Raw genomic sequence first — 72,089 nt, forward strand, 5'->3', positions numbered from 1 at the left:
GAAGCTAGGATGGGCTAGTGATGGAGGAGGGAATGAATGAAGAAAAACATGATTAATGGCAAATCTGTGTTTCTTCTGCTTCCAGGATTCACACAACACTGAACCAGTATTTATCAAGAACGAGGCACAGTACTAGGGGCACAGATGAATGATAAACAGGACCGAAATAGTAGTATGTGTGTGTAGTTAGAGAAAGAGAGATGAGTATATATATATACACATATCCATAGATATACACATATACATGTATATACATATGTATATATACATATACACATATATCTGTATATATACACACATATATACATATGCATATTACATACACATATATAATATATGGTAGATGTACGTATATAATGTCTCTATATATGTACACATATATGTCATGTTTGACATGTATATATAGTGTATATATATTATGGGTACATATATACATGTATAGGGTGTATAAAGTATGTTTGTACATATATAGTGTTCATACATATACTGTGTATGTTCACGTACACATATACAGTGGGCAAATGCATGTCTGTGTCTGTATAACAGTGTGTGGACATACAGTTTGCACGTGGTAGGTACCTATACAGTGTGTATACATATGTCATGCATTTATGCATTTTCACATGGCCTGTGCACGTAGAGGTGCCCACGTGTGCACTGGAGTGCAATGCAAGCAGAGATTTAGAGGGTGCACCAGAAGATGGCAGGAAGGATCGTCATTACACACAACGTAGATATTTTTTAATAAAATGAGAAGCACCTTGAGGCTGGCCTCCCTGCTGAGGAGAGCGTGCAGCCACTGAAGGAAGGAGAAACAGCTAGAGAATTAGGAAGGAAAACAACATAGAGAAACATCACTAAAACCAAGCAAGAACCACATTCTAAGAGGCTGGTGAGCAGAATCAAATACCTTAAGAACAAAGCCAAAGAGATGGAAAATCAAGGGGTGGGAAGTCGTTGGATTTGATCATTAGGAAGATAGCAGTGAATAGGGAGTGAAAGTCTCAGGAAGAGGTGAGGGTGGGATGACTCAGAGGTGAGGAAACAGAATCAGACAAACACAGACTTCTGGCTCTTTCCAACACTTTGGCTTTGAAAGAATGATGAGAGAAGCAGCTTTGATAAAAGCTGGATCAAAAACTTGGCTTTTTGGGGTTCCCTGTAGACAGGAGAGCTCAAACGTGTGTGAACCGAAGGTTACGACCCTGGTACAGTCCTGGAGCTCACATCGTGAAGCATCATTTGTAGCAAACACAAATACAGTCCAGACCTCCAACCCACCTAGCACTCACACAGAGTGTGAGTGCTCTCACAACAGCTCTAGGAGGTAGGTTCTATAATTAACTACATTTTACAGATGAGGAAGCCAAGCACAGAGAGGTTAAGTAACTTGTCCAGAGTCACTCAGCTAGTTAAGTCCCAAGTCAAGTTTCCCCTCACACCCCTCCCAGGGCAATCTGGCTTCAGCATGTGTACTCTTCCCTGATGTGCAATGAGGGGTACAGAAAACAGAGCCTTTGACCTACTTCATGCTTTCCCACGTCCTGCTGAGATTAATCTGGCTTTCTCCCCTGCCAAGCAGAGGCTTTGAATTCATGGCGGACGCTCTGTTTGACAGGGGAGGAACAGCAGAGGGAGGCCATTTGTTGGTGTTGCAGGGTTTGTAGCTCACTGGCAGTTGTGAAGATTACCATAAGCACCATCCAAAGACAGGTATAGTATACACTACAAGACCTAAGTTCAAGAACCAGCTCCAAATCCTAGTATTTTATCATCTGGAGCAAGTCACTTAACTGTTGCAGATACCAATTCTCCATCCATAACATGGAAAAATAATGATAATAAAAGCTAAGATTAAAAAAGTAATAACTATTCTACATCCCTTAGAGTGTAAGGAACAAGTGAAACAATGTGAGAAAGTTCACGCAAATGTGCATGATTTCGTTATCATTGTTCTTCTTCTCTCAAAACCATCCAAGAAATTGCTCGTCCTCTCCACTCCCCCAGTTCCACCCCGCAAGGTATCAAAAACTGCTAAGACATCCAACTCTGAGAAAGTGTTCTGAACCCAAGTAATTTCCACGTGTACAATTTGTCCTAAATGGGAAATTCCCTTACACAGTGAGGCATTATGACCCATTTCAAAAATTCTCTGGGAGTGAGTTGTAACAAATTGTCATTATCCAAGATTTGCAGACTGCTTTTGGATGCCTAAAGCTGCTCAAAGCAACTAATAGTATATATTCTACACCGGCCTGTTCATCCCCCTTTTCTTTCTCTGCTCACCGTTTGGCTCATGATACTAACATACTACCTCCAGTGAGGCATTTTCCCCTCACCACCTGTGCTTGTGAATTTCACTTTTTTTTTTTTTTTGCTGTACGCGGGCCTCTCACTGTTGTGGCCTCTCCCGTTGTGGAGCACAGGCTCCCGACGCACAGGCTCAGCAGCCATGGCTCACGGGCCCAGCCACTCCACAGCATGTGGGATCTTCCCGGACCGGGGCACGAACCCGTGTCCGCTGCATCAGCAGGCGGACTCTCAACCACTGCGCCACCAGGGAAGCCCGTGAATTTCACTTTTATTCATGATATAATCTTTAAGTCCCAGCATGGTCCTGCTGTGGACAGAGGAGGAGGTGACTTCAGCAGAAGCCAAGAGGGCACGCCCATTGGGAAAGAATGTGAGAAAATCAGAGGGTCAGCCAGGCACTCTGATTGCGTCTTTCAAAGGTTTGGAGCACCGAAACATATTTCTAGGGAGGTTCGTTTGGCAGAGTATGGATATAAAGTCTTTAGATGGATTTTTTTCATCTTTAAACAAGACAGTTTGGTGCATATATTATGAGCCTAGAATTCCATGCAAAGCTGCCTTTCTTTAGATCTTTTGTCTAAATTGCCTTGATTTTTTAACTTTACCCTATCTATCTAAATGGTGTTCCAAAGATAAAATTAAAACAATTATGCAGCAGCAGAATGCGGTACATGATGGGTGACAGGTGTGCAGTCAGTTGTAGGCACATTTACTGTCACAAGTAATCTATGAGAACATCTGGGACACAATCAATCTCCTTTTGCAGGTGAGGAACTAGGGATCTAGGGCCAAATTTCACTTTTTTCTTTCCTTGAGAAAGGAGTATGCAGTTTGCATGTACATCTTCATAAAGAAAAGTGAACATACAAAAATCTCAGATTGCAGAGACAATGTGTGATGGTCATTTGTATTAGATGGCTTTATGAAAGGGGGGGGGGCTCACTCATAATCCCTCCCCTACCTATCAGCCCCTCTAAAGCACATACTTGACTTACAGGTTTTGCAAAGCAAGGGACTTCACTAATTCTATTCATCTCCCAACACCACCCTTTCCCCCCCAAATAATGCAGTGGTGGCCCAGCGTTAATCTCTCTGAAAAATTTTACAGAGTAAGTTTTATCAGTTTTCTGTTACACAGAAATCAACTAAAACACATCCAGAACAACAGTGTTTTTCCCTCTGTGAAATCTCTAGACCAAAACCAACAAACAGATCCCTTCTCCCACCTCCTTTCCTACAAGCTCCCCCTCCCCCAAACCTGCCACCACCAGATTCCTCTTTCCACAGCTGGACTGATGCAGTCTCTGAGGAGCACTTGCCACCCCAGCTCCCTCTTCTCATTCCAGTTTCTATCAGTCAAAACGCCAGTGAAAATGCCAGAAGCCAGTACTTGCTTGGTTTATGTCCTTTTTTACTTTTTTTCAAGCATAAATAACGTTTCCTTCTATATAAATGTACAGTTCTATGAAAACAAAGAAAAAAGGTACAATAATCTTAGTCACTGTCCAGCAGGAACATGTTTCATTGTTTACAGAGTCACAGATCAGATTCTCCATAAAAATATTTTAGCCTAGTTCTAGGACACCTTCAAACAGAGTAAAATTCCTTGTTCTACAAACAAACCCTTTTAGAGATTATTTAAATACGCCAGTGATTTTGGATACTTTATACCCAGAAATCAAGGCTATTGAAATGAGCTAGAATTCCACATCAAGAATATAATTGTTGATATACAAACATTACATAAATTACTAGATTGTGAAAAATACATCAGATTTTCTCTATAAGTTTCCAGCAAATAAAACAAAAAAGCAACCTCAAGGGTGTCTCTCCCGATTCAAGGGTGAAATGCACAATGTCTGAGGTACACCCACCCCTCACCACAGCACACACTACTACGCCGGGAGGGGTGCCTGCATGTCACCTGGCGCGAGCAGACCTCAGAGTTCCCAGTATTTTGTCCCAGTGTGTGAAGTAAGGGGCGAAGTTGCAGGTAAACTGGGAGTGATGCAGGTCGTGGTGCTCCACGCCCCCATACCACCCGAAAGGTACCAGTTTGTGCGTGGACCAGGGGAAGTCGTAGCCCGAGTGGTCCTCCACCGACAGCCAGATGTTGACCACGTGGAAGGTCAGGACAGTGAGCGGGTGGCACTGAAGCAGCAAGACGTTCATCATGTCAAAGAAACCCAAGGAAAACAGCTCCCCGACGCTCATGTATTGCGTGGCCAGCGCAAACGGGGACGAGTGCTCGTGGTGCATCTTGTGGAAGGTCCGGTACAGCCAGGGCACCTTGTGGTGCAGCACATGCCACACGAAGAACTCGGTGTCGAAGAGCAGCAGGCAGAGCACGACGTGGCGGACCAGCTGGAGCAGCTCGGGGGCTTCGGGGGGCAGGAGGGCGGGGCTGGTCGCCCAGCGCAGCAGTGTCATGGGGAACACGAACACCACGTGCTGGTAGAGGGTCTGCCCCAGACAGGGCAGCAGCTGCCAAGCCGACGGCGAGAAGTCCGGGTGGATCTTGTAGCGCCGTAGCGCGGGCACCCAGGGGCACAGGACGTCCAGCACCACGAAGGGAAGGCAGAAGCCCACGTAGGTGGTGATGGAGAAGACGACGGGGAAGACGGGCGACTGGATGAGGGCCTCCCAGGTCCTCAGGCGGTCCCAGAGCGGCTGCAAGAACAGCTGGCCGGAGCTGCAGAGGACGTGGAGCTCGGAGCCGTTGTGACTGCTCATGATGAGGTGGTGTCTGGCAGCGGCTGCCGCTAGGGTCCTACCGACTTTTCTTAGGGCTTTCGGCCCCGCCCCGAGTGATGTCAGCCGCCGTTCTCCCTTTCCCGGCTTCGGGGAGCTTGCATAATTAAATAATCAAACAGAGTTGCGCTTAGTTGCTATAAATACTCATCTACAGCTGCATTTAATCGGCATTCCTGTATGCAGTTACGCAATGGCACGCAGTACTTTCTATGCATGCAGGATGACGTTCTGATTTCTTAATTGACGTACAATTTACACACGATACCATGCACAGATCTTCAGCATAGAATTTCTACGAGTTCTGACAACTCAATTCATGGATCATCACCATTCCCAAACAAGATGAAGAATATTTCCATCATCACCGGGAAGAGCTCCTTTGCCACCAATGCAGAATTACTTGTGTTTTTTCATACATACATAAAATTGCGTCTATGTGTTTTAATAAAGATACAAGTGTAACTGCATTAAAAAACAAAAAACTTAAAAAAGCCACGTACCTTTCGTATTTCAGGTCTTTTCTTTCTGCTCTCGCCGTATGGATCTAACCAGCAGTGATCAGCAAACTAACCTTTCGCAGTTAACCGCGGGTCTTTGGCGGCGCGCGGCGGCGAGCAGCGCAGGAAATCAGACTGGCGGGACGGGAACCTCCTCCAGTTTCAGTGTCTCCGTTGGGGAGCTGTGCCCGCCAGCTCGCGGACTGCTCCAGATCCCACCTCACGCAGACTCCCCCGGAGGAGCCCCAAAACCTGGCGGGCGGGTCGTTCCTTCGCGGCGCGCCGGGGTCGCCCAGACCAGCGAAGGGAACCTGGAGGCACGGAGGGAAGAGAGGGGACCGCGACTGTTACCCTTCACTTTACAAAAAAAAAAAAGAAAAAAAAAAAATGTCAAGGGCTGGATTTAACATCCAGAGCCTGCCCAGATCTGGCTAAAAGCCGCTGCATCTCAGTTTGGGGTGGAAGCAGTGAAATCAGTAAACCACCCACTTTGAGAAATCAAGGGAATATTTTTGCATTCTGGAAGCCTCAGGGGAGGCTGTTGATTGAACAGATGATGTCACGCCCTCCCTACCTTTCCCTTGCTGGCTTCGCGACGCCAACTTGCCCCACGTCCATGACGCCTATTTCCCCAAACCATCCCAGACTCAGAGAGCCCACCGGCGAGGCCACGCTCACCTCTGCGTTTCTCCACCATCAGCTGGAGTCGACTGGCCTGGACTGAGCCTGAGAAAGTCGGTACTAGGAGAGCTCTGCTGGGTCGGGGCGGGGGCAGGGGGTGACCCCGGAACTTGAATGAAAAGAAACCTCTGCGTTTGACCCCGGGGGCCAGACACAAGGGGCGCCTAGAGGATAGAAGTTTGGGACGGAAACTTCGAAGCCAGGGATCACTCCTAACCCTAGCTTTGCCTCTTCTTGCCTCACAGACCATGAGGTTGGGCCCAGCGCCTCTCTCCATGAAGCTTTGCGTATTCTTATCACCCCTTCCTTTCCAAAGGGAAATAACAATAGCAGCCATCGCATGAGGCTACTGCAAGCATTAAATGAGAAAACAATAATAATAATGTTAAAGTTATTATGTAACGTCTGCCAGGCATTAACTGTTTTACTTGAAGTGATTTCATCCAGTCCTTAGAAGAGCAGGGTTTGCCACACTGCCAAGATTATTATTGCCATGGTCTTACAGAAGGAAAAGTATAGTGCCTGGAACAGAGTTACAGAATGAGACATATTATTTTAAATGTGTACTCCACCTTTTACCTAAAGAATAATTGAGGAAGTTTGCATTTAAAATCAAATAAAGTTATGTAAAGAGAAATAAAAGATATAAAGCCATATACTATGAGGAAATAAGTACAACAAAAATATAGACCAATATATGGGCCTAAAATATATATGTAATAGTCCAATTCATAACATATATATTAATATATGGTATATATGGGATGTTTTATGTGTATGTATACACACACACACCCCTATAATAGGTCAATTCATAATTCAGAACCTCCTTGAACTGCCACTAATGGAATATGGATATTCCTTAGATGCTCATTCTCTGGAACCCCCAGCCTCTGGCCCTACCGCAGCCTTTTAAATTTTTTTTAGACTCAGTTGGCCATAAGAATATTATGATATTCTGCTTGTGTCTTGATCAGATAAATGTTCAGAAGCAGCTTTGAGCTTCTTGACAGCCAATGCAAAAAAGGAAAGGGGGTGAATTTTCTAATGTTGCTTGGATATCTGGATGGTAGTAGAGACAGGTACCATGCAGGCCCTTGGCCTCCCTGCGGGGGGTTTCTCCCAGTTAGACAGCCTGTCCTTTCTAGGCTTCTCTTCAATCTTCCCCCTCCTCCACTGCTCTTGGCAGTTCACCTTTAGGACAACCCAGGCACCTTCTTCTTTCCCATTCCTGGTAGACATCACCCTACCTTTGAATTTTGTGTAACTCAAGCAGCACCTCAGAGAGAAGAGGAGAGTTTTTTCTCCTTTACTTTTTTGGGGGGGTGTTGGGGTCGGGTGGGGTGATTTTTTTTTTTTTGCGGTACGCAGGCCTCTCACTGTTGTGGCCTCTCCCGTTGTGGAGCACAGGCTCCCGACGCACAGGCTCAGCGGCCATGGCTCACGAGGCCAGCCGCTTCGCGGAATGTGGGATCTTCCCGGACCGGGGCACGAACCCGTGTTCCCTGCATCGGCAGGCGGACTCTCAACCACTGCGCCACCAGGGAAGCCCGGGGTGATTTTTAAGAAGAAGTTTATTTGAGAATTACACCACACAATTGAATGTCTCTTATGCCATTTACTAATATTTGCCCTCCACAGAAATTAAGTCAACCTTCAAATTTCCATTCAGCACATGCTGTTCTTTTCTTTGGTTTCAGCTCTCATGCTTGAATGCTTTGGATTCTCTCAGATTTAAGTGGGTGGCTTCATTTGCTTAATTTGGATTTAGCTAATAGATTACTACCAGGACTGCCTCCTCTGAGGCCCCAGCCCCAACCAACACGTTCTTTTCCTTACTTGGTTCTTCCATCCTCTATCCCTAAGCCTATTAGAATATGCTCCATAAAACCCTGAGCAGCAAGACCTAAAGCCACAACTTCAGCCTGCTTGGCCCAGGCTCTCCCCTCTTACTTGCAGTAGCACTTTGAAGAATAGCCACCAGCTTCTCTGCCTTTCCAGCCCATGAAGCCCCCCAGGACAGAAGTCTGTGTCCTCCTATCTACAAATGCAATTGTCTCGAGGAAAGTGGTCAGTTAAAATCTCATCAGTTGTCCACTCTCTCTCATGGAGGATGCTGAAACAGTAGGCACAACATTTTGACCGATCAAAACCAGCATCACTTAATGGACACAAATAAAATTGAGCCCTATTTAGCCTTAAGTGGTGCTATTTCCTGCATTGGCAAACATGCACCTTTAAACACTTTAAACTTACACAAAATTTAGCTAATGGCTTGCTAGATGAATAGGTGTTTTTAGGGCACAGAGTCTATCTTCTAGGATTTTTTTTCCCACAGTGTCAAGCATCATACCTTGCACATAATGAGGTTCAAAAGATATCTGTGAACTCAGTGCTCATTTTAGAAGATATTGGCTTTAAATCGAGGCTTAAAAATGAATCATTTTTTCTGGGGCACTGGTTGATATCATTTAAGTCCATTTACTTACTGGGATTACTGGGATGGTTTTCCATAGAAGGGGGTGTTTACTGACTTGTGATGGTATTAGGATCTTGGCCACACTATTTCTTGTGCGTCTCCAGTTGGTTTTAACTTCTGTGTATTTTTATCTTGGCGTGGTCTTTCTGACAGAGATCCAATCACTTTTCTGAGAGTACACCAATCAGGTCTATGCATATTTAACACAATCTCAAAGCTATTTGGTACCACCTCACCAAAAGACAACGTGTAATGCCCCCGCACCCCCCTCAAGAAAAAATAGATGTAGTTGGAAAAACCCTTTACCAATGACACAATCTTTTTTTTTTTTTTTGCCGTACGCGGGCCTCTCACTGTTGTGGCCTCTCCCGTGGCGGAGCGCAGGCTCCGGACGCGCAGGCTCAGCAGCCATGGCTCACGGGCCCAGCCACTCCGTGGCATGTGGGATCTTCCCGGACCGGGGCACGAAGCCGTGTCCCCTGCATCAGCAGGCAGACTCTCGACCATTGCGCCACCAGGGAAGCCCCACAATCTCTGTTTTTTTGCATGGCCTTTACGATTATTTTTTCTCTCCATAATTAGGTGAGACTGTGTTGGCATCTATCTAACCGAAACGATTATTCCTGGGTATCAGAGATGAGAAGTGTTTGAACATTTTACAGCTGTAACACATAAAACTCATAGAGGGTGGAGCAAACTCAAAGATCAAAATCTAATCCCTCCTTGTAAAAATGAAGACTCAGTCTCAGAAAAGTCAAGGCTAGCTAGGGTTCAATAGGAAGTAAGGGCCAGACTGAGAGCAGAACTTGGTCAGTGTCAATTTCAAGGTAGGTACCTCTTCAGGAGGAGTTTGGTGTTGGAGTGGGGCATCGAAGTTGCATTTATAAGGCAGTTTACAAAAGACTCAGAAAACAATAATTATCAACACCAAAACAGTAGGGGATGCTGATGAAGAACATGGTGGGGGGAGGGTATAAGCTCCCCCAAGAGAGTCCTTGATGGCCTTATTTGACACAGATGCTGATACATATTTGGCTTTAAAAGTGTTCTCTTTATATTTTGATCCATCTGTGTCACATGTAAGTGGGTGCTTCTACTGACATTGTTGGAACTCTCGACAACCTGCTTAAAATATATAAAGCATATAAAATCATCCCCATTAAAAGGCATACCGTTGCCTGTAAAGCAGAGAAAATACTCACCTTACCCATCAAAGGGGTGCTGTAAAGATCAAAGCCTTATGAGAAGGCTTCAAAACCCTGGAAGGCACAGTGTAAAAATGCGAGGTATTTGTTTTAGTACTACTAAACCAAGTTGGTAGAGAAGGTTTTACTTGTTTAGTTTGGAATTGATCTTGAAATCTATTCCTTGCACAGTACAATAAATACTCAATAAATACTCTTGAATGAATCACTGACAAACTTTTTTAAAATCAGAATTATGATAACCTGATGTTGTCTTTCAGGGGTCACATTTTGAAAATCTCTCCATATATCAAAAAAAAATGATGAGTTAAAATTACAGGATACTTTAAAGGTATACATTTAACAAATTAACGCGTTTCATACCCACAAACACAAAATAATCATTTGGAGATAAGATCAATAGTCTTTAATAAGTGTGAAGCCTTGGTTAAAGCATTCTGCACTTCCTCATGTCTGAGGTTCTGACCATTCTTAGCTATTCGGCAAGTTTTTATTTTCATGTCCCATTTGGGGCACAGTTATTCTTTGAGAGCATTTTTCAGATATTACGAATTAGGCAAGAATTAGTTATAATCCTGGACAGAAATGACCACAGACATGGTTGGTCTTCCAGTCCTCAAATTACCAGCTGGCTCCTAAATCAGCAAAGTTCTCTGCCTAGCCCAGAAAAGGTTAGGAAGCAGAGCCAAGAGTGCCCCCTTATGGCGAATGAAAAAAATGACTTCATTCTCAATTGTGACTTCATGTAGTGGCTTTACCCAAGTAAACACAAGATCTTGGAGTTCCAAGTTGACGGAATATTAACTAGTCTTCTCCTTGCCCTAGAGGTCTGTGGAGATCTTTGTGTTCTGCTCAAAAGAATATATAGCAAACCCAGTGGAAAAGAACAGAGTTAGAACTCCTCCCAACCTGTTACAGGACTTCTCAAGGCACAAGGTCCAATCTTGCTCTGCACTGTCAGCCAACGGTGAAACAAAACTACGTGAATGCAGCTGGGGTTGTAAGGATATAAGAACCTACAAAGCTGCATCAGGAGCAAGAGGCCAGCAATAAAGGCAAATGCACCGTGTAGCCCAACTGTAGCAAAACCCACCATGCAACATCTCCACTTCTGGACTGGCCCACATACTGAAGAAAAATCCCCAAAGAAAAGTTTGGGAAGGAGGTGAAGAGAAAAACACTCCAACAACAGGTGGGCTCTATAGAATGTAGCCCCTGCTCATTCATTCCCGTGGTCTGAGTGGCAGATTTACTGACCACAAGTTCTCAAGGACATCTGAAGGAGACTCCATGGCAGCAACCAAAGAAGGGAAACCAAGTCATCTACGACACAGAAGCCATTCTCTGACGAGCTCTCTCCCACTACTGGAAAACGACAAACAAAAACATCCACTCAGGGCTTCCCTGGTGGCGCAGTGGTTGAGAGTCCGCCTGCCGATGCAGGGGACACGGGTTCGTGCCCCGGTCCGGGAAGATCCCACATGCTGCGGAGCGGCTGGGCCCGTGAGCCATGGCCACTGAGCCTGCGCGTCCGGAGCCTGTGCTCCGCAACGGGAGAGGCCACAATAGTGAGAAGCCCGCGTACCGCAAAAAAAAAAAAAAAAAAATCCACTCACTGTCCTGTTCTTTCTGGCCCTGACCCAAGAATCTTGTACCTGGTTGGCCAAACCAGTTTGCCTTGGTCAAAGGAGAAAGAATTGTCCTTTCTTTAGGGGGACATAAGGCCAGTGGGGAGAGTGGCATCCTCCTGGGGACGTATATCCTTCACATCTAGTACAATTTTACTCTTTTCTTTACAATTTCACTTTAGTTGCCATGAAAAATCAGATTCCACTTCAGACCCTCCCAGATGTTACTTGTGCATCTAATTTCATATAGCTAAACGACAAAGTCCATCGCCTGTCACACATTCTGTCAGTCCGCGTATATTTATTAACTCACTAATATTCCAGGCTTTGTGTTAGATTCTGGGCATACAGAGATAAGTAAGATATATCTTCAAGCTTACAGAGTAGTGGGAGAAATCACATTAGACCCCTAAATCTATGTTTTGGGGGCCCTATGGCATTGTCTCTGCCAGCTTTGGTTGCTTCATTTGTCCAAGGAGAGCATTTGATGGACAGTCCTTGAATCCAGGGTCCCACCTGCAGCCACTACCTTCAAATGGGCTAATCAGGGCTCAGTCTCCACTCACAGCCTCGCTCAGTGGAAACTGCGGATTTCCAAACCATCACCCACCCCTCCTTAGGTTTAAGACCACTCTCCTCCCCATGGGAGAGGATCAAAGGTTTGCGGGCAGTTTGTTTGATTGAACAAAAAAAGCGAAAGCATTTCTTATCCTAACTGGAGAGAACTGGACATCTTCAACGGCATAATTTTCTTGGATATAAAAACACAAAATGCCTGGGAAAGGAGAACAAGTATATTTAGAGAAATTAAGCAAACAAATTTAACGACTTGACAGTAAATGTCTCCAGTCTGGCGTTCACTGATACTTCCTCATTAGATTTATCATTTCATTATAGAGCTGCCACGGGGCATCCAAGCCCCAGATGAAGTCAAGATGCTCCCACTCAGGAATGTGCTTGTGGTACACCAGGTTGGAGATCTGGGTCAGTAAGATATTGACGTCGCTGACGTCCGCGAGCCAGTCCTGCCCCCCGCTCCAGACAGCGGTCCGCACCAGCATGTCTCTCACATTGTAAGAGGGAGGGTAACTCTGTAATGAAAACCCATAGAAAGCTTTGTCTTTGTTGTTTTAATTGACAAAAATACAATCCCCAGTAAACACTGATTAGTAAATCTCATCTGAGAATCAAAGACTAAAGTTTGAAAATCACTCTGTTTACTTTTTAAGTTGCTATTACCAGAACAAAAAGAAGCCTACCTAACCCACAAGAAAAGAATACTAGCCATTACAACTGCTAGCTATCGAGTTGTTACCCTGTGCTGGGCAAGGTAACGAGTTTCATCCCCTGGGAAGAAGGCGTCATTCTCCCAGGTAGTTGATGCCAAGCTGTAGAACCAAACCAAGTGGTTGGGAAGGAGCTTTGGAGTCATACCCACACCTCCCTTCCCTCTGGGGTGTGACACAAGTCACAGAAATTCCCTAAGCCTCTGTTTCTTCCTCTTCAATCATCATCACATCTATGTCACAGGGATATTCTGATAATTAAATAAGAAAAACATGAGCAGAGTGCCTCACATTTTAGAGCCCTTAGCACCCAAAAAGTGGTCAATTCATTTGTATATGGAAGAAAAGGTTTAGGCAATGCAATTTGGCCAAGGCCCCCCAGCCACCAGGTAACAGCCCTAGGCTTGTCTGACTCTTAAGGTCTGTGTACCTGATCACTATCCATGACCGATGCCAGAGATGACTATTTATACAGAGCCAGGGAAAGGACAAGGTCCAAAGCACGAACCAGGATGCTTAGGTTGTTCTAGGATTGACTGGGGGAAAACAAAGGCTACCTAGTCAACCCTCCCGACCATTTCCCCCCCGCACCTGAGCCCAGCCAGAATCCTCATAACTCAGGCTGGCTTCCTTGATGAGTTTTCAGGGCCCATTTTAATTCTAAAGACTCTGAAGACTTTACCTGGTTGTAATGAAAATAATTCTTGGCACTACTTCCCCAGTCGAAGGCTTGAAACTTCTGCAACTTAATAAGCTAGACAGAAGATAATTGGGGGAGAAATAAAGTTATCTAACGCAGAAATCTGATATAGCATCACAGGTTGCAAGAATTAGCCACCCCCTCAGATACCAAGTTTACACCGATACCCAGATTCTCTCTTAATTTCCAAACTGCAATTTAAAATAAAACGGCATAATTTTGCTCTCCTTTCCTAAATGACTCAATTCCTCACTGTATGATGGGAAAGTAGCTATTACATGACACAATAAAGCAGCTACACCCATGTGCCGTAAATGATCCTGGATCAGCATTGCATCCGTTGGATAAACTTTACGCTGATATTTTTTATTGGAATTTGAATCTTAAACTTTTCCAAAGAGTTAACTATCTCACTTGGGAAAGAAATATATATTACATATAACATATGGATTAATATATTAATGTGTATTTATATGGATAAATATATTTATATTAGTATGTAAATAAATTGTATATGTAATTATATTACATATAATCTCCATCATATTTCTTATATATCCATCCGATTTGACTAGTTATATTATTTAATATTTTACTAATTTAATTTATTTAACACTTTTTCTTGAGTACCAGTACCAGTAAAATCACCAAATTGTACTGTACACTGAACAATTCTAATCAGTTGAGGATACTAGAGCCATGAAATGATATTGTATATGAAATTTAAATGTATGCTTATTTAGGATAGCATGATATAAAAATATTAACAGAAAGTCACTTATTCATAAATTTTTAAGTAATGCAAATACATACCTCCTCTATATCCCCCAATTAAAAATGTCAAGAATTAAATCCAAAATTGGCGAACCAAACGAATTGGAAACTGTTTAAGCTTTGGCCAGAGGGTGGCGCCTGGTAAACAGGAAAAACCTAGGCATTCTTTGTCAGAACTGCCTTTGGCTTCAGTTCTTATCAAATGCATAAAATTCTACTGTTTTATACAATAAACAACAGTGTGAGATGAGGTACTACGGGGGAATGTTTAGCATCTGCATTTGCCATTGCAAATGACAGATATTAATACCTGCAGCACATTTAACAAGCAGAATAAGGTATGAATTTACAGGACCTGTTACTGTATCTCTTCCCTAGCTCTAATTGCCAGTGAAAATATCAATGCAAGTTGTTCTGCCCCCGTAGACAGACATCAGCTTGTCACTTTCTCACATATGTCTTTGGCTTTTATATAAAGCACCCAGAGTGAGTGTAGAAACAAAGGAAAGACGTGCCGAGAGTTCAGGCTAAACTTCAGATTTGACTTTTGTGCTCAGCGTCATAGGACTTCAAACTACGCCCTTGAAGGGGCATCTCAGAAGGAGGGAAATGTGAAGAAGACTATTTATAGTAACAAAAACCTGCTAATAAGCTAACATCCAATGACAGATACTTGGTTAAATACATTATATTAATTACATCAATATACACATGGTATGCCACTGTCGTAAATATAATAGAAAGAAAAACTGTTTATAAATAATACTAAGTAGAGAAAAGTCAGAAAGTAAAATTGAACATGCACTATGGCTATACTTAAGTGGTAATCTTATGTGGATAAAGGTCAGATGAAAATGCTTATAATACTAGGAGAGACAGTTTTTAAAGTCTCTCCTAATATTATAAGCATTTCCACCTGACCTTTATCCACATATGAATATTTTAAGTTTAAATTAATTTTAAACTATTTTAAAAATTATTTTAACATCTTGTTGGTACTGAAAATGTAAATAGGTTCAACCTTTCTAAAGTACCATACGTATTTGGAAGTCTTTAAGAGATGCCTACCTTCTGATCACTAAGTCTACTAAGACTGTATCCTAAGGAAGTCATCTGCCTAATGTATAAGAACAGATCTCTAATTCAAGAATATTTATCCCAGAATGTTTCATTGCCAAAAAAACCTATCATAGTAATAATAATAAATTCAAACAATAAAAAGTTGTCCTCAATTACAAATATTTTTAAGTGTAGTTATTGACCTGGAAAAGCATTTTTGATTATAGCAGAGACTGCTATTTGCCCCCCAGTACCCATTCTTGCCTTCTTCCTTTCAGTAATAAAATTTCTAAAGTTTTTGCTAAGCACATGGCTGCCAGGGTAAGAACCATATCCCTCATGTGCCTTCTTCCTGGGGGCTGGAACTGCCATGAAAGTGACCCAGTTTCAACCAGGCAGAAGAGGCCAGCGCCCCAGAGATGGCCAAGCTATAGTGCCGAGGGGACTGGGTCACTGCATGGCTTTCCGGAGCAGTCACAACTCCTCCACAACTGTGTGCCACTGATGTCTGGACTGGATTCTGAGGAAGAAAACTATTTATTTAGATGCTGTATTTTAGGGTCTTTGATACAGCAACTTAGCCTGCACCTCAGAAATACAATGCTGTTTAATCAAATAAAAAATAAAATTATTAAAAAGTGAATGTAGCATAATCCTTCTTCTGTAATGGAAACAATTATACCAAAAAATTATAAGATTACAGTGTAAGAGTTCAGGACATGCCACCCCAAAATATGCCGCTTTGGCATAATGATTATTTTGAGTTAAAGGCACTTGAAAAACAGAAGATGTGGAGAGGATGCTGACCTTCCTTTTTCTTTCTAAAAGGAGAACACAAAACTCCCATGTGAAAGAAGCCCTCCCTATACCAGGAGGAAGAAGCGTGCTCATCACCAGAGTCTAAAAGAGGAGGCTGACAGAAATCTATACAAAAAGACCTTGTGAAAATAACTCTTATGTCTTGTAAGTCTCCCCATATATTTTAGTTACTTTTCTAAAACTGCTACTCTTTGTTCAACCTAGTATATAAGCACTTAGGCCTAGTTACTTCTTTGGGTCTTCATTTCTGTGAGGGCTCCCATGTACACGTAAATAAAATCCATATGCTTTTCTCCAGTTAATTTGTCCTATGGCAGTCCCAGTCAGAAACCCAAAGAGGGTAAAGGAAAAATTTTACCTCCCCTATAATACGCAGATGCTAATTGTAGTTATCCCTGGTGGTAGACATACAGGTAATGTATTTTCTTCTTTGTACTCACATATTTTTTAAATTTCATAATGAACATATATGTATAACAAAAATTTTACTAAATGTCTCTTATAGTGTTTTGAAGAGCCTAGCTAATGTATATTTTGCATTTTTTTTTTTAAGCAGCAGGTTTCAAACAATAGAGAACATCAGATCTTACAAGGTGCTTATTAAAATGCAGATCCCAGAGCCATACCCTCAGGAATTCTGATTCTCAACAAGTCTTGGGTAGACCCAAGAAACTGTATTTTTTTATAGCACCCTAAGTAATTCTGAACAGCACTGTAAAGATATGTTAGGACCGGCCTTCTTCAAACAGGAGCAAGTAGCTGGGCTCTGGGCATAGTTGGCAAGGGGGCTAGAGATTCTGGAGGGTTTCTGAAACGTGTGAGGCTTATAAAGAGAAGAAGAAGATTTGTAAGCTAAATTTAAAAAACCCAGTGAAGAACTAGGTTTTAGAACTTCGAGAATGCTGAGTGCTAATTACTTATACAAAAGATCCATTTCAAATTTTACTCTGAATAGAATGGCCTTTAAGGGCACCCCCAAACTCCTGCCACAGAAACCTCCCAACTTCACATCTGAATTGTAGCCCTCAAGCCTGCCAGCATCCAGGCCCTGCACACCCTCAGCGGAAGCCTCTCCCAGCAGGGACCAGGGCTGCTGCCCCAGCATGTCCTGGGTAGGCAGAGAGTGGCAGTCCCTGGCTGGCAGCCCTTGGCCAACAGCCCAGAGGAGGGAGAATCAAGAAGATCCTATGAAACAACTGCACAAAGCAACCATTTTCTTAACAAAGGGATGACACAGGGAGCAGAAAAACAAAGGGCAGGGCTGACTTCTGCAGGGAATCTGGGCTTCAGAAACGTTCGTGGCACACATTGCAATGCAGTGAGGACCTAAAACCACATGGTCACCACTGGGCCTGAGATTGGTGCTCTGATCCACAGCCAGCAGCCTCTGACCCCAGTCAGCTGCTTGACAAAAGGGCTGGAATGGGCTTCCCTGGTGGCGCAGTGGTTGAGAGTCCACCTGCCGATGCAGGGGACACGGGTTCGTGCCCCGGTCCGGGAAGATCCCACGTGCCGCGAAGCGGCTGGGCCCATGAGCCATGGCCGCTGAGCCTGCGCGTCCGGAGCCTGTGCTCCGCAACGGGAGAGGCCACAACAGTGAGAGGCCCGTGTACAGCAAAAAAAAAAAAAAAAGAATTTTGGGGAAAAATTATACAAAAACATGTCCCGAGGTAGAAAAAGTCCCTGACATACTGTCAGGTGAAAAAAACAGCTATAAAAGAGTAAGAAGAAAAGTAATCAATCTATTTCTACAATTATGATTTCTATCTATATCTTTAACCACTTCTTTCTGAAATGATACGCAGCAAGAGACATGGAGTAGAATGTAGAGACATTTTATATCCCTGGTACACATTCTCCATCTCTGTGTGGGATTACAGAACAATTTTATTTTTCACCTTATGAGAATTTTTATTATTATACCCATATGTAATTTATAAATTTTCTAGAATGAACGTGCATACTTTTGTGATGTGTGATCATACAATCAAAACTCTATTTTAAAATTTAGTGTCTCTTACTTATATCCTTGACTGATTTGGCTCTGTTTCTCCACTGATGTTTCAGGCATACAGTGTTCATAGGTTAATGCTAAAATAGCAGCTTCTATCTCCAAAGCTGCTCTAAAGTCTTGCTTTCTGGAGCAACACAGAAATAAAATAAATCTGGGACTCAATGAAAAACTGCCAGAGGGGAGGGGGAACAAAAGAACAAACAAGTCAACCCCAATAGCTGTTTGGTGAACTCACACCTTAGTACAGTCTGCCCCGGGGAGGATAACACAAGCAACATAAACATAGTGACAGGAGCCCAGGACTCAGGAAGGAAAGCAGCTCAGATGTGTAAGTAGACTATGTTTCTATTTGCTTCATGGAATGCACAGAATTTTCTAAGGCCGATGTTCCACAAACCCCCCACTGTACTCCTGGAATGCGTACCTGGCTCCAGTGTAACATATTTTGCACAGAAGTTCCGGCAGGAGAGTGTGTGGCATACACAGCCACTCTAGACTGCAAAATAAACACGTGGAAATAAAGAATGAAAACAGCCTGAAGGAGGCATTGAGAATAAACACAGTTCTCACCTTGAAGCATTAAAAACTACAGAGCCACAATCTCAAATACGTGAGATTAAGAGCAGGAAAAAAATTCTTTGACTACAAATACGTCCTGTAAAAATATGAATAACCACACATACACACACAGAATACACATGAAAGATATACAGCAACATGGTAACCGTGGGGCTGTATTGGTTGAGATTACTGCTCATTTCTATTTTCTTCTTCATATTTTTCTGAATTTCCAAAATTTTATATAACAATCATACCTTGCTTTTATTCATCAGAAACAAGAAAAATTAACATCCCTTAAAAATTCCCTAGAGCCTTCATTCCAGAATTTTAAGACCTGTTTTCAAAATACAACATGACAAACTATGAATGCATTTAGAAACACCAGCACATTGCTGGCCAAGGGTTTACATTTTATAAAATAAATAAATAAATGTATATATACATGGGTGGGTATGTGCCTGTGTGTGTGTGTGTGTAAATGGCCATTCCAAATTTAAACACATTTATAGTAATTATTTTGAAGAAAAAGATCACTAGAATAAATATAAATATTGCAATTTAAATGATGACCGATCTCCTCATTCCATAGTTTCCACATAGGTACAATGTAGGAAGCTGACAATGGCTGGCCTGAGGTTAGCCACAGATGGTGTTCCAGGTACCTGCCAAGGTTGATTCTTATACCCCTTAAATGAAAGAGCCTTTAGAGCTCTAATGAGGTCATTCCTGCCTCTCCCACACCCTCCAACACAAAGAAGCACATTCACAGATAAAATAAAATCACTGACAGTTTAAAGCAAGTGTTATTGTAAACATACATACCATATTTAAATTTCTCTCATTAAATCCACACATAACAAAAAAGACATTTCCGCAAAGCTCCTTCAGAATGACATGAGTACAAACATGTGTACTCAGCCATTTCACAAACATACTCTGGGGAAGAAATTCTTTAACCCCAAATAAGTCCTGCAAAATAAAAAGAATATCTCAGCATTTCCTTCTGGTGTATGGCCTCCACGTCCCACCTCACAAGCAGACACATGCCAACCTTGTCCACGGATGGCCTCAGAAAGAGAAATGGCAACCAGTGGGCATTCAAACTAGGACACCTGTGCGATACGTTTACTAAGGCAATAGCAGATGTTATAGACGTGTATTTAAAGTCTCAAATGAAAAAAAGAAGGCAAAAAATCAAATAGGTCCACAGAAGACTTTTACAGTGGGAGGGGGCCTGAATGATCCTTGATCCCAGGGCCATTCTCAAAGTTTCATCTGACTCTGATGGACTGCTAGTGACTTCTGAGAAAGAGTTGAAACTGTGGTTGGTCAGCAATGTGTCTGCTTAGGACACATACATCTGATCCGATGCTATTGGCCAGTGGGCCAAATCCTGCCCACTGCCTTTTGGGGTTTTTTAGTACTTAATACAAAATTTACCATTTTAACCATTTTTGAGTGTTCAGATCAGCAGCATTAGTACATTCACATTGTTGTGCAACCATCACCACTATCCATCCATCTCCAGAACTCTTTCAACATCTCAGACTGAAACTCTGTACCCATTTAAACAATAACTCCCCATGCCTCCTCTGCCAGCACTGCCTGTTTTTATAAAGTTTATTGGAACACGGCCATGCTTTTCTCTATACACATTGTCTCTGGCTGTTTTCACAAGACAAAGCAGAGGACTTCCCTGGTGGTGCAGTGGTTAAGAATCCACCTGCCAATGCAGGGGACACGGGTTCGAGCCCTGGTCCGGGAAGATCCCACATGCCACGGAGCAACTAAGCCCGTGCACCACAACTACTGCAGCCCGCGTGCTCTAGGGCCTGTGAGCCACAACTACTGAGCACATGTGCCACAACTATTGAAGCCCACACGCCTAGAGCCCGTGCTCCGCAAAAAGAGAAGCCACCGCGATGAGAAGCCTGTGCACCGCAATGAAGAGTAGTCCCCGCTCACCGCAACTAGAGAAAGCCCACGCACAGCAACGGAGACCCAACGCAGCCAAAAATAAAAAGACAAAGGCAGAGTTCAGTAGTTGAAACAGAAACCATATGACCCACAAAGCCAAAAATATTTATTATCTGGACCTTTAACAGAAAACGTTGGCTGACTCCTGGTGTACATCAGGCCTGACCAATGGCCCCTGGACCTGTGCTCAAGTATTTCTGGGGCAACCACTATGCCCTCAAGGCAGATCGTCGTGTACATGTGTAATAGGAAATAGGAAAAAGATCTTCTTTATAGTGAACCCAAATTTGTCTCCTTACAATTTACACTTTCGCTGATGCCTACCCTCTGGAGGGACAAGCAGAGTGAAAAATTCAAATGCCTACAAAGGCAGTTTTATGGGTTGAATTGTGTCCCTCCCGAAAAAGATATGTTGAAGTCCTAATTCCCTGTATCTCAGCATGTGACATTATTTGGAAATAGGGTCTTTATCAAGGTACTCAAGTTACATAGTTGGATACTGTCTACATTGAAACAAAACAATACATTTCTCTCTGGACCTATACAGGTATATAAATTCACACACAAGGTCTATAGGAAAAGACCCCAGGCTGAGCACGGTGCTTAATTCTGAGGAAGGCGCTAGGAGAAGCCTTGGTAGTTGAAGGGTACTTTATTTGTAATCTCCGAATTGTATACAATGAAAATCGAAGGTTCTGTTATCCAAGGTATTTAAAATAAATGTGGTTAGAGGGGCCCACATCTTACCTGCCTCTCTGATCACTGGTACAGAGAATCCCATCTTAGGTGAGAGTCAGATTCTGAGGTCAGAGTATATAGTCTATATGTCCAGTGAACATATTTCTTAAATGGCCAAGAGATATGTATAAGTTAAGTATATATTTCTGTATAGGATTTCATATGTGTGTGTACAAACCTATCATACATAAAACATAGACAGTGCGTGCGTAATGGACCATCTGGCCTCAGCTGGCTCTCAACTCCTCAAAAAAACTGCTTCCTGGGACTCCCTGGTGGCGCAGTGGTTGAGAGTCCGCCTGCCGATGCAGGGGACATGGGTTCGTGTCCCGGTCCAGGAAGATCCCACATGCTGCAGAGCGGCTGGGCCCGTGAGCCATGGCCGCTGAGCCTGCGCGTCTGGAGCCTGTGCTCCGCAACGGGAGAGGCCACAACAGTGAGAGGCCCGTGTACCGCAAAAAACCCCCCAAAAACAAAAAAAAACTGCTTCCTCCTTGAGCAAAGCCTGGAGGGTTCACACATTGAGTTCCGATGAAGTTACTGGCCTCTGTTTAGGGGCCATATAATATAATAGATCACCCTCAGTGTGGTCAGGGTCGGGCATGTGGAATAGCACATCGCCTGTCTCCCATCTCCTGCCTACTCCTAGGCACGGACCCACCCTATGGAATAAAGGGCAAATTCAGGGAGGTTTAAGCTGCCTTCTCCCGGCCTTCCTCGTGCTGCTCTCTTTGTAAGGTGGGTGGGGAGTTGCACTGACGTGTTAGCCACGAGAACAGGGAGTTCCAGTGTGGAGTCAAGGACACCTTCCCTGGCTCCCCCGGATCTGGAAGTAGGGGTGAAGGGGGAAAGAAAAACCACAGACAGAGGAAAACCCACTGTTCCATTGAAAGCAAAACACAGGGGAGGAAGGCACACCTTCTTCCTCTAAAGGCCAATTCTTCAGAACCAAAAGGGAAATCTGTAAGGGAAGGGAGTAGAGGTGAGGGGAATCCAAGTACCTTAATGAGAAGATCTGGAAATCGTCCTAATTTAACTAAAGGGCTAGTAGCGAACTGGGCTGAGGCCACGGGAGCCAGGGCAAAAAACATTTTAATCTTTTTGGCCAGCTCCGGGATCCGTGAAAATGCTATGAAACCTGTGGGAACAAAAGGAAAATAACAGAATTCCATCTTCTGGGACTTTTCTCTGAAAAGGCAAGGGCAGGCATGCGTGTCGCCTTCTAGTGGCAATCTGAGAACTGTGCAAGCGATGCCAGGAGGCAAAACTCGTGAAACGAGGGCCTCTGAACTCCTATGCGCACAAACACTGTATTTGATTAAACCAGTAAATCAAGTTTTGCTAAGTGCTTGTTTCGATTTTCAGCCTACATATATATGCACTGGAAGAAATCCGGGTTGCTAGAACCAGAAGATGTTTCCCGTTCCTTTAATGATGTAAGCCAGGGAATGGAAGACTCTTCCTAACAGCTCCACCCCACTGTGTCCATCCCCTACTGCCCCCACTCCATCACCAAGAATGATGTACGAACGTGCTCAAAGCAGTCGCCAAGGACTCGAAAGGAACTTACACATTTAGTATCCTCTAGTTTTAAAATATCTTTTAGCTTCCTCTTAGGTCACTTCTTGCCTTAAACTTGGCCCCAGAATGTCAATTTTGAAAGCAGTGGGGCAAAGGACACCAATGGACAAGTCATGGAAGAACAAATATAGATGAAAAAAATGCTTAAGTCCATTAATAAGAAGGGCAATTACGTCCATGTTTCTTGTTGCTTGAAGCCTCTCAAGCTGACAAAGAGGAGTAGTAGTGAGGGCAAGGCAACTTAACCACGTATAAGGAGATGCTTTAAAGCATTCATACCTTTCATATCATAGTTTTCTTCTAGGAATGTATTCTAAGAAGATTGTGTGATAGGAACACAAAGATATTTGTCATAGTAAACACTAACGGGGGAATTAAATAAATTATGGGACAGGTCTCTAGTCCCTAATCAGAGGAACCCTTGTTTGCTCGAATTATGAGCATTTGGGTGGGGGGGGGGGCAGGCCACGACGCGTGGCTTCAAGGATCTCAGTTCCCCGACCAGGGATTGAACCCAGGACAAGGTAGTGAAAGTTCAAAGTCCTCCACTAGGCCACCAGAGAACTCCTGGCAATTTTTATTTTTTTTAAACTTTGCTAAATTTTCTGTTTCTGTTTACAATGAACACACAATACTTTTATCATCAGCATAAATTAAAAATATATATGACTTTTAAATATTATTTGTAAATAAAGTGTACTATGGCATCCTTGTAGCTAGCTTTATTCCACTTCACTTTAAAAAATCAGTGTATTTCCTTGTTTTCTTTATAGAAGTCTCTGCACTTACACAACTTTCTGTTTTCTACTCTCTTACATCCCCATATCACTTAACTAGGAAAATATGTAATAGGCTGTGGTTTACATTGATTCCTTCAATCAAGGGAACCATACATCATGTTCATCTATTTATGCTTGTCTGAATTTCCAGAGAAGACTCAATATTACCAAAATTCTTTGCCCTATTCATTATTTCTGCCTGGCATTAAAAAACAAACACAAAACTCTATCTGAACATTATTTTTTTATATTTCACTTTTAAGAATGAATACAAACTGTAATAAAACATTACATCAACCTCTCATCTTTATTTTATACATACCTATCGTGGTGCCTTGAGAATGACCCACATAATACACTTGTTCTTGGCCAGTTTTATTCAGAATGAAGTTAATTGAAGCTGGTAGGTCATAATTTGCCATCTCATCGTAACTGTAATCCAAAAAAGGAAATCCTTCATTGAGACATTGCATGCAAATACAACAGCATACAAGTGTGCTGCTTGATGAGTTATCGCAAAGTGAACACAGCTGGGTAAACCAGCCCTGAGCACAGGGAAATGAACATTACCAGTGCTGCAGAAGCCTCCCTGGGCTCCTGGCTAACCATGCCTCCCCCAAATAACCACTATTCTCCTTTCTTTCTTTCTTTTTTTTTTTTTTTTTTGCGGTACGCGGGCCTCTCACTGTTGTGGCCTCTCCCGTTGTGGAGCACAGGCTCCCGACGCACAGGCTCAGCGGCCATGGCTCACGGGCCCAGCTGCTCTGCGGCATGTGGGATCTTCCCGGACCGGGGCACGAACCCGTGTCCCCTGCATCAGCAGGCGGACTCTCAACCACTGCGCCACCAGGGAAGCCCTATCCTCCTTTCTTAAACCATAAATTAGTTTGATCCATTTGGGAACTTTTCTATGAATGGGATCAAACAGCATGTATCGTTCTGCATCTGACTTCATGTTTGCCGTCACATATAGCTGTCGGCTGGTCATTGTGTAAATACATGACACTTTATTTGTTCACTCACTGCTGATGGGCATTTGGTAGTTTCCAATTTTTCGCTATTACAAATAGTGTAACAACAAGTATATTCTTGGAGATGCCTTTGGTAAAAGCTCTCATTCCTGTGTTTCACGGCCTCGGGTAGGTTCTGGTTTTACAAATGGGGAAGCAAGCCTGAAGGAGGCATGGTGCTGACTTTCTCTAATGCCTGGTACAGAGACACAGCCCTGAACCTGTACACATGTGTACTGACTGTAACCACCACTTGCGCTGTGCCAGGCTCTGTGCCAGCGTCTTTCCTTGTATCCTCTCCTTTAAGCCCCCAGTGACCTTATGAGAAAGGTATTTATTAGCCCCGTTTTACAAAAAGGCAACAGACACAGGGCTTATGCCACATGCCTGATATCATGCAGTGATCCACTGGTATAGCCAGAAGTAAGAGAGAGAAGAGGAGAACGTCTAGAAATCAGAAGAGTGAATATTTTCAGGACGTGTTTATGGAGGAAGGGAGAAGGGTATGGTACACAATTTACACAGCGACACCCACACCACCAGGAATGTCAAAATAACTAAAAATCCCTTATTGAATCTAATCCATAAATGTAATCATTTATTTATAATTTACCTTACTGCTATTTATTAAATTCCTAACAAGGTATAAAACCTTTCATAAACCATTAATTTCCCATCATATGATCTTGAGTTTCCCATCTATTTGCCTCCCCAGTGTCTATGTTGAGGGTACCAAGGAAAAAGATCCCCCCGTCATAATCAATTCAAAGATACCTGAAGGCCCAGAATTCATCCTGAGAAACTGAAAGAGTCTTGTGTTTCTGAGACCAGGTGTTTCCCCTGCTGTTCCCCATCCACACATCAAAACCCGCATCTGCCAGAATGAAGCCCAGGCTGCTGTTGGGCAGGTTTGTGACCCAGTTACTGGAATCGGCCAGCAAGCCATGCTGCAGGAACACAACTGGTTTGGGACCTGGAAAGCAATCATGTTTAGGAATTAGCAGCACTAAGCTTCAAAACAAACATGATATCTTGCTAAATCAGAAAAGTCACAAAAGATCACAAAGCAAATAATGAAACAGAAACAAAAGACTGAGGTAGCATTATCATTCCGTGGTAACTGTACTATATATACTGTGTGAAGGGCGCTTGGGAGCTCTATGTTTTCCTTGGGCACATTAAGACACTTCTCACCCATCCAAGGTGCTCTGGGGCTGGGCCATGAGGAAGAAGACTTGACCTTAAAAGACCAGGAAGTCAAGCTAACCAAGAAGAGACCTTGGCAACATATGGGGAGCAGTAGGGCAGGACTGCCTTGTTCCAAGAGGCGCTGCCGCGGGTCATCAGTCAGAGAGAAGGAGCGTCGGCAGTGCGGTGGCCTCTGCCGGGGAAAGCAGAGTTAGAGCGAGGCAGAAGGAGAGCACACTGGGGGCCAGATTCCTTGTGCTGGTTCCAACCTGTGCCTCTCCAGACACTTAGTGGAAAACCTGAGGCTGTGCAGCTGACTTCACAGGGCAGAGTCCTGAGAAAGGAGGACGGGTTTCAGTGGGGGTGGGAGAACCGAGGAGGGGAGAGCAGGATAGAGAGTGGGGCAGCCAGGCCAGGACTGAGCTGGAAGCGGGGTCAGGTGCCAGTTTTCAGGGACCAGGAGTCAGCTGCCTACCTTTTCTTTTTCTTTTTTTTCTTTAACATCTTTATTGGAGTATAATTGCTTTACAATGTTGTGTTACTTTCTGCTGTATAACAAAGTTAGTTTCAGCTATACGTATACATATATCCCCATATCCCCTCCCTCTTGCATCTCCCTCCCACCCTCCCTATCCCACCCCTCTAGGTGGTCACAAAGCACGGAGCTGATCTCCCTGTGCTATGTGGCTGCTTCCCACCAGCTATCTAGTTTACCCTTGGTAGTGTATATATGTCCATGCCACTCTCTCATACTTCGTCCCAGCTTACCCTTCCCCCTCCCCATGTCCTCAAGTCCATTCTCTACGTCTGCGTCTTTATTCCTGTCCTGCCCCTAGGTTCTTCAGAACCATTTTTTTTTTAGATGCTATATATATGTGTTAGCACACGGTATTTGTTTTTCTCTGCCTACCTTTTCTTGATGGGGAATATTTCAAATTCCCCTGAAATCTCTCTGCACTTCCATCCCTAACCCCACAGAAGGCTTCAAGGGAGAAATCTGGGAGTTGGCAAGTTGAAGATATACCAGGAAACTCTTTAAGCATAGCCAATAAATAACTTCGGGATTCCCACAGGCAATTAGGAGCCACACTGACACTTTCCCAGGAGGTGAGCGTGAAGCCCAGGAAAGTGCAGGCGGCCAACTCAGGCATGTGCCCACCATGCATGTGTGCCCACCATGCACGCGTGCCAATTATGGTGGCTGAGGGGCTTCCAACAATACCTGCAAATACCCCCACTGCAGCCCGTACCTACCATTCACCCCTGCTCGAGGCTTAAAACATTCCCAGACCCCTCACCCTACACTCCATAGAAGGGTTTCCCAAAGTTCCTATATTTGCCCCATACGTTGAATTTCCATGGACTTGGCTTTGCCTAAAACAACCACTACTGCAATCCAGGTTATAAAGAGTCTCTGTTTAACAGAAAAAGAAACAAAGAAAATATGTTTAATTACTTTGGAATTTAAATAAACTGTTTACATTAAAGGGTAATCTATGGACATCCATTAACTCTATGCCACAATCAGCTGGGTACCTACAAAATGAAAGTAGCTGCACAAGGACAAAGAGAACACAGCTACACACACACACACACACACACACGCACAGCCAGACCATGCAGACCCCAGGGTGACAGCAAAGCCATCCAGTGTGTGTCGGGGGAGGGGGTGGTGGAGAAAACTCAGTGATTTGTTAAGACACCTGTCAAGGGGGAAGGGAGAGGATCGAAGTCACTTTTTTTTCTAATTCTCTTTTTGTTTGTTGGGATTCCCCCATCCCTCACTTCAAGCTGAATATGAAAGCTCAATGAACAGATATAAAAGATGGCACCACATAGGAAGAAAATAGTGAATCTGTTCTTGAAAAGCCAGGTGTTTTCAAATCTGGAGGATCCGGGCCAAGAACTGCAAAGCATATGGCAGACCCCACGGCTTGCTCGTGGGACATGCCAGCAGGGGAGCAAAGGGGCTGGCATGGGAAGGCACATGGCTGAGAAATGGCACCTCAGCAACCTCAGGCATCTCAGCTGGGTCCTACTCATTCATCTGAAGAGTTTTTTTTTTTTTTTCTTTTTGCGGTATGCGGGCCTCTCACTGTTGTGGCCTCTCCCATTGCGGAGCACAGGCTCTGGATGCACAGGCCCAGAGGCCACGGCTCACGGGCCCAGCCGCTCCGCGGCATATGGGATCCTCCCAGACCGGGGCACGAACCCGTATCCCCTGCATCGGCAGGCGGACTCTCAACCACTGCGCCACCAGGGAGGCCCCCTGAAGAGTTTTTACTGAGAATTTTACTGTATAATAAGCAGTGCACTAGAAGTTAAAAAAAATCGAGTGATTCAAAACACACGTCACATTTTGTATAAACCTGTCCTGGTACCTACTATGTGTTAGTCACTGTGTTAGATTTAGGGACACGAAAGTGGGTAAGCCACGCTCCCTCCCCCATGGAGCTCCATTCTAGTGAAGGAGACAGACACACGATTACCTTCTAGCCCAGTGTGGAAAAGGCCAGACCACCACGCAGGAAAGCCCAGAGGAAAGAGAAAAGTACTCAGCCAGGAGAGGAATATTCGAGCTGGTTCTTAAGTAAGAGACAGACTGCCCCACAAAGGGTTCAGGTGAAGAAACGGCAGCCTGGATTGGCAGAGAACTGACACTGCATCCCAGGCCTCAGCCAGATGGGACCCCAGAGTGTACTGTAAAATGTAAACACTCCCTATAGGAGTCTGATGCACAGGCAGTTTGGGGAACCGCTGGTAGGGCATGGTGCCTTGTCTGACCTGGGCACAGAGGGGAGATGAAGGACTTCCTTCAGGGGTGCACATCCTTGCAGGTGTGGCCAGCTCCCTTTCCTCCCAGAACAAAAGGGGCCTCTAAGGACGAAGCTGCAGAGGATACAACCCACTGGGCTTCCCATGCCCGTGATTCCATTAGACATGATGGGCCACCAACAAAGAGAAAATATTAACAAATCCTGTCCTGGGATGGAAAATGAGTGCTAAACTGCTTGTCCCTTCCCTCTGGCATTTCGTGAATGCAAAAGGGCAGCAGAATAGACAAGGGCACTGTGATGGGCCTACCCACATGTCTGCCAGCTTCTCCCACCTGCTCCTAAGAGGGGGGGAGTGGGGAGAAAGGAAGGCATTATGTCATCTTTCCCATCCCGCCACCAATCAAGGATTTAAGGATTTGCTGGAAAAAGAAGTTTCTCTCTAGGAGGGTTAAACCTACTGCCATTCACATCTTCCAGTGAATTACTTTAATCAGGTTTCTTGTCATCCTGCTGAGAGGAGCCATTGAATTAACAGCTAGCTATATTAATATGCACCCCTGTGCTCTAAGGCACTGTGCTGAAAATCCTATGAAGTTAGTACTATCTCCATTTAACAGAACAAGAAATTGTGGCTAAGAGAAGTCAAGTAATTTGCACAAGATTAGATAAGTGCTAAAAAGTGGGGGAGCTGGGATTTGAATCCACGTAAGTCTAATGCCAGGGTCCATGCTCTTAGCGGTTTTGCTACGGGAAAGGCTAACAAGAGAGAGTCATTCTACAACATACAGAGGCCCTCAGGGAATGACAAGCCAAAGAGAGAAAGCTATTTTGGAGGGAGCTGGACCAACTGCTTGGAAGAAAGGAATCTCTAGTAGATGGATGGAGGAGACAGAGAACAGGAGGCCAGGCCACGATATGCAACCTTGCCTGCTCAGGCAATTCTTCCAAGGACCAGCCTAGCCCACACACTCCAGCACCTGCAGCCTGGTCTGTCTTTGAGCAACAAACCAACAGGTCAGGACAAGGGCTGCATTTCCTGCTGTGCCCTGCAATTAGCTTGTCCAAACTGGCTGTACGAGGGCTGGGGGCTGAGGGAAAAGCCTAAAAGTACCTTGGCCCAGAGAGGGCAAGTGACTTCATCACAGTCACCTACGTAGTTTGCACAGAGCCAGCAAAGAGATGCAGCCCAGTGACGGGCCGCCACGGCGCTGCCTGCCCGATGGGGCCAAATGTGGGTGGAAGCCAGGAGGGGATTACTCAGCCTCCAAAAATGAATCTGCTGAGCCCACAGTCTCACAAGAGGAAGATAACTGGGTGCATGGGAAAGTTCCTCCTGCCTCCCAAGCCCTGGCCTTCTCTACCAGGGCAGTGTCTGGACAGGCCTCCACCATGCTCAAAAATGGTGTGAGAAATCAGCTGAGGTCCAACAAAGAACCAAAAGAAGGAGGAAGAGGAGGAGATCACAAAGATCCATGCGTTGACATGAAACAGACTTTGGTTCTTACTGGATATGAAACCCTTCAGAATTTACTCAATCTCTCTGGAGTATCGATGTCCTTTTCTAAAGTGGGGATGATACAATGGCTGATAAATCATAGTGACTCACAGTAATAATAAATGTACAAATGTAATAATAAATCATTACTAGAACGCAAGCTCTGTGAAGAAAGACAAGACGAAGTGGCATTCTTTAGCCGAGAAAAGGCTAATGGCAAAAGGAACTTGGCAGATGTGATTAAGGATCTTGAGATGGGGTAGCATCCTGGATTATCGGGTGGGCCCAGCGTAATCACAGGGCTCCTTCTAAGAGGGTCAGAATCAGAGAGAGATTGGAAAATGCTACCCTACTGGCTTTGAAGATGGAGGATGGGGCCAGAAGCCGAGGAATGTGGGCAGCGTCCAGATGCTGGAAAAGGCAAGTGAATGGATCTTCCCCAAGTGCCTCCAAAAGGTAGCCCTACCAACACCTTGATCTTAGGACTTCTGGCCTCCAGAAGAGTAAGGTAATAAATTTATGCTGTTTTAAGCCACTAAGTTTGTGGTAGTTTGTTACAGCAGCGGTAGGAAACTAATACAGTTGGGGACGAGTTTGCACCCCCATTTTTCAGATAAGGACTCTGAGGCACAGTGTGGCTAAGTAGCCTGTGCAGAGTTGCACAGCCACCAATCCCAAACCAGGACTCAGAGGCGGGCAGGATGTCTCCTGGGCCTGAAGAAGAGAGAGACCTGGCTGCTTGCTAGTTTGGCAGGAGCCTGCATGACCTAAAATCTTCTAGAAAAGCTTAGAAGACAGACTGTAAGTTGCATAAGGGCCCCCCATCTCCTCTGCAAAGGCAGGTTCTAGACAAAATGGCAACAAGGACCTGGCTTATGGTGCACAGGCATCCCTGGCACCCCACACTGAGTAATACAAAGTCAGGATCATCCCTCACTTTAGACCTCCCTGCAGCCATCCATGGGACTGGACAAAGCCAAAGTCCAAGGGCTGGTTCAACCACGCCAAGGACAGGCTGTCGATCACCCAAAGAGCCAGGGCCCAGGGGGCTTCCTGAATCTGCCCCGACTGCTTAAGACAAACCCTAGCCAGCATTGTGGCATCTGGTGGATTTATTGTTATTATTACCATTCATCAGTAACAGCTACCTATCATGCACCACATTTCACATAGATTACACTGTTGCAAGAGAGCTGTTAAGATCCACCCCCATGTTACAGATGAGGTAACCGATGCCTGGAGAGAAAGGTCAGGTAACCTGCCCTGGAACAATCACCTCAGCAGTGAGCCAGAATTGAAACCCAAGTCAGCCACATTCTGAAGTCCTTGCTTGTAACCACTACTCTAAAGAAAACTTCATTCAAAAATAAAGAGGTAGGGGGCAGGGGGAGTGCTTATAAATATTCCGTTTGTACGTGGCCACTTCAAATCAAGCCAAGCATTAGTTCCTAAAAGTGGCTACATATCAAAATCATCTGGGGGCATTTCATGCACATTTCTGCCCTTGGTCCTGATTTAGGGAATCAGGAAGTCCAGAGACGGAGCCTGGAAATATTTATTTTCGGCAAGCTCCCTCAGCTCTCCTGACGTAGCCCATCCATAGCTGTGTTCAAAGTGGATTCATTAAAAGGGAAGCATGTCCAGCCCTCTGCTGCACCAGGCTGGCCCAGAGAAGAGCCCAACCAGACGCGGAGATCCCGGGTCCAGCATCCAAGAGGCCCCTGAAGGTAATTCTAGGGCCTCCTACTCCAGAATTATCAAGAGCAGACTTTCATTTATCCACAACAGGGGACGACTGGGTGAATTTTTGTAGTCTAATTCTAATTTGAAGAATTGGCCTCAAAAACAGCCCAAAACACTGTCAACAAATAACATTAATGGGAAGACTCGGCCACAACACCTTATATTCACTGGAGGAAGAAATAAGGAGAGGCTTATCTCCAAAGCACTCATCACCAGGAACTTAAGCAATGGAAGCTGGTACGCAGGTTATCTAAATCAAGCACTTTGCACAGTGTCCCTTGATCAGAGACATTGCTGCAGTGCTAAGAGCCCAACGGGCAGACATGCCATCACAAGCCATGGGAATCCTGTCTTTACTACCAACCACCAGCTACTTTATAATAAGCAAGTTAATTAACCTCTGTAACCTTGGTTTCCTCCTCTGTAACAGGGGGTAGTAAGAGTCCTGACATCCAACAGCTGTGTGACAAGTCATGTGACAGTTCACACAGAGTGCAGCACATGGCCCACCCACAGGAAGCGTTCAGAAAGGCATGCAGACCTTGCCACTGCCCAGATCACTGCACTCACATTTCACAGTCACCCTGCTGGAAAGGGGGTGACCCTCGGCAGAAGGAAACACAATAGTGCTGGGATCACAGAGCAGGGAAGAAAAACACCCCATCCTCAGGATGCCATTCGCCCCACCAGCAGCAGTGGTGGTCACTTTGATCACTAAGCAACAAGAAGGCAGCAATCGGTCTGTCTCATTCACAGCAGCCTCCGTGGCACCCAATGCTGAGTCTGCCACGTGGTGCTCGCTCCAGGCAAATTCGATGAATAAAAGCAACAATGAAGGAATAAAGGAAGGAAAGAAATAAAAAAAACACACAACAGTGCATATTCACACACGCAGAGATACCCACCCCACATATACCATGTGCACTTTCCAGGGCACTGCCTTAATTAGAGTTTACTGTGTATCCGGGATGGCACTACGCCATTTATGTTATCCTTCCTACGTTACAGACGGGGACTCTGAGGCATAGAAAAAAGCAATGATTTGCCCAAGGATGTAAATACAATTAGTGTATGGTGGAACTGGGAACCATGTGATCACGTGACACCAAAGTGCTTGTTATCTCCGTGCCACACTGCCTTTCTGCTTCCCCTGCCCTTCTCTGCGACCACAGCCTGCCTTCAAACAGAGGTACGGTGCCTCTGAGCTCAGGAGGATCCTTAATTCAATGTGGTCTTGGGCAAGGAACATTAGAAAGGGCGGATGCTTTGGTCAACCCGGTCCCCAGGAGGACCAGGACTGTAGAAGCAGGTAGACTGAAGCCTTGGGCTGGAGAGATTATCGAGTCATCAGAAAAGGTTTGGGCTCTCCAAGAGCTCATCGTCTAGTGGGGAGGACCGAGGTTATAAGCATCATCACTGACAGAATACGCTATTATTTGTTGTCTTACCTGTCTTAACTGCTATGAAGGAAACACACAAAGAGCTATGAGAATATGTGGCCAGGGGCCACCCTGAGCGGGTGTGAGAGCTGGGGAGCTCCTCCCTGAAGCGACATCGAGGTTAGGTAGCAGGAAAAGAGGGAGCACTGGAGGAGGGAGGGGTGCCCAGCACAGCACTCTCTTCCTTCCCACTCTTGACTCTTAGCCCCAGCTCCAACCTGCCAATACGAGACAAACTGTGCTGTGCAGCTGACACTGCCTTGTGGTGCTCCGTGACGCAGAGAGTCTGAATACAGCCCGCTGCCCAGCGTGCCATCAAGGTCCAAGCGAGCCTGGGCGTGAGCTCAGGGAGCTAGAGTGAACAAGCCCGGGCGCTGACTAATGGCCCTACATCTGTCCAGTGCCACTGGGAGGCGAGGAATTACATCCCAGCTGATCAAGGCCTCTGTTTAGCTTGTTAGAGCACTGCATTTAGGAAATGGTTTCCTTAGGAACCATGTACAAGGGAAGAACAGAAAACCCAGAAATTGGTCAGAAACCTAAAACATATAATCAAAACAAAGAAACTTTTTTTTTAAAACCATATAGCCTGGTGGTCTTTCCCCTCAAAACCTAACTCACAAGCCAGGTTGTGAATTTTCAATTATGACTCAAAAAGTTCAATGGGCAAAACCCCACGGCAAAGTTCAAAAACCCTGTTTCTGCACAAAGGCAATTACTCACACTCCAGAATGCACTTCACTCACCAGGCCATCAGACACATACTGCTTTTCAGATATAAACATTCCATGTTTGGTGCTTTTTTTGATGATTGCTTTATTTTACAGTTTATTTCCTAGTTAGGCAGAAGTAAGTTGGCCTCACTGTTACTGTTGCTATTTTATGTATTTTAGGCAAGGCCTTTCTCTATTTCTTTGTTTTAACCAACTAAAATAAATACACTGACTATCATAGGATCAAGTTGCTCAATACTTATTACAAAAGGCCACGCACTCCAGTTCAAAGAACACTGAACCCGGAGTCAAACTGGCTGGGCCACTATCTTTTGACCTAAAGCAAATCCTCTTCCCTCTTTGAACCTAACTGTCATGCCCAGTAAAATGAGAGTGTTGCTCTAGAACCTAGGTTCCCAAACCCAAGATTTTCCCTTGGAATCCACTAGGGAGTTATGTTAAAAATGTAATTTCGGGCTTCCCTGGTGGCGCAGTGGTTGAGAGTCCGCCTGCCGATGCAGGGGACACGGATTCGTGCCCCGGTCCGGGAAGATCCCACATGCCGCGGAGCGGCTGGGCCCGTGAGCCATGGCCGCTGAGCCTGCGCATCCGGAGCCTGTGCTCTGCAACGGGAGAGGCCACAACAGTGAGAGGCCCACATACCGCAAAAAAAAAAAAAAAAAAAAAAGCAAGTTCTCCAAACTGCCGGCCCAGGCAGGACTCTGAGATCCTTCTAGTGCCAGCATCCCGTGACTTTCTGAAATACAGCTGAGCAGATTAAAATATAACCACTTCCCTATAAAGGATGGATTTCTGAATTTCAATTCCCTTATTGGAGTTAGTGCAAAGTAGGGGTAGCTCAACACTTGATAGAGAAGTTTGCTGAACATTGAGAAACAGCCCACATACACTCCACAGGTCACTAACAGCTTTCTAAATACACATTTCAAGCCTCCTAATTAGTAGAGGTCTGACCAGACAGGCAAAGGATTGCCTAAATCAGGGGATTCTTTAAAACAGTGTGGTATTGGTACAAAACAGGCATATGGATCAGTGGAACAGAATAGAGAGCCAAAAATAAACCCACACACCTATGGTCAATTAATCTTTGACAAAGGAGGCAAGATTATAAAATGGGAAAAAGACAGTCTCTTCAGCAAGTGGTATTGGGAAAGTTGGACAGCTGCATGTAAATCGATGAAGTTAGAACACATCCTCACACCATACACAAAAATAAACTCAAAATGGCTTAAAGACTTAAAAACAAGACATGACACCATAAAACTCCTAGAAGAGAGCATAGGCAAAACATTCTCTGACATAAATTGTACCACTGTTTTCTTAAATCAGTCTCCCAAGGCAACAGAAGTAAAAACAAAAATAAACAAATGGGACCTAATCAAACTTACAAGCTTTTGCACAGCAAAGGAAACCATAATAAAATGAAAAGACAACTTACGGAATGGGAGAGAATATTTGCAAATGATGCAATAGACAAAGGCTTAATCTCCAAAATATACAAACAGCTCATACAGCTCAACAACAAAAAAACAAACAACCCAATTGAAAAACGGGCAGAAGACCTTCATAGGACATTTCTCCAAAGAAGACATAAAGATGGCAAGTAGGCACATGAAAAGATGCTCAACATCGCTAATTATTAGAGAAACGCAAATCAAAACCACAATGAGGTACCACCTCACAGCGGTCAGAATGGCCATCATTAAAAAGTCTACAAATAACAAACGCTGGAGAGGGTGTGGAGAAAATGGAACCCTCCTACACTCTTGGTGGGAATGTAAGTTGGTAGAGCCACTATGGAAAACAGTATTGGAGGTTCCTCAAAAAACTAAAAATAGAATTACCATATAACCCAGCAATCGCACTCCTGGGAATATACCCTGACAAAACTATAATTCAAAAAGATACATGCACCCCTATGGTCATAGCAGCACTGTTCGCAATAGCCCAAACATGGAAACAACCTAAATGTCCATCGACAGATGAATGCATAAAGAAGATGTGGTACATATATACAATGGAATAAAAAAGAATGAAATAATGCCATTTGCAGCAACATGGATGCAACGAGAGATTATCATACTAAGTGAAGTAAGTCAGAAGGAGGAAGACAAATACCATATGATATCACTTATATGTGGAATCTAAAATATGGCACAAATGAACCTGTCTACAAAACAGAAACAGACTCATAGAGAACAGACTTGTGGTTGCCAAGGGGGAGAAGGGGAGGGAGAGGGATGGACTGGGACTTTGGGGTTGGCAGATGCCAACTATTACATTTAGAATGGATAAACAACAAGGTCCTACTGTACAGCACAGGGAACTATATTCAGTATCTTGTGATAAACCATAATGGAAACGAATATGAAAAAAGAATGTCTATGTGTGTATAACTGAGTCACTGTGCTGTACAGCAGAGACTGGCACAACACTGTAAATCAGCTCTACTTCAATAAAGAAAATTTTTTTAAATAAAAATAAATCAGGGGATTCTTTACACACCCTCTGCATCTTAATATAAAATTTGTGTGTGCACAAGTGTCTATTTTATTTTACTAGACAGAGGATCCATTCCCTTCATGCACTTCAGAATCCCAATTCTGAAGACTGCCCGATGTATCTCTTAATTAGGCCACACACGCAGGCTACCTGGTGCTGCTGGTTGCTGTGTGGAACACAGAGGTGACAAAGACACAGCCTCTGCCTTCAAAGAGTGGTTGCAGGGAGGGATGGTGGGGAGAAAGAAGTACACGCGTGAGTTAACCCCGAAGCAGAGGAAGAAAAGCACCTCAGGAGGGGTGTTAGCAAGGCATCTGGGAGTTTGGAGGAAGTGTGTCTCCTTCATGCTCAAGCAACATGGAGAGTTGGCAGTTAAGCTGGGTGGGGCTGGAAGGACAGAAAAAAAAAATGTTTTTAGGAATGTATAGAAATAAAGATGGTGGGCAGGGTGAACACCAATCCAGAGGGTTGTGTCACCAGCTGAGGCCCAGGGAGAATTTAGCAAAAGGGAAATAACTCATTTGGATTTCGGCACGTGAGAGAGCAGTTCTTTGATACTTATCACAGACACAACTTCAGTTATACCATTTGCAATTTGGCTATGGTGCCAATTTAAACCTGTGCAGTTCATAAATGTTTCTTAGATGATGGGTAAACACAGCTGGCAACCAGTGGTTCTCAAGCACTCCTCATAAACCTTGTGAAAGAGGTATTCTATCCCATTCTACAGAGGAAGTCACCGTAGACATCATAGCCTATAACTGTAATCACTAGTTTGAGGAATCATGAAGTTCTTGCACATATCCATGGTGAACTTCAAAGGTCCACTGCTGCATAAAATGAGGGTGAACAGTAAAGACAACAGCTAGGACAAAATATTAAGGAATGGTGTTATCTTCATTTATTAGGCTCATGAAGATTGCTGAGTGGCAATATCATATAATTATACCTGGGCTCTACGAAGCTTAATCCTGCAAAACTACATAAGATGGATGAGAACAGGGAGGTTGGCAGAAAGGAGAGCAGTTGGCATGGGTAGAGGAGCCATGTGGCCAAGTCCTGTGATCATAAAAAACTTCCAATGACCCCCAAGTGAGGCTCTACATACAATCAGAGGGGGTCACTGAGACAAGACTGAAAGATGCTCACCACACAGCTTTAAACTAAGGTTCCATAAGGAATGTGGTACCTATAAATAAATAACGGAGGTGACATCGGCAAGATGGCAGAACAGGAGATCCCCAGCCCTAGCCCCCTCACAGAAACTCCAACTTAGCAACTATCCACAGACAAGAATGCCTTTGTTAGCATCCCTGAGCCCAGGGGTAAGGTCACAGCATCCCAGAAGAACACAAAAACAGAAAAACTACATTAAGAAGGGTAAGAGGAATAGCTTCACTTCATCCTTGATAAATGAATAATGTTTTAACGTACCTTGTAATGACTTATAAATAGTACAGATGTATGGCATTATTTTCTTAAAAGCATTAATTTCTTAAAAGATAAGCAGACTGGATTTCCCTATTCCTGTTTTGAAATTCTTTCTCCCTCTCAGGTTCTGAGCTTATTTCAGATGGCCAAGTAAATGGTCACAAGAGCATAAGGTACGATGGTGGCCTGGCAAAGAGAAGAAAGGGCTGAACTGAAGCCATATAACAGGGGAGCCTACAGAGGACCTGACAGCTCCTCCAGGATGGGGGTCAAGAGTGACTATGCAGTTTCTGGTCTAGGTCCGGGAGGACGAGGGTGTGATTAATAGAGGGGGAAGTCAGGAGAGGAAGGGGCACGGATGAGCTGGGTTCCATGTTGGGTGTGAAGGACTGTGCGTATTCTTTTTGTCTAGCTGGCCTGAATAAGCCCGATTAGCACCACTGACAACACTGCTCCTGCATGGGAGTGAAGGGCAGTGCAGAGCCTCAGCTCCGCGCTCTGCCTTGGACCATGGAAATGCAAACCATCAGAGGAACACCTGTGCAGTTTTCAGCAGAATCACAAATCCTTTAGATAACTAAGTCACTTGTCACAGGTTTCCTCCAAAACGCGCCTCTGAGCTTAGCTCACAGCAGGTGTTATATACATACCACTGATCCTCTCCAGGGAGGCCTCCTCAGGACAGAGGAAAAGGGTGGGGACTTAATGCTATCGCCAGACTTAGTGTAGAGTGCATTCAGTCTGTTCCCCATTCTGAAAACCAAGGGTATCCACTGCCCCAATCCACACACCCCTGACAATGAATGAATGAATGAATGAATATAGAATATAACCCGTAGAGCCAGAGAGTGATAAAGACTAATGGGGAACTTTGAGATCATCCCAGCCAATCGACTGTGTTTACAGATGAAGAATCCAAGGCCTACAGAGGAGAAAGCACAGCAGTATTTAGGGGTGGGCGGAATTCTCATTCTTCTTCCTACCACCTGAGAGCAAATCAAAAAGGATGCTCACTTCCCAGGGCACAGCACCTTCAGCTGCAGTGGTTGAGATACATACCATAGGGCATCTGGCACTATTTGCTGTAACTGCTGTAGGAAAGAGAAGCCTAGAGGTGGATATAGAAAAAGAAGAGGAGGCACATTCTCTAAGCATGTTTTTACTGTGGTTCCCTGCATTTTTGAACAATGGCTCACACTACTAATTATTAGTCAACTAACCACTTTTAAGAGAAATAATATCAATACCGATTTTTCTTTATATGGGATCCGAAATCTGTATACAGGGTTTACTTTTTTTAAAAAAAGGGAAGGAAATCAAGATCATATGTTCACTCTGAAATAAAATATGTTTTGTGTGTCTTGAGCAGAAGAAAAAATAGAAGCCCTTGCTGTAACTCATTGCTCATTTTGTAAACATGTTTTTAAGAGGATCTGTGAATCATAAAACTCTCAAGAGTTAGAAATTAAATTTCAAAAACAGCATTGGCTGTCTTGACCAGGTAACATTACTGAAAGGCTCATTAGAGCTAGAATTTATGGCAGAACAACATGGACAAATCAGATTATATTAAGAGAAAAACAGATAATGATACAAAGCTCACATTAACACAGAGGGCTTTTAAGTTCGCTCTGAATAAAAATTTTCTACTCACATAAAATTTTAATTGAAGAAGAGATAGTTATCCAATTACCTTAATCTCACCTTAATTTCCTAAGGAAAGTTTCTAAAATCAGAAAATGTTAAAAGAAAAAAAATAAGCTACATCTGGAGAGATGATTGACTAAGGATCAGATCCTTATTCTGATATCTAACAATTTCAAGTAAGCTATCTAGAAATTCCTCAATCTGCATTGGAAACCACAGTTTTGCTTGAGTTATGAGAAAAAGAAAAAATATGTATAGATTTTAAGCCAAAACTATAAGAACTTTCATATATTGCTTATGAGAGTAATTACCAGAACAAGACCACATGAAAAGCAATTATACAATATCTCTCAAAATCACAAATCCATATATCCTCTGACCCAAAAATTCTATTTCTGAAAATGTATCGTATAAATAAACTTGCACACATACAAGGTTACTTACAGCAGCAATATTTGTTAATCAAAGACCAGAAATAGTCTAAATGCCCATCAAGAGGACACTTGTTAAATAAATCATGGTACAGTTATACAGTGGAATACTATGTATCAGCAGAGATAAATGATGAAGTGCTCTCTGTATTGTAAGGAAAAATCTCCAAAATATTAAGTAAAAAATTCAAGGAACAAAAGAATGTGCATTATAAGCCATATTTTATATTAAAAGGGAAGCAGGGAAAAACAATAATTTATGTTTGCTTCTAAAGAGATTTTTTAGAGATAAAGAAATTTAAAATAAAGAGATTTTGGAAAGATACATAAAAAACAGGGGAGGTGGAGAATGAGATGGGAGGGAGGTATTTCACTGTGTATCTTTTTATTCTCTTTGATTTTTCAACTATGTGAATACATTACCTACTCAAAAAATTAAGTAATTTTCAAACAGCAAGAGCTATCTACTTAATGCTCAAACCATTTTATTAAATGAAATGCTTCCTTATAACAAAGAAAGCAGAGATTTTAGCATATCCCCAAACAAACCTGACCTTTGAACCTTTAAGCGAAATATGAAATTAGATGACTCTTGTCCTTATTTCTTTAAAAGAAGAAGTGTTTTTTATACACCTTGCATAAATGTAACATGTTGAGTACTTTGGTCTAAAAAATAATCCCATTTCAATGTTTTCAAGTTAAATCTGAACTTGGTTGCTGATATAAAAAAAGAGCCAAATTCCAGCAATGCTGTTAAATTTTCAGAGCTTTCCTTTCTCACCACAGAAAACAGCCATACCTCTGTCAGAATGGTTCTTCCTCCCGTGGGGGATTCGGTTAAGGCAAAGAATATATCCATCTTCTGTCACAACTAGGTGTTCCTCACTAGGGAATCCCCAGTGAGAGATAATTTCACTCTGCGAGGACAGAAGACAAAGTGTCAATGACATTCTCCAGGTTTTACTTAAGAAATGAATTGTTACTGAAATTTCAGTCTGCTCAACCTAGTAGCCAACATCCCATCGTAAAAGTAAATCCTCCACTTGTTTTACCTCTGTGTTCTACTCATAGATGTTCAGCTAAACCATTTTAACATGTTCTACACCAAGTGTGTCTTATTTTACCATAGCTTTGGGCTTCTTTGTTTCCATCCTGGCTCCCAGGTACAAATAAACACTTCTTTCTTTCTTTTCTAAATATGCCAGGTAATACTGTAATCTACCATTTTCCTTGTTTTAAGAGACCCCATCCTGGGAAATGAAACATAAAAAGTATTAATCTGTTTTTAACCAATGGACCAATAAAACTACACTAGAATGTCAAGCTAGAGTTGAACAAGAAAAGATAAAATGATTGTGGTAGCATACGCTATTTGTTTTTCTCTTTCTGACTTAACTTCACTCTGTATGACAGACTCTAGGTCCATCCACCTCACTACAAATAACTCAATTTCATTTCTTTTTATGGCTTAGTAATATTCCATTGCATATATATGCCACATCTTCTTTATGCATTCATCTGTCGATGGATGCTTAGGTTGCTTCCATGTCCTGGCTATTGTAAATAGGGGTGGGATAGGGAGGGTGGTAGGGAGACGCAAGAGGGAGGAGATATGGGGATAGATGTATATGTATAGCTGACTCACTTTCTTATAAAGCAGAAATGAACACACCATTGTAAAACAATTATACTCCAATAAAGATGTTAAATAAATAAATAAATAAAATGTAATCATTTTACAATCATTATGTTGTACACCTTAAACTAATACAAGGTTATATGTCAATTATATCTCAATAAAACTGGAGGGAAAAGAGGAAAAGTAAGGAATTATGATCAAATTCACTACTCCATAAGGAAAGATCCATGGGGCAATTGTTTTTTGTTTTCTTTTTTTTAAAACTGAGGTATAGTTGATGTACAATATTATAAGTTTCAGGTGTGCAACACAGTGATTCACAATTTTTAAAGGTTAAATTCCATTTACAGGGGCTTCCCTGGTGGCGCAGTGGTTGAGAGTCTGCCTGCCGATGCAGGGGACATGGGTTTGTGACCCAGTCTGGGAAGATCCCACATGCCACGGAGTGGCTGGGCCCGTGAGCCATGGCCGCTGAGCCTGCGTGTCTGGAGCCTGTGCGCCACCATTGGAGAGGCCACAACAGTGAGAGGCCCACGTACCGCAAAAAAAAAAAAAAAAAAAAAAAAAAAAATCCATTTATAGTTATTATAAAATATTGGCTACATTCCCTGTGTTGTACAACTTATCCTCGTTTATTTATTTTATACATAGCAGTTTGTACCAATTAATCCATGGGGCAATTGTTAATTGGGAGCTCAGTGGCATATGCATAACTCAATTATCCAGAAGACTTAATGTAAATAAGTACTCATTATTCTCTCTACCACAAACACTTGAAAGGATTTAAGTTTATTATTCTTACAGAAAAAGATTTAAAAATAAAAATGCTTTTAATTTAAAAAAATTTAAAAAGAAAAGATTTGGGACAAGAAATAAAATGTAACCTTAAGACCCTGATATCAGGTCATACTCTCTTGGCTTTCTATAAATTAATCTCCATCTCCAAAGTTGCCTGATTCTTCAGTTGTGTCACTGCATCATCTGTTTTTTGTTTTTGTTTTTGTTTTTTTTTGCGGTATGCGGGCCTCTCACTGTTGTGGCCTCTCCTGTTGTGGAGCACAGGCTCCAGACGCACAGGCTCAGAGGTCATGGCTCACGGGCCTAGCCGCTCCACGGCATGTGGGATCTGTCCGGACCGGGGCACGAACCCATGTCCCCTGCATTGGCAGGTGGACTCTCAACCACTGCACCACCAGGGAAGCCTCATGCATCATCTGTTTTAAAGCTGCTATTTTCTGTAGCAACATGTACTTTCCTGATATTTTATGCCTAAATAAGGTATCTCCAGATTTAATTGTTTATGTAAGATTAATAACTTTGAAATGTTTTCATTACTCAAGGGATTATTTTTGCTTATTTCTTCTAACAAATTTTTTTCAGATACTTTGATTTTTGTATTGAACTATGGACACTGGTAATCTGTCCTTGTTCAGCACATTGAGTATTAACATTCTTCCAAAGTTTTGACACTTTTTTTTATTGTTGTTTAAACAAATTCAGTGAGACTTAAAAATGAAATGAATGTATAAAAAATATCACTTATCTTACTAAGAAGTATATGTTTTAACAGCAAATGAGGCTTGTAAAATACACATTACCTTTTAGGTAAAGTCCAGCTAGCTGAATCTAAGATTCGGAGAACAGGAAAAACATAATGAGATATAAAGAGAATAGAGTTCGTGGCTTCGTGTAGTGACATAACTGGATTTCAGAAAATAATTAACATTGATCACAGATGCATTTTTAAAAAACAGATGACTTTGGGAAACTTACCACATTCATATTTGTTTCAGGATCCACAGGTGCCAGCTTCCCTCTGGATACCTCGGAATGCAGGGTCCCAAGGACCAAACAGACCACCAAACACCAGAGCCACATTTTCATTCTGTATAAAACAGTCTGTTGTTACTTGTCTACACAAGGTTTTACTACACAAAATTATGTTGGTAAATAATGCTCCCATACAAAGTTCTGAACCAGGTTTAGGTCAGGTAAAAGTTAGGTAAAGGGCAAATATAGAACAAATGACTCAAGCCATACCTCGAAGCAAAAATTGAGGAATTCTGTTTTACTGGGAAACCTCCCACCTGCCACTCCCAGTTAATATGTGACATTTGGAGCCCAGAACACCCACTCACCTCCTCACCAGGTGGTTAAACATAATGTTCCCAGAGAAATAGCAGAAAGGAGGACTCAGAAGAGAATAGGTTGAGAAAAAGGAAGATCCCCCAAATTCCGGAGCCTGTTAACCTCCCACCTTTTCCTAATTGCAATTTAAACACTTTGAAGTTCAGCGATATGAGCTCTTGCTCCCACTAGCTATTCACTTCCCTTCCTGCATAAAATTACACCCAAGGGAAAAAGCGTCATGAAAGAAAAGAGAGTTTGCAAGAGAAATAGAGGGAAAGGAGACCACCCCTCTTTGCTTCTGAGACCCTCCAGCCATCAACAAAGACCATCTAGTTTCTGGCAGCGATGGCACAAAATCACAGTGTAGCAAAGACCTTGAGGATGGATGTTAAAGGCAAAATGAAGTGACTCTTCCAAGGAAACCCAGATGGTTAGAGGCAAAGCTGGGACAACAGCCCAGGCCTCCCACGTTTTCTAAAATAAATATAATCATTCAAAAAGATGCATGAGTGTATACCCATACAAAGACTTGTACAAAAATGTTTGTAACAGCTCTATGTGCAACAGCCAAACACCGGAAAGACCCAAATTCCCCTAATGGGTGAATGGGTCAACATATTGTGATATATACATACTACTCAGCAATAAAAAGGAATGCACATAAAATAACATGGATGAATCTCAAAACAATTATGGTGAGTAAAAGAAGCCAGACCATATAAGTAAATATGTATGATTTCATTTCTATAAAACTCTAGAAAATGCAACCTTATCTCTATTGACGTAAAGCAGATCAATGGCTGCCTGGGGAGACGAGGGCCAGGAGCTAAGCATTGCAAAGGGAAATCTTTTGGGGGTGATGAACAGGTTAATGATATTGAGCGTATCACAGTTTCACGTGTGTATACATATCAAAACATAAAATTGTACATTCTAAATATGCCCTGCTATTGTACGTCAGTAATACAATACAGCTGTTTTTAAGACTTGGGCTTAAACTGAGTATTCCACAAGTCTTAAGAAATTGGTTCTCAGAAGATTGCAAAAGTGAACTGACTCCCTTCTGTCGATGCACCTCTTGATGGTGCTACAGTGATTTCTCCCAGCAGTGGTGAACCTGGAACTTCTAGACAGGAGGGGATGTTATCTTGAGTCTCTACTGGCAAAGCAAGCCCACTGTGCTTACTCACAAGTTTGTATTTCTCTACAGTGGTTGGGAAGGGCTGTACCGTTCCGGGCTACCTTTTATCATAAATATAACCTTCCAAAAGCCCATTATTCCTCGGGAATAAGGAGTATATTGAAAGGAAAAGTGAAAGTCTGTAACCACAATTTGAGACAGTGAAGCCTCTGGCAGTACCTGCGTTTCCACTCAGGCCTATCCTCCGCGACCTGGACCAGCTGTCCACAATGGAAGCTCCAGGAAGATAACAGCTGAAGCCACTCAACTGGAAATGTCACCCAGTTGATTTTTCCTTCCAACAAAACACTAGTAAGTTTTTCAACCTACTAGTCCAGTAATTGTCATAAGGATGAGGATTGAGAAGTTCAAAAGAGAAAAGGCCTCCTCCAGGATGCATGCAATGTGCTTTGCTGGGCTCTCTCAGCAACTTTTAGCTCAATCCTTTTTATACTGTAACAATCCAATTAAGTACTTGTCTGTCTTCATTTTACCCCAGCCCAAGGGCAGAGCCAGCATCTGAGTCAACTCTGAACCCCCAGGACCTAGCAAAGTGTAGATGCACAAGACAGATTTTGAAAAATGGGATTGGGGCGGTCCAGAGTTCAGTGGCTGAAGAAGAGCTCCAAAGCAGCTTGTCATTCAGCTTTCTAATAATAACACCACCACTAATAATTTCCGCTCCCATTTAAGCTCCTGCTATGCTCCAGACTTCCGCAGGCAGCGCTTCCGACCTACTATGTTAATTACGCCTCGCCAACTCTCTGCAGTACCGTTAAGTCCTTTTTCCAGGAAACTCAGCCTCACCCAAGTTAAGTACTGGAAGCAAAATGTTAACTGGTTAAATAGGATCGCCAAGATATTCACCAGGACCGATGTCAAACCGTTCTCGACCACACCTTGACTAAAAAGTTAGAGTGGTCTGCAGGCTGCCTGGGGGACTTAATGGGAGTAAAGGACAAGGAGGAAGGAGGTGAGGGAAGCTGGGAATCAGAAATCCTGGGTGTCGCTGCAGCCCAGGGGCGACCGCGCCTGCCCAGGAAGCCCGAGGGCACCTGGGAAAGGGCAGGCAAATTCAAGACAGCCCTCAATTCCTGGGTCACCGCGAGATGCCTCGGGCGACCGCCTGCAGAAGAGGCACCCGCAGGTGCTCCAGGTAAGACGCGCCGGAGACCAGCGCAGAGGGTCCTGACGGCGTGCAGAGGCTCAGGGCCGGCGGGAATGAGCCTCGGAAGCGGTGCGGGGCCCTGGCCTCAGAGCCCGTGGGGGGAAGCCGAAGCTGCGGCACCCGCACCTGGCAGCGCAACGGGGCCGGCACTCACCTGGAGCAATCCTCCCAGGCCGCTGTCCACAGCCGCAGTGCCAGCTCGCGGGGCTGGGTCCCCAGCTGGGACCTGGAGGGGGCGGAGACGGCTGGACGCCAGGGCCCGCTCCCGCCTCCGGCTACCAGCGCCCCCAATCAGAGCAGCCGGCCGCCGAGAAGTGCCGCGGAGACACCGCCCAGGCCTAGCGCCGCCGCCGCTTCTGAGAGGGTCCTCCGCTGAAGCGGAGCATGCGCCACGGACCAAGAGGTGCGGCGCCAGGCGGCCTCCTCCCCGGCGGAGTCGATTACCAGCTCCACCTGCAGGCCGCACCCGCCCGGTCTCCTAGCGGCTGCCCCTGGCTCTGCCCCAGGGGCTCTTGCAGGGCCGCCACTCTCTGCGCCTAGCACGGAAAACATGGGCTCTACAGATGAAAAGGAATTATATGCTACGTATAAAGCCCTTAGCGGTGTGCCTGCTGCAAAGCAATCTTGCTGAACATTTTATTTTTAATTGCTAATGCCTAGCACTATTAAGACACTAGGGGTATAGTAGTCAAACAGGAGCCCTCTTCTCCTGCTTACATTCTAATGGGAAGAAACACCATGAATAAATTAAAAAATGAGGTAATGGAAAGTGCTATGAAGAGCAGTAAAAAACTAAAGGGATAATGAAGGTGGGTGCTATGTTATCGGGAAAGCACTCTCTGATGCAGTGACACCGGAGCACAAACAAAAAGGAGGTGACTCAGAGCCATGTGGATACTGGGGAAGGAGTATTCTGAGATGAGAGAATAGCAAATGCAAAGGTCCTGAGGCAGGAATATTCTTAGTAGGTTCTAGTCAGCGAAATTCGGTCAGCGTGGCTAGAACAGAATGCGCGTGGTGGAGAGTGGTAAAACATGAAGTCCTAGAGGTGCCTCGGGGGCCAATTGGAACGACTCTGCTATTTCTTCTGACCAAGATAAGAAGCCATTGGAAGGTTTTCAGGAGAAAGGCAACAAAACCTTGTCAGTCATATCATTTGTAAATATTTTTCCCCATTCCATAGGTTGTCTTTTTATTTTGTCAGTGATGTCCTTGGCTGTGCAAAAGCTTTTAAGTTTAACGAGGTCCCCCCCCTTTTTTGCCTTTGTTTCCTTTGCCTTTGGAGACAGATCTAAAAATATATGTATATATTACTATGATTTATGTCACAGAATGTTCTGCCTATGTTCTCTTCTAGGAGTTTTATGGTTTCACGTCTTACATTTAGGTCTTCAATCCATTTTGAGTTTATTTTGTATATGGTGTGAGGAAATGTTCTAATCTCGTTGTTTTGCATATAGCTGTCCAGTTTTCCCAGCACCACTTGTTGAAGTGTCGTTTCTCCATTGTATATTTTTGCTTCCTTTGTCATAGATTAATTGGCCATAGGTGCGTGGGTTTATTTCTGGGCTCTCTATTCCATTCCCTCTTAATAGTTTAACTGCCAGCAGGCCATTTTTCACTTTCTCACAAAGAAGGGGCCAATTGAGTCCTGAAGGAAATGGGGGAGCTTGCCCTGTCAATATTGGGGCAGCGGAGCATTCCAGGTGGAGATTCAGAGGGTGGCCGGGGTAGAGGTAAGGATGGGGAAGTCCACCATGTATGGCCACATAAATCCTTGCGAGAACTTTGGCTTCTACTGATTTGAAAATGCTTTTGTTGTTTTATTTTAATATTGCTTATTATTGAGTTTGTGGTTGTCCTGTGATACACTTACATGATATTTTAAAACAATGAAATTGTGCTTACGTCTTTAAACAATTTGTTTGCAGTGCCTTCTATACCCCTTGTAACATTATACTCCACAAATTTCTGTTGGAGTTCTATAACATATTATCATTTTAAAAATGATTCATGGTTCAAAACAAAACAAAAACCAGACAAATGAAAAAACAAACAAACTAAAAAACTCAGAGGAGCTATTAAAGTAGAGAGACAGAGGGCAATTACACTTTTTGTCTGTACCATTCATTTCATTATACAGAAGGAATCTTCCAAAGAAGAGAAGAACCAGGCTAAATCCCTGGAATCTTTAGGAGAAAAGAAGGCATGAAAGGGAGCAGACTGAGACCTGAGTAAAGGCCACAGTGGTCAGCAGTGCTGGGTTCTCCCACAAGATCCTGGTTACCCTGTAAACCCTGGGAATATGGAAATCAGTGTCAATACTAAGTGCCAACCAATTATAGACAACCAGGCCAGTCTCACAATTACTCTCATAAGATCAGTCTTTCCAAGTATTGCAGAATTTATTTGCATTTTATAGAAAGCACAGATCTGAATGTAGTGAAGGAAGCAACTATAGACAGAACTAGCAGATGCAGCATTAGCTTTAAAAGATGTTCTGTACCTTTGTATCTGCTGGCTTGTTCCTTTTTTGTGTAGGCAACTTTCTAGAATTTCTCCTTATTCTCCACCTCCTCCTCCAACCCTTTCCCTTCCTGTGTGAGTCAGAACTAAGCTGTCAGAGCAGAAAATTAAAGCCTCTCTCCTTGTCTCAAATTTAGAAAAATATATATTTATTTTTTGTTTCTATGAAACTTTTATATTTTATCACCATCAATCATGTTGGGTACAAAAGAAGAAGGCAGCTGCCTCAAGGGAGTGGAAGAGTGACCCGGTCATGACTTGTGATGCTTGGCTATAGACTTTTCTGCAAGTCCTCAAATGTCTGTTCTGCTCAGACTTGTGAAATAGTTCAATAGTTCACAAGAAGGTCCTCAACATCAGAGGACTGAGAAAGCAGGGAAAGAACTGTGTTATTATATTATGCTTTATGTTATCGTGAGTGTAAGATAAGGAGTCTATACAAATGTTTTGACTCAAGTCTGTCTCAGCTTCTATTTTCTGTTTCTCAGTTTCTATAGAGGTCCTATCTAATGACCTCATAAATCTGTTCCAGATGAAGAGCTGTCTATAAAATGCTCTATGATTCGATGACCATGTGTGTCACAAGGTCAGTAAATTGCTCTGAAAACTGCTGTGAGAATTACTTTGATATAATTCCTTATGACAGCGAGATTGCAAAACTTCAGAGAGCATTTTGATCACCATGCAGCATGCTTTACAGATATCTCTACAGCCCATCTGTCTAAAAGAGGAAAATAAGGAATGGAGACTAGAATAATGTGCAGGTGGCCATGAACATGCAACTTAAAATATCTTAGTTTGTAAGCATCAACCTTACTCCTACAGAGGATCTATTCTTATACTAGCTTCAACTTTCCTGTTCATGTGGTGTATACCCCAAACGCTTAATGTCAGCTTTTTGAAAACAGGTATCACGACTTGTATCAGTTTGGATTCTAACTAGGACACTTAAAATGGGATGATTGAGAGAGCTGATTTACAAAGGGACCATTTAACAGTTGTTGGGTAGGGGAATCACAAGACAGCACAGCAGTTAGCCATCCCTAGGCCCAAAGAGATGAGATGGCTACTGGAAAATGGAAGGAAAGAGTCTCATAGAAGCCCCCTTGAAAGGAAGAGTACCCTTCAGTAGACTGACACAGTACTTAGCCTCTCAGCAGGGAGAGGACCAGAGAAATAAACCCTCTACCATCACTGTCTCTCTCCCTTCTTCTGCAAAGTGCTCCCCATTGACAAAACCCAATCAGTAGCTGGAGGACATAGGAACCTGTTCATATAGTCTATTCCATAATCCTTCCACTTCACAGGGCAGGATGGAAAAAGATGAAAAATGAAGCTAGATTGGGGAAATTCAAGATAACGTTCACATGATCTTTCTACACTCTATGCTGGCATAGGGAAGTAGGAGGAAGTCCAGAATTGTGGTTAACAATGCAGACTCAGGGATCAGACCTCCCAAGTTCAAGCCAGTATCTACAACTTGTTAGCTGTGCAAACTTGGGGAAGATTTTTAACTTCTTTCTGCCTGTTTCCTCATCTGTAATATAAAATATGTACTGTCTAAGACCATTTCAAAGTTTAGACAAGATAAAATGTGTAAAAGCACTTGTGAGTTATTTGTAGTGAGGTGGATGGACCTAGAGTCTGTCATACAGAGTGAAGTCAGAAAGAGAAAAACAAATGCCGTATGCTAACACATATATATGGAATCTAAAAAAAAAAAAAATTGGTCATGAAGAACCTAGGGGCAGGATGGAAATAAAGACACAGCCCTACTACAGAATGGACCTGAGAACACGGGGAGGGAGAAGGGTAAGCTGGGACAAAGTGAGAGAGTGGCATGGACATATATACACTACCAAATGTAGAACCAATAGCTAGTGGGAAGCAGGAGAATAGCACAGGGAGATCAGCTCGGTGCTTTGTGACCATCTAGAGCGGTGGGATAGGGAGGGTGGGAGGGAGGGAGACACAAGAGGGAAGAGATATGGGGATATATGTATATGTATAGTTGATTCACTTTGTTATAAAGCAGAAACTAACACACCATTGTAAAGCAATTATACTCCAGTAAAGATGTTAAAAAGAAAGCACTTATAATAGGTCTGGCATATAGCACTCGATAAATGTTGGTTAATTGTTTGTTGTTTTTTTAATATTTTTCCATACAGTAAATTCCTTTCTATAAATTCAATTTATTTGATTATTAATGGCTTTTAGTTATCCTATAGGTTCAATATAATTCCCACTTTGGTGGGTATATATCTAACACTATTCTCCTCTGCATACCTAATTTTACAAAAATGGGCTCATACTATACATATTATTTAGTTGTCTACTTAATTCCCACTTAATATGGGAAATCTTTCTATGTCATCCAACATTTTAAAAATCATTTTTAATGGTTGCATGTATGATTTTGTCATTTGGAGGTACAATAATTTACTAACAAATTCCCTTTGTTGGATGTTTATGTTATTTCCATTTTTAAAAACCAATATCAGGGACTTCCCTGGTGGCGCACTGGTTAAGAATCCGCCTGCCAATACCGGGGACACGGGTTCGATCCCTTGTCCGGGAAGATCTCACATGCCATGGAGCAACTAAGCCCGTGCACCACAACTACTGAGCCTGCACTAGAGAGCCCGCGAGCCTACTGAAGCCCGCGTGCCTAGAGCCCATGCTCCGCAACAAGAGAAGCCTCCACAACAAGAGAAGCCACCACAATGAGAAGCCTGTGCACCGCAGCGAAGAGTAGCCCCTGCTCACCGCAACTAGAGAAAGCCCACGTGCAGCAACGAATACCCAACGCAGCCAGATAAATAAATAAATTTATAAAAAACCAATATCAGCTATTCTGCATAGTAATTCCATTAGGATAAAGTCTTTGAAATAAAATTTATAGGTCTAACAAAGGTTCTCCTTTAAGGATTTTTCTTATTTGTTCTAATTAATATTTTATTCTTCTTTCAACATTGTTTAAAGATGCCAACATAGGGACTTCCCTGATGGCACAGTGGTTAAGAATCCGCCTGCCAAGGCCGGGGACATGGGTTCGATCCCTGGTCCAGGGAGATCCCACATGCCACGGAGCAACTAAGCCCGTGTGCCACAACTACTGAGCCTGCGCTCTAGAGCCTGTGAGCCACAACTACTGAGCCCGCGTGCCACAGCTACTGAAGCCCGCGTGCCTAGAGCCTGTGCTCTGCAACAAGAGAAGCCACCGCAATGAGAAGCCCGTGCACTGCAACGAAGAGTAGCCCCCACTCACCGCAACTAGAGAAAGCCCGCGCACAGCAACGAAGACCCAATGCAGCCAAAAATAAATAAAAATAAATTAATTCAGAAAAGAAGAGATGCCAACATATTAGACAAACAAATCTTTGGTAATGTAAGTGTTAACTTCTCCGGAGACAACCATACAATCCTTTAAGATGACATGAAAGTGTGTATAAGTGAGACAGAGGTTGCTGCAGCCTAGAGGTTTCCCTCTCTTTGGGGGTAAATTTAAAGTGACATATTGGCAAGACAATAATTCAACTGTAGCTTCTTTTTTTTTTTTAATGGGTAAGCACTTTATTTATTTACTTTATTTTGGCTGTGCTGGGTCTCAGTTGCAGCACGTGGGATCTTTAGTTGCGGCATGCGAACTCTTAGTTGCAGTATGCATGCGGATCTAGTTCCCTGACCAGGGACTGAACCCCGGCCCCCTGCATTGGTAGCGCAGAGTCTTACCCACTGGATCACCAGGGAAGTCCCTCAACCGTAGCTTTTGAAAATATTTCCTTTCCAAATGTTAACATCCGGGAAATGAACATATCCCCTGTTAGATCAAAGAACTCAACACAGGAAAAGCACAAGCATGGGTACTCCCTTCACCTCCGTGCATCATCTTAGACCTTTCTTAGACCCCAGGCTGCTCCACGAAATTCTGGTCACCTAGAAAGACCCTTCACCTCTAGCTCATGCTAAAAGTACTCCTTATTCCGAACAAGGTGAAAGATAACATTTTTCCTAAGGGAAGGCAGAAGGAGGAAACACATGTGTTAAGCATTTCCTGTGAGTGTCTTCCTAAGTACTTCACATCCAATATCTCAATAACCCCTTGCAAATGTGCATGAAGTTCTCTAGACTGCTCACTTCTTTATCCAAATAAGAAGGATGCTATGTCTTCTAATTCATTTTAGGTTGGCTCCTGGCACAACTAAGTATCTCAGTGAAAGACAGTAAGTAATATCTGATAGAGATGAGAATAAGACAAAAAGGACTCACTTGCTTTCATTTGGCTTAAAGAAAAAAAAAGTACTCTATTATAAGCAGTACTCAGACCAATGCATGATACAGTGCAAAAATTTAATACAATGTGGTTAAACACAATATTCAAGCACATGAAGGTCATCTTCTGACAGATGAACTGGGCATTTTTTTCAATAGTTTCCTTAGTGTAACTTTATAAAATTCTTGCCTTCAAAAGTGTCTGGTGTCTTGATACTTGTTAAAAAGTCTGATATAAGACACCCACATCTCAAGAGTGAGAGATTTAGGAGATCATCCTAATGCCCGTCTTCAGAATGCATCATCAGAGAACTGATCACCATCTTCATCCTTACTTCTTGGTATTTCCCCCAAAGTCTACCCTCTGGATTATAGGTATGCATTTTAATATTCACTCTTTCAGCTAATCTTTGTCCTGTGATCTTGGCTTGCATCTCCTCACAACTGTTTCTGCTCTTTCTGAAGCGCCAAAGATCCTTCTAGGAAAGCAGCCGTGTAGGTGTACAGTGACGTGGTAGAAATCCAGCTGCTGTGATGCCATAAAGATGCTTCTTATCCTTGTGCCTCTTTCTTCAGAGGAAACGGGAGGCCCTCTTCTCGCATAATGACAAAAGGGAATACATTTGTTTTAAGTTTATGTGGTGAGGCCGCTGGATTTTTGGCCCAAATTCCTAGTACTTCCATGAATGAGGCTCCTTCTGAGTTCCACTATGAAGGCCTATCCACAGGTACAGTACTTTTGTTTTCCTCTGAGTGATTTTTACCTTGTGATCCTTTGTAACCTATAAATAAACAGCTTGTCAGAGCTGGAGTATCTTCTGTTTCACTTGAATGTCGATGCTGACAGAGGTACACACTAGCTCCGGAAGAGGAAGGCGCCCGGGCTCTGCAGCTGGAAGGCCGGCTCTCTCCCGCTGCGGACTCGCTTTTGAAGTCTCTCCACCGTTCGTCAAGGGGACAAGTGGTCCCTGTTTGTATGAGGTTGCTTTAGATGACCGGCTGTTATATGCGGAGGAACAGCCAGGAACGGGTCATAAAATGTCGCGAATCACTGTCAGAATTCTGGGCCTTAGCCGGGTCCACATCCTCTCCCGCAGTGGCTTTTCGCCTTGGTGCATGGTCTACGGGAGGAAACAGTTCGCGTTTCCTCCAAGCTCCTCACGTTGTGCAATTTGGCCACAGAGTTGAAGCTCTTTTCACCCTCGGCGGGCAATTTGCAAGTGACCTTGTCGTTGTCAAAGCCTCACCTCGCGCTTCAGCGCCTCCCGGAGCTCTGGCGGACTCGGCGGCCCGAGGCCCAGGAGCTGGGGCTCCAAGCGGGGACACGGGCGCGAGGCTGGAGGGCGACGGACGACTCGGTCCCCCGCCAGTCCCGCCGCTCGCGCCCATCACGGCCGAGAAAGACAAATACCGTATAAATTCCACATATATATGGAATCTAAGGGGGAAAAAAAATGTCATGAAGAACCTAGAGGTAAGACGGGAATAAAGACACAGACCTACTAGAGAACGGACTTGAGGATATGGGGAGGAGGAAGGTTAAGCTGTGATGAAGTGAGAGAGTGGCATGGACATATATACACTACCAAACGTAAAATAGATAGCTAGTGGGAAGCAGCCGCATAGCACAGGGAGATCAGCTCAGTGCTTTGTGACCACCTAGAGGGGTGGGATAGGGAGGGTGGGAGGGAGGGAGATGCAAGAGGGAAGAGATATGGGAACATATGTATATGTATAACTGATTCACTTTGTTATAAAGCAGAAACTAACACAACATTGTAAAGCAATTATACTCCAATAAAGATTTTAAAAATAAAAGAAAAAGGATGTTGATTCATTACAAAACCGCCATCTAGAAAGCCAGTCACGATTTAAACTTCCATCAGAGATCAATTATTGCAGGACTGGATCATATTTTGGGTACCTATTTTGCAATCTATTTCATATTTGAAAGAGGACGAATTTTTAAAAATTTCTTTACCAAAAATTGAGATTAAGTCCTAGTAATGAATCTGCAGGTCCAATTTGTGATGGCAACTGGATGTGATTACAGAGTCGCTGAGGTGTTAAGATGTGACGACCTGGGCTTAGAATTTGGACTGAGAATTCGGGTCTGTCATTTGTTATCTGTGTGGTCTCAGTACCAATTTCTTTCTCTTTAAAGGATTGCTTAACTATGTCTATGCAAAGGGCAGATGGATCTTGGGGACAGTGGATTTTAGTCAATGAGATGGTCACTTCAGTTTAGCTGCTGTTCCTGCTTTTCATTGTTGGAGCAAATTGACCCATTCTGGGGCAGGTGGTATGCAGCTATGCAACTGGTAAATGCTGTATTATCTATTCATGCTAGTAAAGGCCATTAGAAGCAGTTTGCTTCCAGTTGGCCAGACCGGAAATTCACCTTCCCTGTCTTATCTCAGGGATACAGCCCTCTGTCAATATTTCCTTCACAGAGACTGATATTTCTTCATTTCCCAAGACATCATGCTGGTCCACTGTGATGCTGATGGTATGCTGCTGATTTGGACATGGTAAGCAGGAAGTTGCAACCATTCGAGACACCTTGGTAAGACTCATGTATATCAGTGGGTGGAAATAAGTCCCTTAACATTTCAGAGGTCTGCCACCTTAGTGACGTTTCTTGGAGTCCAGTGTCTGGGGCATGTTGACATGTACTTTCCAATGTGAAATACAAGTTGTTGCATCTGCTCCCTTCTACTACTGATAAAGAGGCACCAAGCCTAGTGGGCCTCCTTGGAGTCTGAGACAATGTGTACCCCGTTTGAGCCTGCTACTTTGACCCATTTTCTGAATTATCCTAAAGGCTGCCAGTTTTGAGTGCCCACAGAGCAAGAGAAGGGTCTGCAACAGGTCTGAGCTGAAGGCAAGCTGCTCTGCTACTTGTGCCACATGACCCAACAGATTTGAGATGCCTAAAGTGTGTGTGACAGATAGTGATGCTCTATGGAGCCTTTGTCAGGTGAATCACAGAACACACCTTTAGGATCTTGGAGCATAGCTATGTCATCCTCTGCAAATTACTATTCTCCTTTGAGGAACAGTGTCTGGCTTGTTCAGGACTCTTAGTAGAGACTGAATGAATACTTGACGATAGACCATCAAGCTATATATGATTGACTACCCATCATGAATTGGGTGTAGCCTGACCAATCAAACTATAAAGTTGGGTGTGCTCAGGAGCTCTCCATCATCAAGAAGTTCTGTAGATGAAACTGAGCCCATGTAGGACCTAAAGACGCAAGGAAGTCCCACAAGCAAGATTCCCATGACCCGTATTCTTTCTACATTGCCTTTTCTCTCTCAGTCTCACCTATGGCCTCATGGGGAGTTCCATGTGACTAGCTGACTGAGGAAGAGATTATTTGGACCAGTTTATACATGGTTCTGCATGATATGCTTGGTACTTCCCCAAAGTAGACAACTGTAGCACTCTAGCCCCATTTAGGGGTGGTTCCGAAGGACAGTGGTTATGGGAATTTCCCCCAGTGGAAGAGCTTTGAACAGTTAACCTGCATGTTAATCTTTCCAAGAAGGAAAAATGTCCAGAATTAATGGATCTACATTGACTGTGGCTCCTTTAACCTGGAAGCTGAAATTGCTAAGTCACCACTTTGGGCTCCTTATTCCAGTAATGCAACAGGCATCAGAACTTTGGTCAATGATTGCCAGCTTCCTCTTTTTTCCTCCCCACATTTACACTCCCCTTCCAACTCAGGTCCAACCAGAGAAAGCCAAATACGTTTCTTAAACCAATCACATAAGATGTCCATCTCTAGTTAGTCCTCCTCCAGCTTCCCGGTGCCAACAGCCCCCAGTCTGGGCTCCTGGAGCCTTCCCTTTCCACCTGGGAGCTTCCCACTGCCCTGTCTGCCTGGGGTCCCCGCCAAATGCAGGTGATGGTGGCAACTCCTCTGGCCGCCTCTGAGTAAACAGCTGTGTGTTCTCACTGGAGTCGCCTGTGTTTATCTTACAGGGCTTCGCGCCCCCCCAGCAGGTAGAAAAGAAGAAGAGCAGGGTTCCAGGGAGGCGCCGGGCCTGGCAGCGGTTTGGCTCCAGGTGGGGGAGCGCGGCCTCAATTTGGAACAGCGCCTCCTCTAGTCCCTGGGCGGCGGTTCTGGAGGCGATGCTTCTGGAGGCGTGGAGATGGGGGTCCGCGTTTCAATCCCCTAGGTCGGGAGGCTGCGCTCCCTGCTCGCGAGTCCCGGCTGCCTGCACAGCAGCTGGTCCTGATTCTGCTGCACTGGCAGCTGCTCGCCTGGAGCATCGCCTGGCACCGCATTCTCTCCTGTCCCCCCATCCTCTCTTGTCCCAGAATCCTCTCCTGGCCCCACATCCTCTCCTGTCCCCGCATCCTCTCCTCCCGCTCCACGGAGCTCGTGGTCTCCATCGTCCATCTCAAGTGTAGTGAGCGCGGCTCACGTTTTATCTCTGCCTCGGCTGCTCACCACGTGAGTGAGGAATGTCTTCCCTCTGTCTTGGCTTTCAGGTTCATTCAGGTTCCCCTGGCAAACCTCGATTTCTTCCTGTCGATTTGGACTTGAACTTCCTGAAGAAGCTCCCAGTGGAGCCGATCCTGGCTTTTGCCGCTGGCGGAGGCTGGCTCTTTCCTAGCGCGGGGGACTCCTGCTCTGACTTGTGCCGGTGGGGAGGGTGCTGGGGGTGGGCGGCAGCGGCGGTCTTCTTTCCCTGCCGCTCACTGGCTGTCCTGTGGCCCTCCGCCCTGGGCCCTGATCCTCCTCCACATCTGCGTTCCTCCTCGGCGGAGTGTTCTCAGAGCAGCAGTTAGAGGTGGGAATGTGCTGCTTGCAGCTGGCGGGGACCCTGCGCCATTCCTGGGGGCGGGGAAGGAGTGCTGCTGTTAGATCCGCTGAAGGCTGAGGCTTCAGAGTGGCCGGGTAGCCCTCTGGCTCAGATCTCTTATAACCCAGGAGCAGATATTGGAACATTACCTTGTCTTTCCGGCCTGTCAGTGAGTCCTGGATCTCTGTCTCCACGTGGAACCATGGACGCCATGAATTCAGTCTGCCTGGGGTCCTGGTAGTCAGAGAGTGGCTCCATGTAGAGCTTTAGTTCCTCATAGCCATGACCTACAGTATTCCTCGGATCCTTCACAATTTGCTCTAAAGGGCCTCTCTTGTTGGGATGGAGAATGAGAAATTCCTCTAGCAGATATTCACATTCATTGATAAGAATCAAAGGTGATATATTCTGCTCAGAACCCGCTCCCACAGCTCCTTGAGTTTCTGTCCTTCAAAAGGCAGGAATCCATCGGCTAGTGTAGACAGGATGACTTCCTGTGGTTCTTCCCTGGAAGAGTTCCAGGCAGCATGAGGGGGACCACCCCAGTAGGTGTCCAGCTTGTTGTAAAAGGTGCATTTGTTGCTGAAGCCAAAGTCTGATGTTCCTGTTCGCATCCAAGAGCAGGTTTTCTACCTTTCAATCTCTGTGGACAATACCCTCCTGGTGGACTCTGCTTTCAGCTGCTTTGCTTTCCTACTGCCATGAGCCACGAGGTACTCAAACACCTCTCCTCCACTAGCATCCTCCTAACAAGGCGGAGAATTTCCTCAGCCTCCGTCACTTCAAATACTTCACTATGTTGGGATGATCCAAGCCTTCATGATTCCTGCTTTGCGGGACAGTCTCCGGAGGCTGGAGGAGTTCCACTGAGTCTCATCAATGATCTTCACAGCTCTCGCTTTCCCAGCCAGGATGTGCCGGCCATCTTCACCGTAGCCCAGTCTCCCTTGCCGACGGTCTCGAGGGTCTGGAGGAGGCCATGTGAATCTGGGTCTCTCCTCAGCAGAGACAGCTTAGAGGCCCCACAGCACGCTGGACTCACTGCTGTGATTGGAGTCGAGGCGTCCTATGGTCGGGTTACATCTGGGAAGAGCTGGTGAGAAGCTTGGTCCAAATCAAAAGAAAACCAGTTCAATGTTCACCCCATGAACTGGCCTTTATGACTGAATCAAAACACAATGCCAGACAAAAATGAAAATAAACTAAACAAATAAGAAAAACTGAAAAAGGAGTGAGTAAAAAGAATAAAGAAAAGAGAAAAAAAAGAGAATAAAAGGTAAAAATGAGAAAAAGAAACTAACAAATGAAATAGACAAAAATGCCAAGGTATAAACAGGGTACCTTTGGTCAAAATCTCTCAGGTGACTGAAAAGCAGCTTCCTGAGCCAGAAGGACTGACAATTTAGGCCCAGCCAGGGACTTGGATAAGTGCTAGGAACTCCAAAGCAATAGTTTCGTATGACGTCATGGGAAGAAATGAATCTACCAACAAGGCTGGGGATAATCCATTGTGATTTTCTCACTTTTTGAACTCAAAATCCCTTTACTCTTTTAAAAAACTTTTAAGGGCCTCAGAGAGCTTTTTGTGTGGGTTATAGCAAGTGACATTACCTTATTAGAAATTGAAACCTGTAGTATGCTTCAGTGGCCTTTTCTAGTTTGGAAAGGTGTGATCATTTCTGGCTTTTGAAAACCTCATAATGTCTACACTTAAAATATTCAATATCCTTGAAAATCTGAATGATTTGGCTCAAAATAATGTCACAACTTAATTGGCATTATGATACTGTCTGAAATGCTCTGTTGCATAAGACACAGTAAAGAACATTATTAATAACTCTAAAGCTGAAGGGAAGCTAGCAGGCATCATAGTTTGACTTCTTATTCACAGTTCTGCCCAGGTTCTTTGGAGTACATTTCTCTCTTTCCACACTCTTTCTTTCTCTCTTTCTCTCTTTCCTCAGGGCTCTGTACTAACTCCTACTTCTGCCTGGAACATTCTCAGAGATCCACATGGTTTCCTCCCCAACCTCATTCAAGTCTTTGCTCCAATGTCACCTTCTCAGTGCGACCTTCCCTGATTTACCTATTTGGTCTTACAAAACCCCTTGCATGTCTTATCTGCCACCCCTATGTATTATGGAAATTTTTTAAACATACAAAAAATTTTAAAGTATCTTCCTCATGTATCTATCATCCAATATCAATAATTTGCAACATTTTTGCAATCTTAGTTTATACATAAACACTTCAGTCTGCATCTTTAAATAAATGTATTTTAGAAACACTGCTACCATGCCATTATCAAATCTAAGAGACTAACATTATCATATACCAGTATATATTCAAATCTCCCGGTTATCTCAAAGTGTCTTGTTACAGTTCATATGTTTGACAAGGTACACATATTGCTTTATAATTTTTCCATAGCTATATCACCACTTAAATTACTACATATTTTACATATCTGCTTCCTGTCTGTATCTCCCATTAGAATTTCAGCTTTGAGCAAACAGAGATTTTTTTTTTTTTTTTTTTTTTTTTTTGCGGTACCTTGCCCTCTGACTGCTGTGACCTCCACCATTGCAGAGCACAGGCAACGGACACGCAGGCCCAGTGGCCATGGCTCATGGGACCAGCCGCTCCGTGGCATGTGGAATCTTCCCGAACCGGGGCACGAACCCGTGTCCCCTGCATCGGCAGGCAGACTCTCTACCACTGCGCCAACAGGGAAGCCCGAGCAAACAGAGATTTTTGTTTTGTCCTTTGTTCTAGGTATCTTTAGCACCTAGAATGGCTTTCACATGCAGTAGGCATTCAATAAATGTTTGTGGAATGAATGAATGAATGGAATTGGCAACAAGGATGTGACAATCAAGGGGTATGCTGTCTAAACCTGGTCAGATCTGTTAGTTTCTATCTCTAAAACTTTGAGCAACTTTTCTGAGCCTTGGTTTTCCCATCTGTAAAGTGGGACTCATAACACCCACTTTGCAGAACTGATTGCAGGGCTGCAGTCTTGTTGTGAGAAACAGAGAAAATATGTGTACAGTGTCTGGCATGTAGTACACCCTCAATGAGGATACTATTTGTATTTTTCATTAAGTTAGAGATCTTGAGATGAGATCATCCTGGATTAGGATTAGCCATAAATCCTATCACTGTGTCCTTATGACAGAAAAGGAGAAGACACAGGGACACACAGGGAAGAAGACCATGTGAAGATAGAAGCAGACACTAGAGTAATGCAGCCACAAATCAAGTAACACAGGACCCATCAGAAGCTAGAAGAGGCAAGAATGGATTCTCCCCTACAGCCTTCAGAGGGAGTGTGGACCTGCCAACACGCTGATTTTGGATTTCTAGCCTCCAGAACAGTGGAGAACAAATTTCTGTTGTTTGGGGATTTCTGTCTTACACCAAGTTTGGGAGTACTGTGCCTGGGCTCAACCAATCCAGTGGTTTGGAGCATGTTCACCATATTTTCAACGGATTTTAAGTTCAGCCCAAACTGGTTCTCAGTCTTCATTTATCTCTCTCTCTCTCTGTCACTATTCTCAATATATCTCCCCCAACTCCCACCTCCACTCTCCTACTTTTATGATGGACTCAGAGGCACCAACAGATCTAATGATTTCTTTCTGGCTTGTTCAGAGAGTTGTGACAATGGGACAAATATCAATTGGAGGGTATCTACTTATGTGATCTGATGCTGTACAAATACATTTTCCATCAACCTATGAAAGGTCAGGAGCATGAGACAAATAGAAATATCAAGAGTGATTGGAGAGGGCCTGCACAGAATGGGAGAGGCAGCATGTGGAAAGGAAGGCCTCTGGAGTATGGAGTTCCAGAGTTTGGAGGATGATTTAACAAATGTATGAGGAAAGGGCAGACAGCAGAAGCAAGAAGAACTACAATCGTGCAGCCTGTGGAACAAAAACCACATTCACAGAAAGACAGACAAGATGAAAAGGCAGAGGGCTATGTACCAGATGAAGAAACAAGATAAAACCCAAGAAAAACAACTAAATGAAGTGGAGATAGACAACCTTCCAGAAAAAGAATTCAGAATAATGATAGTGAAGATGATCAGGGACCTTGGAAAAAGAATGGAGGCAAAGATTGAAAAGATGCAAGAAATGTTTAACAAAGACCTAGAAGAATTAAAGAACAAACAAACAGAGATGAACAGTACAATACCTGAAATGAAAAATACACTAGAAGGAATCAATAGCAGAATAACTGAGGCAGAAGAATGGATAAGTGACCTGGAAGACAGAATGGTGGAATTCACTGCCATGGAACAGAAAAAAGAAAAAAGAATGAAAAGGAAGACAGTCTAAGAAACCTCTGGGACAACATTAAATACAACAACATTCACATCATAGGGCTCCCAGAAGGAGAAGAGAGAGAGAAAGGACCAGAGAAAATATTTGAAGAGATTGTAGTTGAAAACTTCCCTAACATAGGAAAGGAAAGAGCCACCCAAGTCCAGGAAGCACAGAGAGTCCCATACAGGATAAACACAAGGAGAAATACACCCAGACACATAGTAATCAAATTGGCAAAAATTAAAGACAAGGAAAAATTATTGAAAGCAGCAAGGGAAAAACAAAAAATAACATACAAGGAAACCCCCATAAGGTTAACAGCTGATTTCTCAGCAGAAACTCTACAAGCCAGAAGGGAGTGGCATGACATATTTAAAGTGATGAAAGGGAAGAACCTACAACCAAGATTACTCTACCTGGCAAGGATCTCATTCAGAGATGATGAAGAAATCAAAATCTTTACAGACAAGCAAAAGCTAAAAGAATTCAGCACTACCAAACCAGCTCTATAATAAATGCTATAGGAACCTCTCTTAGTGGGAAACACAAGAGAAGAAAAGGACCTACAAAAACAAACCCAAAACAAGAAAATGGTAATAGGATCATACATATCTATAATTACCTTAAACGTGAATGGATTAAATGCTCCAACCAAAAGACACAGGCTCACTGAATGGATACAAAAACAAGACTCATATATATGCTGACTACAAGAGACCCATTTCAGACCTAGGGACACACACAGACTGAAAGTGAGGGGATGGAAAAAGATATTTCATGCAAACAGAAATCAAAAGAAAGCCAGGGTAGCAATACTCATATCAGATAAAATAGACTTTAAAATAAAGAATGTTACAAGAGACAGGAAGGACACTACATAATGATCAAGGGATCAATCCAAGAAGAAGATATAACAGTTACAAATATATAGGCACCCAACATAGGAGCACCTCAATACATAAGGCAAATGCTAACAGCTATAAAAGAGGAAATCGACAGTAACACAATAATAGTGGGGGACTTTAACACCTCACTTACACCAATGGACAGATCATGCAAACAGAAAATTAAGAAGGAAACACAAGCTTTAAATGACACAATAGACCAGATAGATTTAATTGATATTTATAGGACATTCCATCCCAAAACAGCAGATTACACTTTCTTCTCAAGTGCACACGGAATATTCTACAGGATAGATCACATCTTGGGTCACAAATCAAGCCTCAGTAAATTTAAGAAAATTGAAGTCATCTTTTCTGACCACAATGCTATGAGATTAGAAATCAATTACAGGGAAAAAACCATGAAAAACACAAGCACATGGAGGGTAAACAGTATGTTACTAAATAACCAAGAGATCACTGAAGAAATCAAAGAGGAATTCAAAACCTACCTAGAGACAAAGGACAAAACACGACGATCCAAAACCTATGGGATGCAGCAAAAGCAGTTCTAAGAGGGAAGTTTACAGCAATACAACCCTACCTAAAGAAACAACAAACAGCTCAAATAAACAATCGAAGCTTACACCTAAACGAACTAGAGAAAGAAGAACAAACAAAACCCAAAGTTAGTAGAAGGAAAGAAATCATAAAGATCAGAGCAGAAATAAATGAAATAGAAACAAAGAAAACAATAGCAAAGATCAATAAAACAAAAGCTGGTTCTTTGAGAAGATAAACAAAATTGATAAAACCATTAGCTAGACTCATCAAGAAAAAGAGGGAGAGGACCCAGAACAATAAAATTAGAAATGAAAAAGAAGTTACAGTGGACACTGCAGAAATACAAAGCATCCTAAGAGACTACTACAAGCAACTCTATGGCAATAAAGTGGACAACCTGGAAGAAATGGACAAATTCTTAGAGGGGTATAACCTTCCAAGACTGAACCAGGAAGTAATAGAAACTATGAACAGACCATTCACATGTAATGAAATTGAAACTGTGATTAAAAATCTTCCAACAAACAAAAGTCCAGGACCAGATGGCTTCAAAGGTGAATTCTATCAAACATTTAGAGGAGAGCTAACACCCATCCTTCTCAAACTCTTCCAAAAAATTGCAGAGGAAAGACTCCCAAACTCATTCTATGATGCCACCATCACTCTGATACTAAAACCAGACAAAGATACTACAAAGAAAGAAAATTACAGACCAATATCACTGATGAATATAGATGCAAAAATCCTCAACAAAATACTAGCAAACAGAATCCAACAACACATTAAAAGGATCATACACCACGATCAAGTGGGATTTATCCAAGGGATGCAAGGATTCTTCAATATATGCAAATCAATCAATGTGATAGACCATATTAACAAATTGAAGAAGAAAAACCATATCATCATCTCAATAGATGCAGAAAAAGCTTTTGATAAAATTCAACACCCATTTATGATAAAAAACTTTCCAGAAGGTGGGCATGAAGGGAACATACCTCAATATAATAAAGGCCATATATGAGAAACCCACAGCAAACATCATTCTCAATGGTGAAAAACTGAAAGCATTCCTAAGACCAGGAACAAGACAAGGTTGTCCACGCTCACCATTATTATTCAACATAGTTTTGGAACTCCTAGCCATGGCAATCAGAGAAGAAAAAGAAATAAAAGGAATACAAATTGGAAAAGAAGAAGTAAAACTGTCACTGTTTGCAGATGACATGATACTATACATAGAGAATCCTAAAGATGTCACCAGAAAACTACTAGAGCTAATCAATGAATTTGGTAAAGTTGCAGGATGCAAAATTAATGCACAGAAATCTCTGGTATTCTTATACACTAATGATGAAAAATCTGAAAGAGAAATTAAGGAAACACTCCCATTTACCACTGCAACAAAAAGAAGAAAATACCTAGGAATAAACCTACCTAGGGAGACAAAAGACCTGTATGCAGAAAACTATAAGACACTGATGAGAGAAATTAAAGATGATACAAACAGATGGAGAGATATACCATGTTCTTGGATTGGAAGAATCAATATTGTGAAAATGACTCTACTACCCAAAGCAATCTACAGATTCAATGCAATCCCTGTCAAATTACCAATGGCATTTTTTACAGAACTAGAACAAAAAATCTTAAGATTTGTATGGAGACACAAAAGACCCTGAATAGCCAAAGCGGTCTTGAGGATAAAAAATGGAGCTGGAGGAATCAGACTCTCTGACTTCAGACTATACTACAAAGCTACAGTAATCAAGACAATATGGTACTGGCACAAAAACAGAAATATGGATCAGTGGAACAGGATAGAAAGCCCAGAGATAATCCCACACACCCATGGTCAACTAATCTGTGACAAAGGGGGCAATGATATACAATGGAGAAAGGACAGCCTCTTCAATAAGTGGTGCTGGGAAAACTGGACAGCTACATGTAAAAGAATGAAATTAGAACGTTCCCTAACACTACACAAAAAAATAAACTCAAAATGGATTAAAAACCTAAATGTAAGACCGGACACTATAAAACTCTTAGAGGAAAACATAGGAAGAACACTCTTTGACATAAAACACAGCAAGATCTTTTTTGATCCACCTCCTAGAGTAATGGGAAAAAAACAAAAATAAACAAATGGGACCTAATGAAACTTAAAAGTGTTTGCACAGCAAAGGAAACTACAAACAAGATGAAAAGACAACCCTCAGAATGGGAGAAAATATTTGCAGACGAATCAATGGACAACAGATGAATCTCCAAAATATATAAACAGCTCATGCAGCTCAATATTAAAAAAACAAACAACCCAATCCAAAAATGGGCAGAAGACCTAAACAGACATTTCTCCAAACAAGACATACAGATGGCCAAGAAGCACATGAAAAGCTGCTCAACATCACTAATTATCAGAAATGCAACTCAAAACTAGAATGAGGTATCACCTCACACCAGTCAGAATGGGCATCAACCGAAAATCTACAAATGACAAATGGTGGAGAGGGTGTGGAGAAAAGGGAACCCTCTTGCACTGTTGGTGGGAATGTAAATTGATATAGCCACTATGGAGAACTGTATGGAGGTTCCTTAAAAAACTAAAAATAGAATTACCATATGACCCAGCAATCCTACTACTGGGCATATACCCAGAGAAAACCATAATTCAAAAAGACACATGCACCCGCATGTTCATTGCAGCACTATTGACAATAGCCAGGTCATGGAAGCAACCTAAATGCCCATTGACAGACGAAGGGATAAAGAAGAAATGGTACATATATACAATGGAATATGACTCAGCCATAAAAAGTAATGAAATTGGGTCATATGCAGAGACATTGATGGATCTAGAGACTGTCATTCAGTGTGAAGTAAGTCAGAAAGAGAAAAACAAATATTGTATATTAACACATATATGTGGAACGTAGGAAAATGGTACAGATGAACCAGTGTGCAGGGCAGAAATTGAGACACAGATGTAGAGAACAAACGTATGGACAGCAAGGGGGGAAAGTGGGGGTGGGGTGGGGGTGGGATGAATTGGGAGATTGGGATCAACATGTATACACTAATATGTATAAAATGGATAACTAATAAGAACCTGCTGTATAAAAACATAAAATAAAATAAAAAACAGTGACTGGAGATAGAAATATTTCAAATAGGAGATAAATCAGTGTGTGTACATGTGTATGTGCTTGTGTGTGTATGTGTGTGGGCTGATGTGTATGATTAGTGTGTGTGCGTCCAGGTAAGAGAAGCAGGATTGTGGCTTAACAACTTAAGTGGTACTAAGCTGAGTCTGACTCCACCATGCCACTGGGGGCATTCAGGGGTTAATTGTTACTGGTGTGTCGCTGTGTGGGGTGGTGCCCTTCTGGGGGCCATTTGCAGAAATGACTAGGAGTGTCTTGGATAGATTTTAAGGTAAGGGAAGAGAAAATGGGAACACAGATTTGGTGTGAGGAACATGACTCAGTGTGAAAGGGAAGGGAGTAGTTTTCATTCTAGATCTGCCTTCCCTTTCTGTCCGGCCTAGGCACTTACTTGTGTAGGTAAAAGTACACTAAAGCTCTTCTGTCACCACAGTTTCCATATGTGGTAACCCAGCTACATGCAGGGAATCAAGGCAAACCTTTCTTCCAGTTCATTGGGGAGCAGGTGGCCTGGCCAAGGACACCAGGCTCAGCTTGGGTTTTGGAGAGAGCAGTGGCAGGAGTGTCACCATGGCATGGGAAGCAGGAAGGAGAAACCCCATGGAGATTCCATGGAGCTCCCAGACATATTTGGGAGTGGGGGGTAGACTAGGGCAGGGCTGGATTCGGCTCTTGTGGGTGGAAATGGAGCCAGAGAAACAGGGTTTTACTTCTCTCTTCTGTTTCTCTCATGGAGGTGCCGGCTTTGACTCCAGGCTGGAATGACCTGGGAATCACCGGTGACAGGAGGGGTATGAATCCAGTTACATTTATTGAAAGCCTGTCATTGCTGGAACTCATTGAAAACAAGCTTATTTTACAAAGCCAATGAAAAGAACTTGTAAGACTTGTTATAATTTAGTGAAATTGATCAATAAAAAGAATTTACTTTGCATAGATGTGGATAACAAACGAATGACAAAATCTCCAGGATTAGAACCTATTAAGGCTATCATATCCTATTTGCATCATACACTTGTGGTCGTATGGCCCTCCTCTCTCCCCTCAGTCTCTCTCAGCCAACTCAGGCCTGTCAGTCAGGAGGTGTCCAGTATCTGGCAGCATCTCAGCATCTCCACTCAGGCCTCCACTCACCCAGCAGCTTCTCCCAGAAGAGCAGCTAGGAATCCTGGCGATCAGGGACTCCCACTGGGTCACCTTTAATTGTGGTGAAGTGTTCTGCTTTTCAATTGAGTACTGTGGTTACCATGGGCAAGGCGCTGTGTTAGGCAGATTGGGGAAATCTGCATGGCTCCACACACTGCCTTCACCCTTAGGAGTGTTTCAGGAGAGTGAACACACTGAAATTAGAAAAGGAAGAGAAAAGAAAGCAACAGAAGGACAGTGTCATGTAGTGTTCATGTCCTGATGTAGTCTCATTTGTTTACTTTTTCTTTTAGTGCTTGTGCTTCTGGTGTCATATCCAAAAATATCATTGTCAAGACGGATGTCAAGGAGCTTTTTCTGCAAGGACAATTTTAACGGACCCTGGAGGAGTGGAGGGCGCTGTCAGATTTGCCCACTAGGGGGCGGGCTTGGCCAACTCACTGGCCCCTTGTGAGCTGGGCGGTGGTGGCCTGTCCATCTTCTTTCCCCACAAAGGTTTCCACAACCCCTTCAGAAGTGAGTGCTTGAAAAACACCATTTTTCTTTTGTAGTTCTTGAAAAGGACTACTCAGAAAATTATGAAAATACAGAAAACCACAAAGAAAATTTATCCACAGTCTTAGAACACTGGGAGTCCACTAGCATTTTAGTGTGGAATGAGTTGACTTTTCCTTTTTAAAGTAGCAACTGGCATCTCAATTCCTTTTGTGTGGGGGGGGTTCTATTTCCTTTCTTCATGTATTCTTTTTCTTTTTCTTTTTTTGAGAAAAATAAACTGGTTTATTTTCTGGGTTCAGAGCGGGAGGACATCTTGTCCCTGGATACAGGAAGGAGAGAGATGGGGTGTGGGGACTGGGTGTCCTCTGACAAAAGGGATTCAGAGCTGGGAGGAAGCTGGATGACCTGGCTCTTTTTTGGCAACAAATGCAAAATCGTTTGTTGCACTGTGTGAATGGGTATTTTAGGGGTGCTGTGCGGAGGTGTTAATTTCACATCTAGGTCAAAACAAACACCATAAACATGGAGTCTGGGATGAGGGAACTCAGGAGGCCATGAGCACAGAAACCCACGTGAAGCTGCAGAAATCTGGAGCTTTGGACTTCAGGCATTTGGACATGTACAGTTTGTGGTGAATTGACAGGGGTGAGTCAGCTATACCCGGAAATCTGGGGAAAGGAAAACATCTGGCTGGGTTATTGTGTCATGCTAGAAATATACCACTGGAATCATGCTGTTATTATATATATATATATATATATATATGTATGTATGTATGTATGTATGTATGTATGTATGTATGTATGTATCAATACACCACTACTCCTTCCAGTGACCAGAGGAGACATCAGCTACCAATTCATGGGAGCTGATACTCAAGAAGAAACTTTCTGCTCATCTTGGCTTAAACATAATACCCATTCTAGAGAGGACAATCCTCTTATAAGGCCTTTGATGGATGATTCAAGGCTTCCCACATTTGCCTCCAACTTTTCTCTCTAGCTCTAAACAACGACATGCCATCAAATGGAATGCTCTCTGGTGCCCAACAAAGCCTTCACTGTTCTTGTATTACTTTGTAAGTCTTTGGAGGTCTCCAGCAGTGCTCCCACCTCAATAACATTCCAGCATCCTTCAGTGAGTATCCAAGAGCTGCTTCTGCAGCAAAGTGTTCTAACCATTTAAGCTTCAGAGGAGTTTATGTGATCACTTCTTCATTTAAATCTTCACAGCACTCTGTATATTTTAGTAAACCCTAGCAAGTGTTTTGCCACCAAGACTTCTTCCATGGTTAATGCTTTTTGTTTCCTGTTTAAGAAACCACGTCTGCCCCAATTTACCTAAGTATCAATCAAATCACATTTTTGACAGCCAGGAAAGAAGTCTGCTAGGAAAAATATTGTAAAGTGGGGAGCAGCGAGGAGGCTGCTAAGGAGAAGATCAGGCCACAATTGTCAGGACTTTATTCATCACTTAGTCAAAAGATTTAACCAATGTATAGATGGAGATGGTATGTTTGGGATGTTCAATGAGATATTCCTGTAGGTCATTTGTTGTAATTACAGCAATTTGGGAGTTCCCTGGTGGGCTAGTGGTTAGTATGTCGCACTTTCTCTGCAGAGGCTCAGGTTCGATCCCTGGTCAGGGAACCATCCTGTATGTCGTGCAGCGCAGCCGAAAAATACCAAAAAAAAATAATAATAATAATAAATTTTTAAAATAACAGAAATTTGAAGTAAAAGGAGGTAGAGTGAATAACACTATTTGCCATTTCCTCAAGATGCTCTGTGAATATGAAGAATGTATCGGGCCATAGAGCAAGGACTAACACCCTATAGCTCGTGGACTATAGTACAGTCTGCCAGTTGCTTTCATAAATATGTCTTACTGGAACATGTATTGTCTATGACTGCTTTTGTACTGTAACAGCAGAGTTAAGGAGTTGAGACAGAGACTGTGTTGCCCACAATGCTGAAAATAGTTACTACCTGGGCCTTTAAAAATATTAGCAATCTCTGCTAGAGAACATTATTATAGCTGTGATTACCATTCCTGGGATCCTTGAGACTCACCAGATGGTAGAAACTGCTGATGGTGTGCCAGGGACCCCTGGACAAAAGTACAGACACCCTCTGGGGTATTTTTTGGTTATTTGAAATGTTTCAATGCTTCCTATGAGACATAATTTAATTAAACCATAACAAGAATCTAAAATAGAGCAAAGGATTGCCTCTGGTCTTGCATTCTGCTGTAAGAATATTTGCACACTTGTTGCTTTGAATTGTCTTTGTTAGAGAAGAGAGAATGGAAACCCAAATGAAAATGAGAGACATATATGGACGTCGTCATTGTCAGTCATCTGGGGATAATTAGAGGAGACAGATGACCTTGAGGGAAAGGACCATATCCATGGACATAGGATATGTGCACAGTGCCTGATTCCAGGCAGCCTTTGGTGTGGGTCCTCTTAAAAGGGGGATGCTCAAGTCTCTGCTCTGCTCGGTTCCCAAAAACAGCCCACAAGTTAAAAAGAGAGACCTCTGTGTTGGACAGCTAACAAGGGCAGATCATGTCTTCATAGTATCTTAATTAGGAAATAAAGGGATTTGTAAAAAAAATCATTTTTGACTGATGTCTCTCCCTTAGCATCCTGGATCTTGTATTCATTGACTCAAACAACAATACTTTTTATGCTACTGAAATCTGGCAAGATGAAGAAAATTTCCCCTGATCCTTGGACCGTGACAAGAGACTATGGGTCAGGATGGGGACTGGGGCTCCCAGCAAGAACTGTCATTTCTATGTCTGATGGAAGGGAGGTGACTTCCCTGAGGATCGACTTTCTTGGAGTTTTCTTTCTCTCAGAACCCACAGAGATGAAGAATGGTTTCGTTTCTTTGGTGCTGCTGCTATTATTAGCAGAGGCTTCTGGTGCTATGACTTCTGTCATCATCCCAGAAATCAAGAATGCATTGCTCAACAATGACGTTTCTTTTCCTGTACACACACACACACACACACACACACACACACACACATTTGGTTGACTGAAATGGCAATGTATTTGCTGTGTGATACTGTGTAAGAAACTAGCTCTTTCAGTTCCTCCTCTGAAAATGGGGTTATTGACCACCTACCTTCTGGGGCTGTTGTGAATATCAAGTAAGATGATCCCTGTGAATGGCCTCACTTGATTAATGTAGCTTGTTGTTGCCCATAATGATAACAGTACTAACAAATAACATTTTCAGATGCTTTCCATGTGCCAGGCAATGTTACAGGCACTTTATATGTATCTCATTTAATCCTCACAAAAGATATAAGAAATCTAAGCTCAGAAAGGCTAAACAACTTACACAAGGTCACAAAAAGAATGTGTTAATTTCATCTGCCACTTAGTTCTCAGGTCCTGAGTCCTGGTTTTTAAGGTTTCCTTTCTTTTTCTGTGTAAATCAGGTTCCTAGCAGGAAACTGATGTTGAACTCAAGCTGAGTAATTAAAGAAAGTTGAATAAGAAG

At 43.3% G+C, this 72,089-nt stretch overlaps 2 protein-coding genes across 2 annotated transcripts; both read right to left on the reverse strand.

Annotated features, from left to right (window-relative positions):
• Positions 1-3,715: 3,715 nt before the first annotated feature.
• On the reverse strand, positions 3,716-5,046 carry CH25H (cholesterol 25-hydroxylase; the record flags this gene model as incomplete). The annotated part of the gene is made up of 1 exon (XM_082604384.1): positions 3,716-5,046. The coding sequence occupies one exon, from the start codon at positions 5,044-5,046 to the stop codon at positions 4,234-4,236; it is 813 nt and encodes a 270-aa protein (XP_082460510.1). The 3' UTR covers positions 3,716-4,233.
• A 6,792-nt stretch (positions 5,047-11,838) lies between these two features.
• On the reverse strand, positions 11,839-46,750 carry LIPA (lipase A, lysosomal acid type). The gene is made up of 10 exons (XM_082611562.1): positions 46,514-46,750; positions 43,655-43,766; positions 41,042-41,159; positions 25,630-25,828; positions 24,168-24,277; positions 22,487-22,623; positions 19,593-19,739; positions 18,634-18,705; positions 13,526-13,597; positions 11,839-12,648 (listed from the first exon to the last, which is right to left on the reverse strand). Exons 2-10 carry the CDS (start codon positions 43,763-43,765, stop codon positions 12,415-12,417), a joined length of 1,200 nt encoding a protein of 399 aa, XP_082467688.1. The 5' UTR covers position 43,766; positions 46,514-46,750; the 3' UTR covers positions 11,839-12,414.
• Between the last annotated feature and the right edge of the window lie 25,339 nt (positions 46,751-72,089).

The sequence above is a fragment of the Mesoplodon mirus genome, assembly GCF_964341445.2.
Source record: "Mesoplodon mirus genome assembly, chromosome: 2".
Classification (NCBI taxonomy): domain Eukaryota; kingdom Metazoa; phylum Chordata; class Mammalia; order Artiodactyla; family Ziphiidae; genus Mesoplodon; species Mesoplodon mirus.

Coding starts and splice junctions, on each gene's coding strand:
- LIPA (XM_082611562.1), bottom strand. CDS start 43,765: ATGAAAATGTGGCTCTGGTGTTTGGTGGTCTGTTTGGTCCTTGGGACC. Junction 25,829..41,041: donor GAAGAACCATTCTGACAGAG/GTATGGCTGTTT, acceptor ATTGCTTTCCAG/GTCCCAAACCAGTTGTGTTC. Junction 13,598..18,633: donor ATATGTTACACTGGAGCCAG/GTACGCATTCCA, acceptor TCTTCTGTCTAG/CTTATTAAGTTGCAGAAGTT.